Raw genomic sequence first — 71,334 nt, forward strand, 5'->3', positions numbered from 1 at the left:
ATGAAAAAAAATGGTTATGCAAGGAATCGAACCGGGCAACATATGCTTGCATTACACACTTTATACCACTAAGCCACTAACTAACATTTGTAAAATTTAGGGAAAATTGCACTCACCTCGCTTGAAGTTTCATTGAATGTCACACACATCCCCTCTAGTTTTAAACTCAACACTTACCTCCCTTAATTAATTTTTCAATTGACACATACCTCCTCTAAGTCTAACGGTGCTTGCCCTCTGTTAAAAAACAAAATATCACTCACGTTATAATCCCTCACAATTAAATAATCCCTTGGCAATTGGTTCAAGTTTGTAAATGTTTTGAGATTGAAATAGTTGATGTTTATCATCTTCATGTTACATTTCTTTGATTTCAAATCCTTTTGTAATTGGATTTTCGATAGTTGGGTTCTAAATTTTCCTGTTTTTGCTTCAAATTCGATATTGACATTCCACTTCAATTTTTCATTTTCTTATTTATTCATTTTCTTATTTCCTCTGTCACTAGCATTGTAAACATTTGGTTCCAATTTCCAAATTTCTGTGCAATTATTGTTCAAATTGTATCTTTTACATTTCTTCTGAAGCCCCAAATAGGGAACATTCACATGCTTCAGTTTCTCCATGGAAGATAACGAATCGATCGGAACCACAACCATAGAAATCTACAGCAAAACTGCTTTTATTTGATTCTTTTGATTTCTATCAACAACAAAAAAAAAATCTGACTCTTTTGATGAGGCGTCTTGGCCTGTGACTTGTGAAGCTTCTTTGGTTGATTTGAATGTTTTTTTAACGATATTGGTAACGGTGTTAACCCCAAGGGAGGTAAGTGTTGAGTTTAAAACTAGAGGGGATGTATGTGATATTCAATGAAACCTCAAGGGAGGTGAGTGCAATTTTCCCTAATATTTAAGCGTTGCTTTTAAAAAGATATGTAGGAACCGTCCACTTATGCAACCGCTCATACTCCATTCATTAATTATTCAACATGAGCAAAATTCTAATTAGCAAATATGTATTAACCACCCCATTATGCAACCGTGAGCAAAACTCAATTTGCAAATATGTAGTAACCTCCCAACTATGCAACCGTTCACTTTGAATTCATTTATTTCTCATGCATAATGTCATAATTATTACAAAAATGACATCAATCTTGACTTGTATTGATTCTTTAACCGGTGGGAGAGTATTTCCGAAACTGCGGGTTTGCATCATTCATGTTTGGTCTGTACCAAACAAAACTAAGTCATCATAAAAACAATGCCATTAATATTGTAACACCCCGTTTTCCCAACGTAAAAATTTCATAAATAAATCAGAGTTTTTCAACTTTAAACGGAATGCTACACTTCTTAAAAATTCATAAACTGAATAAATAACAATTTATTCTTCAAAATCATTTAACATAAGTAATTCAAAACTTCGCAGCGGAAATTAGTTCAACAATAAAAATAATCTTTGGCACGCAGGCCTCAGCATAAAAATCTCATAAGTCTTGTTCAACATTTATTCATAAAAATCCATAAGTAATACGTAAGGAATAGAAATAGAAGACATAATCCCATCCCGTTACGTATCAGAGCACCTAAGACACACTTGTGAGGAGTCCACTCACGACCGCAACTAATCCTGGTTACCTGCAAGTTACCCATACGAAGAGCAACATTTCCAAGCAGAGGGGTGAGATTTCTCAAACAATAATATTAAGCATATAAATCATATAAAGTACATTCAACAACTTAAACATCTTATAATTCATTAATCATATTTAATAACTTAAACTTCCTTAACTAGTGTCATTATCCTTCCTACATTAGTCATATACTTCATCAAGTAATCTCAATTATTATTCATAAAACATCTTATCTTAAATCATGATCATAAGCATCAATATCTAACACCAAATATAATCGTAAGTATCATCATATAATTCACATAAGTATCATTATCAAAACATAGCATTTATCGAAAACAACTTCATAATCAAGTTCATAATCAACTTCATAAACAAACATCATCATTAAATCATAATCATCAAATCACAATCAAACTTCATAATCAAACCTCACTTAACTCGACAATGCGACTCAACTCGACTATGTAACTCTTAACATCTCAAATCATCTTAGCATCTTGACAACTTAACAACTTGACAACTCGACAACTTCACATCTTAAATCATCTTAAAACTTCTTGATATGCAAATGCAATTGGTACCAATACAGAGCATCAAGCTCCCAACCAACTTATATGAGTGTAAATAGGCTCTTCAGAGCATCAAGCTCCCAACCAATCGTGTGAATGACTAAGCATTCCAGAGCATCAAGCCCCCAACCAACGTATATGAGTATGCAATGGACTCAACTTCCTACAACTTAGACAACTTCATGAACATCTATGACATCCTAACATCTTGATATCTTGACAACATAACATCTTAATAACTTGATGACTTCATAACGACTTGACGACTTAACAACTCTTATCATCTTAACGTCTTAACATCTTGACAACATATGGATCACATAAATAATTCATGTCATATCATAACATAACAATATCAAATGATAATAAACAACATCTTAAAACATCATATTTATCAATCATAAACAACTTCATATAACATCGTATTTAAACATCAACAATAATTCACTATGTATCTTTGTAAAAACATAATAAATTATCCACAACATATTTTCATGTCAAACCAAAGCTATTGGAAAGATATCACAAATATCAACAACTTTCATGTTTACAACAAAGATCAATTCAAAACAGAAACATATGAACAAAACGCAAAAAAAATGAAACAGAGAAGGCTGTCACCGTACAATTTTGCTAAGATCTCCCTGTAGTATTTTCATCATAACTCAAAGACCAAACATCACTTTCACGTCAAACAAAAGCCACTGGAAAGCTAACAAATTATCTAAATCTTTCATGTTTACGCCTAAGACCAATTCTGTACCGATCAGTACCAGTTTTTATTTTAAATCCGGAAAATTTGTGCTGAAAGTCCATAAAAATTCATTGTGACCTACGTGCAGTAATTTGACCATAACTCAAGTTCTATAAATCCTATTGACGTGAGACCAACGGCATTAGAAAGCTAACATCCATACCTACAACTTTCGTGTTTGCACCTAAACCCAGTTCGGAACTTAAACTTGTCAAACTGAGACAATAAAAATGTGTTTTGCACATTGACCGCAAAATTGCAGTTCAGCTGCGATTTCGCTTTGGGGAAATCTTTTCCACTTCGTATTCGATCCAATACTCTCCAAACTTGACCCTAATCATTACCCTATGATTACCCTATCATTAGAACACTAATTATTCATCAACTTACTGTATGCAAATTCAAAGGGTTCTCAAATCTATTAACAACCTATTACAATTATTAAACCCTAATTCTTAAACTCACCAACATCTCATCCAATTCCATGGTTCTAACCTCAAAACTACATCCAATAATCATCATATGGGTTATCTAAGGACTGTATACAATTTCTACATCAATTCAACAAGTTTTCATCATCTAATCATCAAATCTCTCTCAAAACCCTGATTCTCAGATTCTCACAAACTTTCCCCAACTTGTTAGATGCAATCTAATGATTTAACAACTTAATATTAATGCAAGATAGTCTCACCCTCACCTTAGATTAATTCCTGAATCAGCAGCAGCGTTCTTCTTTCCTAAGGTATTCTCCTCTTCTCTTGACTTTTCTCTTCTCTTCTCTTCTTTCTTGTTCTCCTCTTTTCCAAAAAAGCGGTTTTAGGGTAAACTCTTTCTAACCTAAGCTTCTCTATTTATAATACTAAAATATTCTTCCCAAATCTATTTAGGCCCAACAACTTACTCTTCTTTCTATTCTAACCCCCAAATCCACTCACACTAATAATCCTCATATTCTAATAAATAATATTTCTCTACTAAATATATAATTATACACCAAATAACAAATATATATCTATAACAATTAACAAATATATTATGCTAGTAAATACCAAAATATAACATAACAAAATATCACTCAACAAAATATATTAACTAAATTATAAAAAGACATCTAATCTCAACGAATCATATATCTCTCATATACATCATATAAATATATAAATATATTCTAAAACTAATTAAAATAATTAAATAAAAAAGAGGGCGTTACAAATATGATAATGGTCGATGAGAAGGTGTGTTCTAATCGTATATTTCAAAATTGTTTATGGTTAAATTGTTGATTGGTTTTTTTTATTGATTGTATAATTATATTGTTCTGATATAATTTTTCCCTTTTTGTTTCAGTTGTTTGGTATGTTTGTTGATCGTATATGCTTATATTGTGTTAATTTTCATTTTGACTATTTTTTATGGTTAAACACTTGATTTATTATATTTATTTGAAGATATATGCTTATATTGTTCTGATCTTGTAGTCAATTAATAAAAAAAGACAGAGAGAACTCGAAAGTGTTAACATTGTTGTCCAAAGATAAACTCTTTGTTTTATAAGATCGTCAACAATCTGATTAGCCTCTCTGAAAAAATGCTTTCAATTCACTTCACCATTATTATTATGACTCTAATGAATATTCTCTATTGATGTTTGTTGTGGATGGGTAGTACTACAACCATCTTTTAGAAGTGTAATTGCATTTAAAGAATTTGCAAAAACTTTTTCCATAATCTTTCACTCGAAGCCAACTTCAAACTATTGATTCACCAAAACTGAAATAAAACAAACACGCACGCACGCGCGTGTGTGCACACACTCACACATATAAGCTTGGATTGCATAATACAATGAGAAAACAATGATGTATGTATTTTCTTATAAATATAGTAGCAAGTGATGGAGCATTGTGGATATGCTCGTGAACAAATTTTATAACAATCATGGTGCCATGGTTCACTTTATTAAATATCAATTTTAGATCTTTTGAACCACGTCAAGATAAAATAGTGTTAAATCTTTTATAAATATCAATTTTACCCTTTTTTTTATTTATCTTTTCACACTTTTATTTGTCATCCTTGGTTACAACTTTTCCAAATTTAGTATGAGTTCACCCTTTATTCTGAATAAAAAAAATACATGATATGATAAATTAGTCGGATGCATTCAATGAATATTTCCCGTTTGAAAAAAGAAAAATTCGGAATACCACATTGAAAATTTCCAATTTGTTAGTCTTTATCAGAAAAACTTAATATTAGCCTTTCTGAAAATTCTAAAAAAATAAATGTATAAATGACAATTTAATTTAATTAATTAAATATTTACATAGATGTTAATGCTGTCGAGCATGAATCCATACCCAAACCATATCACTGCACTCACAGTAAGGGAAAGTGATAGGGTGAGTGGCATGGACTGCACACTACGCGTCCGAACCACATGTATCTACAAAATAATGATACATAAAACTAGTGGCAAATTTGTAATATTATAATTTTATAAAAATTATTATAGAAAAATTGACTTACCATAACACTCAGCGGTGCCGCAAAGAGATCGATGGATATGTATGTACATATCCAACCAAGTGTGCTGACACTGTAAGAAGCAGGTACAACAAAACGTACAATCAAAAAGATCAATACAGTTGTACCCACATTCATACCCGCAAAGAGTATAAGAGTAGATCTCTGTAATTAAAAATAGGGTTAATATGTGTTTACCCCCCTGTAATTTGGGCGAGTTCCGGTTTTCCCCCCTGTAATAAATTTTGTTAAAATTCAGCCCCTGTAATTTGAAGATTCCGTTGAAAACCCCCCTGGTCAAACCTGGCACACGCCAGGTGCTGATGTGGCGTGTCACGTCACCTTTTTCTGATGACGTGGCACGTTGACTGTATAATTATTTTATTTTTTATTTTTTTATATTGTACACGTGGCATTTTTTATTTTTTTATTAAAAATTTATTTTTTTAATTAAAAAAATATTATTTTTAAAAAAAAAATTAAATTTTTTTATTTAAAAAAAAGAAAAAAATTCTTAAAAAATAAAAAAAATTCTGAAAAAAATAAAAAAATACCGAAAAAAATTAATAAAAATGAATACAAAAATCTGGTAAATTTTAAAAATAAAAAATAAAATCTGGAAAAATTAAAAAAAATGAAAACATTAGGGAAAAAATTAATAAATTTCGAAAAATTCATATTTCCATATTTTTTTCAATACCGGAAAAATGAAAAAAATTCTTTTTTTTTAGAAAGTACTTTTCAAAAATGTCCTCAATTTTCAATACAAATAATTTCCAGATTGTTTTTATCCTCAATTTTTAAATATTAGAAAATATTCTCAAATTTGTAACACATCGTAAAAAAATATTGAAAAAAAAATCTGAATTTTCCTAAATTTTTAAATAAATTTGTACACAGATTTTTAAAAATAAAAATATTTTCAAGATTTTTTTTTGTTGAGAAAATTTGAAAAACTTCTTTTTTGAAAAATAAAAACAATCTGGAATTTTTTTTAATATTTACGATGTGTTACATGTTTTATTTGTATTGAAAATTGAGGACATTTTTGAAAAGAAACAACTAGTCCCAAAGAGCTAATTAATCTTTTTTCAAAAATTTCAAGATTGATCATTTTCAAAATTTTCAAGATTAATCATATTTATAAAAATCATGTCCTAATAACAGGATACAATGTATATTGATTGACTCCGGTATATAAATCATGTTATACGGTTGAAAGACAAGTACTTTCCGTAAAAAAAAGAATTTTTTTCATTTTTCCGGTATTGAAAAAAATCTGGAAATATGAATTTTTCGAAATTTATTATTTTTTTCCCGAATGTTTTCATTTTTTTTAATTTTTCCAGATTTTATTTTTTATTTTTAAAATTTACCAGATTTTTGTATTCATTTTTATTAATTTTTTCGGTATTTTTTTTTTTCAGAATTTTTTTTCATTTTTTTATTTTTTAAGAATTTTTTCCGTTTTTTTAAAAAAAAAAATTTAAATTTTTTTTTTAAAAATAATATTTTTTTAATTAAAAAAATTATTTTTTTAAATGCCACGTGTACAATATCAAAAAATAAAAAATAAAATAATTATACAGTCAGCGTGCCACGTCATCAGAAAAAGGTGACGTGGCACGCCACATCAGCACCTGGCGTGTGCCAGGTTTGACCAGGGGGTTTTCGACGGAATCTTCAAATTACAGGGGCTGAATTTTAACAAAATTTATTACAGGGGGAAAACCGGAACTCGCCCAAATTACAGGGGGGTAAACACATATTAACCCTTAAAAATAAATTAAAGAAATGTAATTATATGAATAATATATTAAAGTAAAATAGAATTTATAAGTATAAAAAATAGAGGTTAGAATTTTGAATTTACTCGAACATGAAGTGGTGAGACTATATATATAATGATATATATAGCCTCGATGAGGCATCCAAACGAATTGATTGATACAAGCATAGTAACATCTTCTTGCATCAATCCGTATATGAGCCATAGAGCACAACTGAATAGCGCCACCAGATATGGCAACACTGAAAAGTCATGTGTGCTTCTATGTCTATATATGCCTACGAAAGTAGGTCTGCAATATGAAATTCATGTCAAACTAGAAATTAATTTTACGACTAAATTCAAATTGTATGAGAGTGTATTCATAAGAAGTTGAAGACGGGAAAATAATGGAGAAGTTGTAGAAGGGGGGATTACTTTTAAATTGATTTTTAATTTTTAATATAATTAATGATAATTTTTGAATAAAATGTGTTATTTACGATGATAATTAAATTAATATTTGATATTTGTGTGTGAATAAAAGGTGGCCTAAGCCCAAAAATAAAAAAACTAGAAAAACATAAAGAAAGCAACGCCGACTACGTCGGTCAATAAGACATTATAAATAATAGACATAGAAAATTCAAAAATGTTAACACTGTTGTCCAAAGACAGATTTTACAAGATTTTACAAGATGTTAGCCTTTCTGAAAATATGCTTTCAATTCACTTCACTAGTATTATTATGAATATGATGAATATTCTCTATTAATGTTTGTTGTCGATGGGTAGTACTACAACCGTCTTTTAGAAGTGTAATTGCATTTAAAGAATTCGCAAAAACCTTAATTGTCCATAATCCTCTATTCCAAGTCAACTTTAAACTATTAATTCACAAAAAATGAAATAAAACACACATACACACACGGAGATACGCACGCACGCGCACATACACATATAAGCTTGAACTGTATAATACATTGAGAAAACAACCATGTATGTGTTTTCTTATAAATGCAGTAGCAAGTAATGAATCATTGTATATATGTTCGTGAACAAATTTTATAACAACCATGGTGCCATAGTTCGCTTTATTAAATATCATTATAGATTTTTAAAACTAAATCAAGATAAAATAGTGTTAGATCTTTCATAAATATCATTTTTACCCTTTTTCCATTTATCTTTTCACACATTTATTTGTCATCCTCGATTACAACCTTACGAGATTCAATATAAGTTCACCCTTATTTATTTTGAATAAAAAAATATCTGATATGATACATTTGTCAGATACCTTCAATGAGTATTTCCGGTTTGTAAAAAGAAAAATTCGGAAAACTCTATTGAAAATTTCTAGTTTGATATCTCTATCGGAAAAACTTAATATTATCCTTTCCGAAAATTCTATATTTTTTTAATCTCTATACGGTTCGTATGTTTTTGTTAGTCTTATCTGATTCGTATATTTTTTAGCAAATTACATTGAATTGCGCAAAAATTTACTTAAACACTCTACCAATTTTTTTTTTTTACTTAAACAACACAAACATCCCTTTTACTTTTCTAAACACACTAACCTTCCCTCATTTTCACACGCCAAACTTCCGCTACATGTAAAAGTTAATGTTTTATATATATTTCTTCTAAAATAGAGGGTTGAGCTCTTTTTCTCGCTTGATCTCATTGTTTCCAAATTTTAGAACTTGACAATTTAATAAGAAAGTCAATTTTAATTTCGTGGTTGATGTGATTTCAAAAGGCACAGCACTAAAATCCACTTTCAAAGTTACGGATATGAAAAACAAGGGATTAAATATTGCCAAAATAAAAATTTGAAAACCTAACCTAATCCTTTTTTTTTTCTGGGTACAAACCTAGCCTAATATTGTGCGCCTTTTTATGTTTTTTGAATGCTAATATATGCATCGATTGCACACTGTATTATCTTTCAACATGATATAGTAGTATTTCTTCTGCTTTTATTAAATTTTGTTTAGATATTACTATTTTTAGCTTATAAAAAATTTAAAATCCATATTTGAATTGTTAAAACTGAAGAAATTTGAAATCAATAAAATAATCAAATTTACTTATATAGGGGAGAGGAACTCCAAGAAGGACTCGATATTTCCTACATACAAAACAATTTCATTTAGACTTGAGACAAATGTTGAGTAATTGTGAAAAATTCTTGCTCTCTAAAAGTTTTCTTACTCAACATGCAAATTACTGTACGTATTAAGATATCACGTGCCTTTGATGAAGCTCAAGGATAAAAGGGAGTCGTCAAAACTCAAAGCATACATATAATCAGCACGAAAATAAATCTTGCTCTGCAAAAGTTTTCTTGCGTCAAAACTCAAAGCATACAGTATAGGGTAGCACTTTGGTGTCATTAAATTTGGGCCACACAAACACATTGTCATTGCATCTGGGTCATACAACACATCTATCTTGGTGCCATTAATGGCCCAGATTTAATGGCACGGTGCCATTAATGGCACCAAAGTGCTACCCGTACAATGATTCGAATAAAGTAAAGTATCTTTCTCCAACTGGAACTTCACAATGTGAACTTACAACATATCTAAGATAGGTTTACTACATGTATGTGTTTCTCCAACTTCACAATTTGTCTCAGTGTACAAAACTACATGTTAATGTGTTTAAGATAAGTTTCATAGATAATTGCAATTTCTTGGGAGAGGACGATCCCTTCATGAGTGCGGCACTAATTTGTGGGGAAGGGATCGTCCATATGTTTAGGTCAAATAAATTTTATCAATAATGATATACCAAAATAAAAATGATAGTAGATTGTTTCTTATAACCGATTAATTAATGAATGATTTCTAATGATATAGTCAATTTAATGCTTATATATAAAGGGAAATGATAGATGTAGTGACAAAATTTATCAAGAAAATTTTAAGTCATTGTATTTTTTTTGAGAGGTTAAGTCATTGTATTTGTTAGCACCTTTTCTTAACTACACACCAATACCTCCTTGATTTCCGCCAAATAACAAATTTAATTGGTTGAGACTGATCAATAAAAATTCTCTAGATAAATAACAATGCTCCATATAAAACTCTAAAAAACCCGTGCTTCGCACGGGTATATATTCATAGGAGGAAAAGACGTATTTAAGCTCCAAATTAATATTGTCAACAACAACACGAGAGGTGGTTTGATGTTGGCAAAGGAAGAAGAAAGAGAGGGAAAGAAAACAAAGGAAGTGGTGTAGAGGAAGAAGATGGAGACTCTGAAAGTTGCGATTCCAGAGAAACTCAAACAAGCAATTAGGGATAGCACTGTAAACACTCTTAGCGACACATGTTCTTCTCTTCATAACTTCTTTCTTCATTTCGACCCTTTTCACCAGGTACGTACTACCTTCTCCCATTTCAACTAAATCCCTAATTTCTCACTATTAATAACTTAACTCTTTCGTTGTTTTCAGACTATGACTCAACTTGCAGACCCTAGCTATGCTCTGTGCGGGAAAAGCAAAGAAGCTGCGTTGAAATATAAGCAGCTTGGTAATCAATGCTTCTCTAATGCTGATTATGTCAAGGCTTTAGATTATTATACTCAGGTATTATTTTGTTTTGTTTTTATTTAATAATGATAATGATAACATATTAACATTCTCTCTTTTCTTTATTTTTGGTGAAATTAATCTGTTTTTGCAATTTGAAATATAGGCATTACGAAAGGCTCCTTTTGAAGTTGGTGAAATTGAAAATAATCTCATTGCAACTTTGTATATCAATCGAGCTACTGTATTGCATGTAAGTTAAATTTAAATTTTTTAATATTAGCCTTAACCACATTCATAATCACTTTTTAATTATGAAATACAAGTCTTGATTGATGTAATTTCCATTTATTCATGTGTATGTGTGTGTGCCCTGCTGCAGAAAATGAATCTTTCAGTAGAATGTTTGCGCGACTGTGATCGAGCTCTTCAGATATGTCCAAGCTATTCAAAGGTGTGTTTTGCTTCAGTTACCTTTTTGTAATCTTAGTTTATTTGTACTATTAGGTTTGTTTTGATATGCGCAATAAATGTTTGTAGATTAAGTTGTTTATGAGCGATTAAAGAAATTTGATGAAAATACACACACATACAAACATAGATATGCATGTATGTGTCTATATATGAGTTAATTTATCAAAACAAAGTAATTGGTTTTTGTTTTGTTTCTTTGCCTAATTGCCACGTGGGAAAGTTTATTGGGGCTGACTCCACTTACAAACGTAATTTGAAATTATGTGTATTTTGAAATGCTTTGCTTACTCATCCGAATGATCAAGTTTCTGTCGAGAGACAGATTTTGGGGTTTTTGTGTGCATTGAAGTTTGATGTAGTTGGCTACTGTAAAGAATAATGATGCAAACTTTCATTCTAGTTTTTATTCTTCTTTTTGATAACTTCATTATTCTGGCATCAGGCATGGTATAGGAGAGGAAAGGCAAATATTGCATTGGGAAATAATAGAGATGCAATCTGTGACTTAAATATAGCTAAGAGTGTCGAATCATCAACAGGAGGGAAGCGACAAATAGAATGTGAGCTGAAAATTATTTTAGACCAATCCAAGAGCACAAATATAGTAGTACAGCCGCGACAGAAGGAGAACAGCTTGAGTACTACGGGTAAGAAACTTTCCTTGTTAAGCAGCTAGCAAATTGGTTAAGGCTTGTTGAGGACACTTTTGTTATAGTAATAGCATTTGAAGTATGTTTAAAAAGTAGCATGTGGCATTTTGAATTCATCGTGTTTCACTTTTGAATTCTGGGTGATTCTTTGGGCTGCTTATGTTTTCAACTTTTCTGTCCATAAGATATATGTCCACAATCATTTCTTAATCATGCCAAAAACCAGAAATGTACTTCAATCCTTGAAACAGTATGTTGATTTAAGATACACGTGGAGATGAGCCTATAGCAATAGTAGGTAATTAGGGTTTCCGAGGAAAGATTGAAATATTTATGTCGGCTTAGAGCTTGAGGTGCCTATTCAGTCTTGGATACCTTTAGTTCCCCAAAATTAAGCATGAGAAAATAGATTCAAACACAAAAGACTAGAAGATGAATGAAACTAAGGTTCAATGATCAACTCCAAGAAACTCAGCCAAAACACCCTCTTCCTTATAGAATTAAATTATGCACCTTATGGACTAGGGAGAACAACTCACTGTTTTGGAGCAGAAGTAGACTTATACTTCCCCTTGAAAGCCCCCTGCCTTTGTTTAAACATGTGGCTTACTTTCTCTTTACATATTTGATTTTCCATCCCTAAAAAGCCTTCAAAAAGTCACTTGCATACATCAAGAGGACCTTACTTTATTCTTCTCATTCCTGGAATGAAATGTGTGCAAACGTTTGAGATTGTATGCTAGACGAGTTAGGTGTTTCTTGAACTAACCCTTCTCCATTCTCTCAGAACTTCACCTCAGTACTAATTCACATCAAATGCTTCACTTTAATCCCATATTAAGAAACTAATATGCTAGAAAACTTCAATCAGAGGTTTCTAATATGTAAAGCTGTTCAGAAACAATCGTTGCCTCGTTGGTCACATTTTGTTTGCCCTGACCGCTATTCAATCCTATTTTACATATGGTGTAATCCGTATGCATTCTATACTATGGTCTAGTCCTTGCATTTATTTATGAAAGATCCATTTATTTTTCCTCTCCTTTTTGAGATAATAAGATGGTACAGTGCGTTTGTGGCAGGTGAGATGCCTCAAATAAAGCTGCAAAGTGTCTCCGTACCTGATAAAGGAAGAGGCATGGTGCCGCCATCTGATGTTTCACCAGGTTCGTTGGTTCATGCTGAAGAACCATATGCTATGGTAAGAAACAACTATTTTCTTTTTAATATTGAGTTTATTTTATCATACACATGCACATACAAAATGCTTTTAGATAAATGGAAAGTAGAAATGTGTGTTTTACAATCTCGCAAGTTTAGGGAAATAAATGCTTCAATTGAAAGTACAAGAGGTTCTATTGCAAATGATCTGTTATTCAGCATTTTTTTATTGCCTGGTTTTCTTTCCAGAGAACTGGAGACTCCTGACCTCCCTTGGAACTGTACTTAATAGTTCAGATCTCAAACTTGTAAACCCAATTAATTCAAAGCAAATTCATACTTGTCATCTATAATAACTACAAGAGTTTGCTTATATTGGCGATTCTGTAAGCAAATAGGAACATGATTTTAATTTGTCCATATTTTATAAGCATTAATCCACAGTCTTCTTGAGATGAATGGGTTTGTTTAACTTTAACTTGATACTGTTTTTCTTTTCAGGTAATATTAAAGCAATGTCGTGAAACTCATTGCCATTATTGCTTGAACGACCTACCTGCTGATAGAGTTCCTTGTATATCGTGTTCAATACCATTGTACTGCTCGCACCAATGCCAAATAAAGGCAGGTGGGCAAATGTTCATGATATCCACAGAAGATAATTACGTTCTTAAAAACTTACCCAACAATCTTGCTGAATATGCTGCTGAAGTGATTCAATACAATGATTGTGTGCAAAAGATTGGTAATGTTACTGAACATAAACATGAATGTCAAGGAGTGCATTGGCCTGCTGTACTGCCTTCTGACATAGTTTTGGCTGGCAGACTTCTAGCGAAGTTTTTGTCAAAGAACTCATCTGGAGATATGACAAGTTTTGTGGAAAAGTTGGTATGTTTTAATTGCTTGCATTTCTGTTAGCTGATTGCATCATTGTTATCTGATTATAGGTATCTGGAAGCTTACAGCTTTTATTCTTACTGTGCAGGAGCTTTCTCATTGTTACGAACATATGCCATTTGAAAGTAAATTGGATTCACATTTGTACGCCATTGTATTGTTATATTGTCTTAAACATTCTTATGGAGCTATGCTTGCCATCAATGGAATCTCTATATCACAGGTTGTTTTGGCACTCTTTTTTTCCTTTGTTTTTTTGGGTATGGATGTGTCTATTTGTACAATAACATAACAATCATATCATAATAGAACCATCATAAACCTTGTGTAGCAGAATATTTTTTCAATATGATAGGGCAAGTATTTGTTGTTGAAGATATCAATTTATTTTGATATAATCATTAGAATAATAAATCATAACCAAGTTTCATCTTGTTTTGTCAATACAGGTGGTCATAGTTATTTCCCAGATTAAAGTGAATTGTATGACTGTTGTTAGTTTAAAATCAATAGACGCTCATGGACTGTCAGATCAGTCTGGAGGATTTCCATTTCATTCCAGTGTACATTTAACTAGTAATGTGGAACAGGTACATATTTCGCTGCACATATACTTATCAATTGGTTGCATATTTTCTTTCTTCATACATTTATTAGCCTGTTCTATATTTATGCATTTTTCACTGCAAGTCCTACTATGATAATTTAGACATTATTGGCGATGGCAATTTTTTTTTTGGGTGATATCCTTCGTGATTCTGAGCCATATTCCATTATATCTCCTAGGTCAGAGTGGGCAAAGCTATTTATAAAGTTGGCAGTTTATTCAACCATTCTTGCCAACCAAATGTTCATGCATATTTTCTTTCGCGCACACTCTATTTACGAACAACACAAGCCGTAGCAGCTGGGTGTCAGCTGGAATTGTCTTACGGTCCACAGGTAACTTATTTTTGGAGATTAACACCTGTAATTATTATTACTTGTTAGTTTTTTGGTTTGAGATTTCAGTTTTGAATTATGTCTATACATTTTTCTTGATATTGAAAGCCAGTAATCAAGCATCCCTAAAGCTTGATCTGATAAAGAATAGTTTTATTTTTATCTCAAGCATGCCTTGCACAGATGCGCTTTGTGCTTGAAGCATATATAAAAGAGTGACCTGGCAAAATTTCTGTTGAAATATTGATTTCATAATTAGCACATTTGGGGTTGCATGGTTCATATTCTTGACAACATGGCTGAAAAGGCTCTCTTGTCTTGTCAAGAAACCAATTTCAAAAGGTTAAGAGTGAAAAGAAGGATCATGAGTGAGTTTTCCTATGGCTAATAATGGCATTGAGGGGTATTTTTGCTACGATAGGCAAACATGAGGCTCAAAATAATATAGTAGTAGGTTGATACAGCGTGCGTTATGATATAAAGCACATAAAATTATCTTATACCAAGAGTTAGGTCAGGTATTGTTGTTACTACTAGTACAAGCCCAAGCCCACTAATAGAAGATTGCTGCGACTACTGATCTTCCCGTAGAGAAAATGTAGTCTTCCCCCACATAAAATTAGAGGAAAGGACAAAAGAAATCATATGCATTTGAAATGAATCACACTTCTATACATGAGTAGCATTGACCCCAATCTTGGCATATAACCATTTTGAAGCAATTGTAACAACTTTTTGTTGAGCTTTTAGGAAGTTATAGGAATTGTATTTCCACGACATATGGTTTCCGATCATTTCCACTCAACATAAAAAAATAAAATAAATCAAAACATGGAAAAAAAAGTTGTTTTGTCAGACTTTCAACAATCAAGTCTGCTGTATAAACACCTTGTTCAATGGTTCAATATACAGATAAAGTTCTGTTTTGCAGGTTGGGTTGTGGGATTGTAAAGATCGCCAAAGTTTTCTAAAAGATGAATACGCATTTCATTGTCAATGTACTGGTTGTTCAGAAGTCAATCTATCTGACATCGTCCTCAATGCTTTTCATTGTGTGAACCCAAATTGTTCTGGCGCAGTGTTGGAAAGCAGAGTACTTGAATGTGAAAAGCAGAAAATCAAACACCTAGCTGTTGCTGATAAAGTAAGCTACTTTGAGGGACATTTATCAATACTTAATTACTACTTTTTTTCTACATTATAAATATATGTAGAGTTGAGTGACTTGGCATTTCTGTGCTGTCACATATGTTGCTTAGCATTTAGGAGTTGGGAGCTTGGATATATGGTCCTATGTTTGAACTATTTTCTCCCTTTAAAACACTTCATTTTTTCAGGTTATCAAGAACGATGACATCTATGAAGTTTGTCTTCAATTTAACCAAAATGACGCTTCTATTCATATTCAACCTGGAGTCTGTTTGAAATGCAGTTCTTACCGTGATCTGGAGTCTTCACGTGCAACAGTTGATAAAGCCTTAATATGCATAAAAAGGTACACACTGTTCAATTTGGACCCTAATAACAGCTTTTCCCTCACCTTTGAAAATTATTCAGAACTACTATTGAATAGTTTCCAATTGGGGGCTAGCTAGATAAATACACCAGTTATCAATCCTGCATGAGCTGATAGTAAATATTAGATGGCTGCTTAATTTTTCAACAGTTTACAGACTGAAATATGGAAATGACAGGCTGCAGGATGCAATACTGTCAAAAGAAATTTCAAATACTTCCATTTCAGACGCTTTGAGATCTCTTCATTTGCTGAGATCAAATTTGCATGCATACAATAAGGTTATTGCAGAGGTGAGTTCAAGCCTTCACAAAAGTTCTCCATCCTAAGTACAGTTTTCATATGTTTGTTGGACTATTTATATTGGAAAAAAATTACACTAGTAGTTGTCCTATTAATTGTGAATTAGGACTAATAATTACATAGTCAAATAAAATAAAAATAAAGAGAATAAAGTAAAATCATGGAGAATCAAATCAGATATATTATGATTCTCCTACAATATCAAACTTGGCATGCATAATAGTATGACAAGATTCATGAAATGTTTGGCGTAGTTTTTTGTTTTGTTCTGCAAAAGCATTCTCCTGAAGCTTGGTTATTTGTTTTGTTCTGCAAAAGCATTCTCCTGAAGCTTGGTTAAAAGATTTATTTAACTCAGAATATGCTAATCCAAACACAGTCAGAGATAGGATGAGTGAAACTTAATTTTTATGCTTTTTAAAATGTTATTAATGTTGTTAAGTGTCCAAGACTTGATAGTGTAAGTAGATCTCCTCCTCCTTTTCTCTCGGTGTGTTTGTGCGACCTCAATTGAAAGGCATGGACTGTGTTCGACAAACAAGGTCTCATGTTTTGAATATGACGATTTAACTTTCATTTTCTTGTCATGGTCTGCTGTTGCAGGCAGAAGACAACCTTGCCCAAGCTTTTTGTTTAGTGGGAGAATTACAATTATCGGCGGATCATTGTAAAGCATCTATTCAGGTAATTTTCTTTTTAACAAACCTACTATCTTAGTTTGGCTGGTTTCTGCCATTCTGCAAAAAAAAAAAAAAAAAAAAAAAAAAAGCGGGGGAGTAGAAGTTTGGTTATTGGCATATTTTTAGCTACTAGTATCTCTTTCTGAATAGCTAGGACTTGACAGTTTCCAAGTAACTTTTTTCGGCAGTGGAAATATAAATAATTCTTGGTGGAACTCACGAAATTGGCCTACCTGTAGCGTTACACTGGAAATCATGGTGCATTTACAATGGATGCCTTGCTATGAGAATTAGCGTGATAACCAAGTGCATGTAACCATATGGAGAGGGAAATGACCTATGGTGCCGCTGAGAAGTGCAATGAGAATTAACGTGATAACCAACTGCACGTAGCCATATGGAGAGGGAAATGAAAAAATGGCTAGTTGCTGCATTTGGGATAGAGGGGAAGCGTGATCTAGTAGGCTCCACAGGTTTATGTGTTCATTAGGAGGAGCTAGGGCTGAAAATGAGCCGAGTCGAATCGAACTTGTCTGAGCTCGACTCGACTCGATAAGAATTGGTTCGGCTCGAAACTCGACTCGAGTTCGATACGAACCTTTTTTTTAACTCAAGTTCGGCTCGTTTAAAGTTCACGAGCAACTCGGTTCGACTCGTTAGGTTCAACTCGTTTGCTCAAATTTTAAAGTTCAAAGGTTTTTATTTTAAAATGAGCAAAAATATAAATATAATTATCTTATAATTATAATAAATAATAAAACTATGGAGAATGTTGGACTGATGTAGCCCTTTACATCTATTACTGTAACTTAATTTATATACTAATACTACTGATATATGTTTTCTATGTGATGCACTTCTCTTTATATAAGCTCTTCCTATCTAATGTTTTCAAAACTGTCCGATGTGGGACTTATTTAGTCTGCATATTTGTTTAAAAGCTTGTTTTTCCTCTCTTTTTTATTATAACTCTCGTTTGTTAATCAAATTAGTTGTAACTTATATAAAAAATAGTACATAAGAAACTTGTAATAAATTACATATCATATTTTTATATACAAAATAACAATTATATATATATATATATATATATATATATATATATTTATATATATATATATATATATCGAGTTGGTTCATGAACCAAACGAGTCGAACCATACTTAGCTCATGTTCAACTCGTTTATTTATCGAACTTAATTTTCAACTCAAGTTCGGCTCATTTGGTTCATGAACCAAGTCCAACGATTCAATTGTCGAATCGAGTCTCGAACTATTTTCGAGTTGGTTCGGTTCATTGCCAGCCCTAGGAGGAGCTATTATATACGTCCTGGGTAGAATTTGAGTGACTTGTGGTGCCATTGAGAAATGAGAGGTCTTTTAATGCACATAGCCATACAGGTCGTGAGCATTTTATCATAGGAATGTTTTTAGCTTGGGCTGTCTGATTTGTTGAGATTGACGATTGCAATTACAGATTCGTTGTTATTGAATTAAGTCTTGTAGAGCCATGGATGCACCCATAAGCAAGCTTTTGTTTGTTGTATTCTGTTTTGTTTGAGTGAATGCATTTCCCATATGGTCTTGTTATCAATCTAATCAGACTTTCCAAGAATGATGGTTAAAGTAATTCATTCTTTTTTCCGTTGCAGATTTTGGAGAAGATATATGATCCTGATGATATAGTTATTGCTTATGAACTTGTGAAGCTTTCATCCGTCCAACTTTACTTGGGTGACAATAGTGCTGTCAACAGCATTGGTCGAATAGGTGCTATTTTCTCACGTTATTATGGACTTCATGCAGACTTGGTCTTTCCTTATCTTCAGTACCTTAGGAGAGAAATTTAGAAATTTCAGTGAAGCCTCTCCAATCAAATGCTTTTCCAGCAAAGTGGGCTATAAAGTGATAGAAAAATCATCAATCACAGCTTAAATGACAGGTCATTTGGTATGAAAGATCTACAATGGTCCAACCTCAAGAAAAATTACTTGATGCTCATCCAAGCCGCTCAGCAGTCAGTGTTTCTTTCTCATAAATAAGATAGTATTTGAATTGATATATTCAGGTGTGTTTTCGATTTGCTCTCTCTTACAGAGATGTGTATTTTGTTGTCGATGTAGTTAAATGGGAGAAGATATATTTGAGAGATTGTCTCAAGATCAGTCTGGATGGAATTTGAGGCTTTGCTGTAGTCAGAAGGGGGTACCGATATTTACATGTCACACACTTGGTTCTCGAGGAAAATTGATAATTGTTGCAAGTTATTATATTGTTATAACACTTGCTACAGTCCAACCAGGACATCTTTTCTTTCATAACGTAGTCTCGTGAATATGGGAAGCATTATGCCAAAGAGAACCAAACAGAGCATAACAGGTAATTTCATCGGTCCATCTTGGACCAAAACTAAACGCCACTGAGTTGGTATTTTATGAGTTCGTATATGGTAAATTTAGATGAACCACACCTAACAAGAAAAACCCATCTGATTCAAAAGGGGTTAAGAATTCAAAGTAGTCATCTAAAATTAACTGTCAAGAGATATGAAATATCCTAATCTTTATTATTGTCGTAAGATATAATAACGAGAAAGAAAAATTGATTATTACAAAGCGATACTTAATTCAAGAGAAAGAAAAAATTCAAGATAAGAGAATGTAACTGAAGTCAATGTAACTCGTTTATTACAAAAAGAGTCATCGTCATTCCAATAGTGTTGCATGCAATGCAATGCTTTTTATGTTTGCTCTCTGTTCTTTCCCCACAGCACACTGTATAGTCCTACAACTAACATGAACCCACCTAAAATGCGGAAAAAACACCAAAAACATGCAATCACCAAGTTAACTTGGTAATTTAAAAAAGGACATGGATATTCATTTACTCTTTTTTATTGGTAATTTTCTACAACACTAGACCAAAAAATAAAATAAAATTTGAGAATTTATTAAATTAATCAGTGGATAGAATTACCTTCCAAGATATATTATATCGCCCAAGTGAATTATAGAGGAGAAGATTGTAATAATCAGAACCAGTGGTGTTGAGATGGAAAGAAACACAGGTCCTTTCTTCTCTATAACCCATGTCATTAAGTAAAATGCGAACCCTGTGGCAATAATTCCCTACCAACACAATTTGATTATATTATAAATAATGCATAGTGTATATAATACTAAATTAAATTAGTAGTATATGAAATTGAGAGGATTAATTTACACAATAGGCTATAGCGAGGAGGGTGACGTTCCAACCCAATTTCCACTGCTGAATGTCCCTTTCTATGGCAAAGGCAACAACTAAAGACTGAGTTGAGCTTAAGAAACATTGGAGAGTCGTAAAGATCAACTTTGAAGGGTAGTCCTTTATTACAAAAGCCTGTAGCACCAACCATAGGGCGTAAAACGTGGCAGAGAGCAGCAAGAAGAAGCAACCTTTTATCCATGTAGTATCAGATTGAGAATGGGTTTGATCATGTTGTTTAAGATATCCTAGAAGGTAATGATGATGATGACTTAAAAGGCAAGTGTAGCTGCACTAGCCAAACATGCCACAATGCCTACCGGCTTAGCAATCCCAGCCCCCGTCTTTATTTTCAAACTTTCAATCCTGAAATACCATATTCTTACATAAATTAACAAGAGAATGGAAAAGCGTTTGATTTGATATAAGCTATAATATTAATAATTGAATAAATGCACCTAATTAGGAGCGCTATGAAGAAGGTGATAACTGGAATACAGTTTGAGGAAGCAGATGCCAAAGTTGGAGAGGTGTAAATCAGACCAACAACATTTAAATCCAAGCTCAAAGTAATCCTGAAATGAAATTTAATCCATGACTTAGTACCAGGTATAATTTATTCCTTAAAAAAAAAGTTGGATATATTTACCAGAAAGAACGGAGGAAAATCTTGCAGAAAGTCCTGAAAGACAAAGGGAGTACAAGTTTCCTGCTGCAAAGAAATCAAACGAATGAAGATATATATAAAATGTTGATCAACCTAGAACTGAGTATTTACTTAACTAAAAAAGTCAAAAAAAATTTATAAATAGTACCGGAAAAGGAATGATATTATAGAGTTGGCAGAATTTAACATAATTATTATTGTTAATTACTCTTTTTGTTTCAAAATACATGTCCAAATCAACCACTTCACATATGCCAATGCACAATTTTGACCATTAATATCTTTAATTATCTAAAGTAAAAAATTATAAAAATTTAATATTTAGAAAATATTTGTCGAGACAAATCAAACAACATCTTACATGCTAATATTTATATTATACATTAGTTAAAAAGTATGGTTAAAGTAAGTCAAGTAAATAGTACACATTGCAAAAATTGAACATGTAGTTTGAAACGGAGAGTATTAAATGAGAAAGATATCGTTAGTACTATCTTAAAAAGTCGTAATCCCAACCATTACTAGCACGCTTATATGTTTCCAGCGCGTATTCCTTGCACATACCGTCCAAATTCTTTTCCTTTCTCGGTTCTCGAAAATCTTCAGCCATCACTGACTCTCATTTGATGTCTATAAATGTGTCTAATATTGACTTTTTCTCTTTTAAAACAAATATAACAAAAATGAAACGTTTCTCATCTTCCCTTTTCATATGTAGTCTAATTATATTATGGCAAATGTTAACCTATGCCCCAAGGGCAAATGCTAACTTGTGCCTTTGGAGAAGTTAAGAAGTTTTTTATTGAAAATTGTGTATTCAATGTCTTAAAATTTCAAAAGTTACATTTTTAATATAAATTTATTTTTAATTTCCATTTTAAGCTTCGGACACAAGTTAACATGACCCTATTATATAATATGAACTATCTCAACACAGGGTCATAAGTTTTATTTTTTGGATGAGACATATATATGGTACAAATTTGATATAAACATGCATTCGTTATCGTATAAAATAAATATTTTCATAGAAACGATAAGAAACAATTCAATTTTCAAACATTAAATTTAAAACAGGAACCAAATGTTCAAATATAAAACTGTAGAAATGGGAGAAGTTATTGTCTTCATTTTATATATAAAAGGTTTCGTATTTTAGAATCCAAATTCGTTTCGGATTCTAAAATCCGAAGGGCATTTGAAAGAAAAAAACAGGGCGCGCAAGAACCTTGTAGGATAGAAAAAATAATAGTCTAAAATCTATTATATCATGTTATCAAGATCCTATGTTGAGCCACTTGCAGTATTCTCACATCAGGACCAATAGTAATGGCTGTGGAGAATTGAATGGATAAAAAAATTCAGTCTCACATAAGTCAGTTTGAGCAATTTTCATCTTAGAGAGATGAATTTAATCTAAAATCTAGTCCATTTACTTAGACCAGTTGCGTCAATTTTAACTGTCTTATATATTTAGGACTTGAGTTTATAGCTGAAATTGATAATTCTCCCTAATTTAGAGTATATCTCCTTAAACTTTTTGTTTTACAAGGTCGGGAAGTCTCTTCGGGAGTCCCCTAATAAGGGTCACTAGAAAAAGCTATGCAACAATACTATACAGGAGACTAACTACATTTTTCTTATAAGCAATTACTAGCTACATTGGGTATCTACGATGATATTATGGAGGGACACAACCATACGACCAATTGGACGTTGACAACATTAGAAAAGGAATCCAGCGATAGGAAAACTTTCTAGGAGCCAAGGCAGGATCATATGAATTATAATTTTATAGCAAATAAATAGAATAGCTTGACACAATTTAATGAATTTACAACATTCCACCCAACCCAACTACGTTTCAGAACTATCACCAATCCTCTGGAATTATTTCTGATTTAGCAATTGTTGATGCAAGACATGCAGGAGGAAAAGGGAGAACTCCGTATACTAATCCTGAAATGGACATGTCCCTGAGACGATGGCATAGTCAAAAAAATTCCCCATGCCATTAATGAATCTTTGAATCAGGGCTTGGTACCCCTAAAAGCTGAAAGTGAAAAGAATGACCTTGATCCTGGAACATGAACATTAGAATAAATTATTGAGGATCATCAACCACTAATGAAAAAAAAAAGGTGCAATTCCATGACATAAAGATCACTACAATCATTTTTACAACTCTTAGTCGGTCATGGAGTGGAGACTGACCTCTTGTGGCTGTGCCAGCCCCTGAATCACGGCTGCCTTGCATCTTGTGGGAACCCTTTCCATCATCTCTTGCTGCATAACAGATGTTTATAAATGATGAGAATATTGACACGAGGAAGGAAGGTATCTCAATCTGAAAAGCACAACTTATTTTTAGATCAGCTAAGCTGAACATGAAAGACAGCACAAAGAAACTAGCAGCATGAAATTAGGGCACTATCTTTTTTACTTTAATTTCAGTCTAGAGTTCCTGGTAGCAAGAATGCTATAATTAAGAAATTTTAGAAGTTTAACCAAAATATGTCTGAAATAACTAAATCACAGAGACTTCTGGCTAAAATTGAGTACTAAATAAGTAGAGCATCGCTTGTTTAACTAAGTTGCAAATATATGAGGTTATGCTGGCAAGAGTTTCAGCACAAGACATTAAGGCACATGTTAGGGGAAGATTTGTTATTACCAGAAATGTGACAACATTGAGGACATCAAAATTTATTGCATTGTCATTGGGTTTAAATGAGGAGCAAGAGAGTAAATTAAAACAGAAAGGCAAAAATAAGAGGACAAAACCTAACGGGAAATCTACTAGATAATTTTACTAGTACCTAAATAGTCATATCCATCATGTACTGAACTTTTTGGTTGTCCATAGCTTTTCGCATTGAGTGCAGCCTTTCTCAGTAGATTGTCAGCATTCCTTTTATTAGAATTTTTAAACTCCTCAGCATCATCTTCTCCTTCAGAAAAAACAGATGGACTAGACCAACCTGTTGAACCTGTATCACCTTTGCTCTTCCGAGCAAATTTCAGAAGTCTTTTCAGACCTTTGGGTGCGTCTTTTTGGTATAGCATGGTAGGAGGGTTCTCAGCATTTCCCCACTCACAAATGTCAGGTTCACTAATTTCTTCTTGAAGCATCTGTGATAGAGAATGACGAACACGAGGACTAGTATATCCAGCAGGTGCAGCATTGGCCAGAGATACAGGTTGAAAATGAAATGTGCTATCCTCGCATGGCTTTGGCTGCTCCAGCTCCTCTTCTGTCTCTACCCAGGCTGAAGGTGATATGGTTGATTCTTCTTCATTCCTTACATTCAAAGAAGATTCTTCTGTATATGCCAAGACATCACTAGGATCCGGGTCTAAGTTTTCCGTCTCACCACATAGCAAATGGTTATCTATCTGATTCTGACTGTCAGATTCTGTAGCGGCATTATGATGACTAGGTGTCATAGTGTCCCCGTCTGAATGCCGACTGGCTGAGTCAGAAGCATTAACAATCAACTCATTTTCTGGATCTTCAATACGATCTTCACCATCTCTGTGAGATTTGTCCAGCTTAGGAGGAGTTTTTTTCTTGTTAGGATCAACAGTACCATGCCCCATTCGAGAACCCTTCCTTAGAAATGGTTTTGACTCCAATGGAACTACACTGCTTTTCTTGGTCCCCTTGTTACCTATGGTAGTCCTTGAAGGAACGGTTTCTCCAGAATCTGATGTCACTTTTGATTTTATTGCATTGCTCTTGTTTGGGACACCTGTTTGCCGCTTCACATTCGTGCTTTTGAGGTTCCTGGCATTACTGGTCTGAATTTCTTTCTCATTTCTGCTTCGCTGCTGAGAGTTTTCCTTCTGTGGGCTTGGTTGGGGAACAGATGCAGTTGACACTGGCTTCCGACTCGTGGGGGTGCTGCTAGCAGATGAAGTCCCAACACGGCCTTTAGCAGGGGATGTCCCAGAAGTCTTGGGTGAAGGTGTTGCTGACCATGACTTACGAGTAGCAGGCATTGATGATGATCTAGCAGACGCTTTTTTCGCAACAGTGGGTTTAGGGGTTTCCTTTGGGGAATTTGCAGGCTGAGGTGAATTTCTAAGTGGTTTTTGAAGTAACTTGGGAGAACTTTTTTTACTTGCACTCAAATTTTTGGACATTTCAGCCTTCCTCTTATCAACTAATTGCTGCATTCCATGAATTTGTGCTTCTTTTTCTACTCGCTTTCCAACCTTTTCTGCTCGGAGTTTCGCATCCCTTTTCTCCTTATAATGATCATATGACTGCCCTCTCTGCTCAGATGAGATGTTCTGTTTTTTACTGGGCTGGGACTTTCCAAATATAACAGGCTTACTTTCAACCATTTTTTTAAGAATCTGGTTGAACTCTGCCTGCTTTCTTTGATTCCATTCTGCTGAGGCTGCTAACTTTTTGATAGTTTCCTCTCTTGCTTTTGGACTGGTTTCTTCTTGATTATCTACAGTATAAGAATCTATGTTTTCCTGTTTTTCTGGTGTTGCATCGCAGTCAGGGATCTCATTGTTATTGTGACTTTCAGAAATAAAATCAGACACCATTTCTACTTCAGAATTCTTTGGAATCTCATCATGTATCGCATCATTTGAAGTCACCAGAACAGGATCTTCAGGACCGTGTTCTGGCTGGCCTTGAGCAGACGTTTCCCCCATACCTGAACTCCATCTTCTCAAGACAGATTTATTTGTACTAAGAGACACATCTGTTAATGACTTCCTCTTTTGAATATCTTTGGATTGGTCTTGCTGTTGTTTGCTTTCAAAAAGACTGATGGCATCTTGCACAGTTATCCTCCTCACATCAATTTCTGTCTTCTTATAAGGTTGTTCTGAAACTTCCCCTTCACAACCGTTTTCAGCAGCATCTCTATAAGATCTAGCAGGGAAAAAATTGAGACTCTTAATAGTTAATGCAGCGGCTCTGCGGGGCCCAGCTTTTCCTATTTGTACTCTTCGCATTGGGGATGCTGACCTTCTGGGTGTTACAGATCTTACTAGGGAGCGACTTCTCTCAGCAGATGTTTGGTCCTCTTCACTTGAGTCCGAAGATTCCTCACTTCCTGTTGAACTGTATCTCTCAACTTGAGCAGCTTTAGCTGGTGAAACACCGTACTTAACTGGTGCATCTGAAGTTGAAGGTTTGGATATCTGCAGGTCTTTAAATGCCCTGCTTGCATCATCGCTGAACACATTAGTTACATCACATGTGGGCACGGTAGTTTCATTGTTCACGGGACCACCATCCTGGCTCTTTTGGTTCAGTTCTATAAACTTGCACAAAGAATACCTGAGAACATAAACAGAGTGAAGGAAAATGTTTTACAACAGAGCAATGATCTTAGTGAGAGATAAAATCATATAGGCACAATTTTGTATTTGCAGTCAGACATTCTGAGAGAATGTTAATGAATTTGTCTGAAACTTACTCTAAATTAGTAGCACCAAAATGTTGGGAGAATTTCACTAAATAAGCCATATCTTTAGGGGAGCATTTAGCATCTGCAGCCTTGTTAAATGTTTCAGCTAACTTGTTGCTCAAAGCTGTGAGTCTTAGATCCATTGCTCGTAACAATTCATTCCTGGCAACATATTTTCAGAAAGCTTAATAGTAGATGCAACCAATATACATCTGATAAATCTAATATCATAGTCATAAGAACATACTTTGAAGCATCGGATGATACAGTGCTAACTTCAGGCTGTTCATATGCAATAAGTTGTTAGTTGAATATGATGTAATGTAATAAAGAAAAACAACAGATAATTGAAATTGAAGATTTATCTATTGGTAGTAGTGTGAATGATTTAGCAAAATAAACCAACACTATCCTGACAGTCCTGATTTCAAAAGACAACTAATAAAAAGCTAAACACGTCTCGTTTTGATTTATTAAAAGAAAGACTATATCACCTTTCCGTATAAAGAAACATGGAATTTTTTTGAATCCTCCAACTGAGACATCTCATCCATGATGGTATTGATGACATTTATTGAATCAGGTGAACTAACAACATGCAGGAACCTGAGAGTCAAAATAATATCAGAGCTAGTAAAATTTTCCTACAAATAAAATGCAACTATTGTAAAATAAACAACCAGCATTTGATGTAAACCTTTTTACAGTTTCTTTTGAGAACCATTCAGCAGCATGCAGATCTTTTGGTAATTTAAGATTAAAGTTTGCATCAAATCCTTTAGCATGCAAATCATTTATTTCAGGTAAATGTGGCAATAGGTGTTCCAAATGCCCAGTTGCCACTTTCTCAGATTGATTCCCCTTGCAGACATAAGCCTCATACCTATGCAACCACCATGGCGAGAAATGTGTAAAGATAAAGTATTATCAGATTAAATGTAATAAATTTAACATTCACGGCAGACTCAATATGAATTATTCAATGCAGAATTGAATCTACAGAAGGAAGAACTAACTTGCAAAGTTACTACAGATTATAATAACTCTAATAGAGTACATACACAGTAGTTGAGAGTCTAAGACATATTATAAGTAAAATTTTGCTAATAATAAGTGATAAGGACGTGTTTTGTTAGAGAACAACTTCAAATTTATGCAATTAAGATGTCTCTGAAATTATTATATTCATTGATCTAACAAATTCTTTTTAAAACTAATGATTTCATAATTAATGATATAATCTACTTTTAAAATTTCAAAGTGAACGATATTTTCATCTTTAATTATTTCTAATTTCTTTCAAACTTGACAAAAAATGGTAAAAAAAACCATTAGAATGATGTTGGAGCTAGAGGTGGAACAAAATTGGAAATTTCCTTACAATTTTTCATGTTTTTATTTCCGCGTTGTCACTTTCTGCAATGAAACCAATTACTTCAAAAGATTTCTTCCTCGTGATATAATAGAAATAGAAAATCTATTACAGAAAGGGGGAAAAACATCTAAAAGACTAAAACAATGACAAAAATCCTTGAAACAAATTTATTAAAAAAAAAAAAATTAAGACAGGTTCATGTGACAAATTCTATCTCTGATCTACGTTGTTAGAAAACATTACAGCAGCATAGCTCTACACCATAGCGGAATATGAACAAATCACTATTGTTCGGTGATACACTATTTAGTATTGCCAAATAACAACTACAGAGACGCTATACCATAGCATTGATGCATATTGGCATTTGAATGAATGAATGAATTGCTATTTTCAGCGATGGACAACACTGTTTCTAAGTCAAAATATGATCATTGCATTTGTGGATACTAACCTGTTTTGATTTGGAAAAATGTTAATTGAAGCATAATCCAAAGACTCGTGGCCTTCAATTGCATCCCCCATTTTCAAAGTTTCCGATGAAAAACAAATGAAGTTGAACCTGAAAGCAAAATAGTATTTAGTATTTAGACAAAGTACATACAAAATGCCTCTTACCAATGAGGCAACTGGATCATATTCCATCATCCATAAATACAAATAAAGAAATCTAATTTCTAAACCATAGACGTAATCAACAAGTTTAATACCTAATATTATTATTAATCCATTTTAGTTGTTATAAGAAAGAAAGTAAAGAGGATGTAGTTAGAATTAGAAAGTAATATTAATAATAATAGTAGGAAATGCGTGGATTGAAGTCAGATCTAGCAAGTGTGAATGAAAAAAGAAAAGAAGAAAGGGCAAAGATAGTAGAGTGAATTGCAGTGAAGTGGAGAAAGAACAAAATCAAGTTTGATTGTTCAAGCACAAAAAAGGGGGAAATGAAAATCGAAATCGAAGAACGGGAAGAGAAGAGAAGAGAAGAGAAATGCAGTAAAGGAAAATGAGAGATGGAAGTCAGTGAGTACCTCTCGTTGTTGAGATCTGAAAACTAGTTTTGTGGATTATGATTTCAGAGAGAGTGAGAGAGATCTTGAAGTTCAAAGTGAAAGTGAAAGTGAGAGTGAGATGAAGGTGTTGGTTGCTTGGTGTAGCAGCATCCAACAATTTGAATCTGTGAAAGAGAAGAAAGAACGAAAAAGTGGGTTGTCAATGTGGTCCGCGAATGTGTATGTATGTAATGTAATGTAATGTAACTAAGTTCAATTCTACCACCACCCTCACCGCATACCATAACCATCCAATCGAATCATCTTTCATTAATATGTTCTCTACCCCCACGCGTGCGTGCTACTCACGCTCCCCACCACTACTACTTCTTTAATCTAATCCTTCTTCCTTCTCTCACTTTTTTTCTTTATTTTTTTTCCCACCTTCTTTTCTTTTTTATTTCAAAAGAATATTAGTTACTAATAAGAGTATTAGAGTAATATTATCAAACTTATATGAATCGCATCTAATTTGATGGAACTCGTTGATTTTAATCTAAGAAGCATAAAACTTTTAAGATTAGGCATGATGCAATGTCTGACATGTATCGGTATCTGACACTCGTACGACACAAGTTGGACAAATGTATTAAATAAGTTGTATTCTTCTTTACTTCAACATTTCTTGGATCAGTACCCGACACCTTATATAACACTTATATGAGGCGTGTCGGACAACTTAGACAAATATCTGGATTTTTTTTCTTGCTTCCACACACAATAGATTTAAGAATTGAAGATGTGTGAGAAATGTTGATAAATGAAGGGTTATAGACATTGAAGTTGATTACAACATATTTAATTTTTTTTATAGTAGATGGATAAATAAAATTATAAAAGTAAAATACTATTGTATCTTGTTATAAAACGTTATTTAATGAAATAAATTGCTCAAGTTGATGCATATGTATGTATTTTGATTCTTAGTTAAATATTTTATAAATAAATCAATCAATACATATAAATATCAATGTCAATGTCTTATATTTTTTACCGACGTGTTCGTGTTAGCTGTCTGTGTCGAAGTCTGTACTTCATATATTTTAACCAATAATCATAATGTGTTAAAAAGTGTTTGATAATCTAATAACGCCCCTTTTTACTAACACTTTCTTTCAAATTGAATACTCCCACCCGTTCTTTATGGAGATAGTACTAGTATGTTGTTAGTAGAGTGACTTAATTATCTGGGTATTATTGTATTGATTTGAATAGGTAGGGAGGCAAATCAAGGTTGACAGAGATTGGATTCAGAAAATCGAAATAAACGACAATTTCTCACCGCGCCCAAATGCGTAACACGCGTGCATTTGGGGTTTCTAGATCCACACCTAATATAAACAATATTTTTGAAAACACTAATATAAACATGTTCCACCTCGTCAATTTAGTATTCTATTCTACAAATTTCAAACCATAACTTGTCCACCATTGGTAATTTACGATGCATGCCCCTCAATCTCTACAAAACTACTATGTACAAGGAGTAAGACAGGGCTAACCCCTTCCCTAATACTCCAGATAATTAAAAGGTGGTGTTTGCTTATCATTAAAAGGTGCAAATGTCACTATATGTTTTTTGTCTCCTTATTGTAGAGTACGCGCTTGATGAACAAGACAAACACCACAAGGTTTCACATGTTCATTTATTTTGGTTACTCTATTATACGATAGAATACAACTATTAAAAAGTTGTTTTAACTTAAATTATGATTACGCATAACGTGATTAGATTGCCTTTTGTAGTGGTACTTGAATGTCTATTTGTTAACCTTCGGTGCAGGGAAAGACGTTCTAACAATTTGAAATTTGGACAGTAGAGATATGTAATACTTGACCAATATTGTTTTATATAGGAATCAAACTTAAATTCTTTTAAATAATTCGTCATTTGGTTGAGCATATGCTTTAACTCTATCAAAAAATGTTTATTCTAGTCACATAATTGATCATTTTGTAATTTTATTAACACCTGTACTTTTATTTAGATGAGATTAAACCAATATTTTAGATGAGATCAAAGTAATATAAACATGTTTGGTAAAATTACGACAAACCACAATCATTTTATAAAAGTTATATTTATGTGCATGTTATGTATCACGGTGAGTTTACCATAATTTTTACAAATTTATCATGATATAAAACATGCATATTCTTTTCAAATTTACAATTTAAGCAATAAATCATAACTGTTGTAGCCAAAAAAATCATCATATTTAGAGTCGAAATCTAAGTTGAAAGCAAAATTGCAACTAATTTAATACTTGAGGACCAAGAAGTTTGATTTTAAAATGAGAGAACTATTTTCATAAGTGTGATAAAATAGATCTAAAAAACATTTAAGCAAATAAAACATTGTGAAAGTCGTATTGCTTAGATTGTTTTTTTCACACAAGAGTATTTGGATGGATAGTATAAGCCTCGATTTAACAAGTGATTTTGACTTTAAACCTAACCCGAAAAAATGCAATAATATTAAAACTCTTTTTTTCTTCATTATTATAGTAGATATTTGCTTGCCACATGTGGCTCGGTTTAATGAGACATTTGTCGTTTATGTGCTCTCAATTTTGAAGGGCATCCAAGCAATTACATTACCGTTGGAGTAGCTCATTTTTTTTCTTTTTTATGTTAATAGAGTAGCTCATTTCTTTTATGATGGAAGAAATAATAAGAAAATAAAAGAAAGAGAAAAAAGTATCCTATAAGCGGGATAATACCTAAAGCATCCGCAGACAAAGAAAAAATTTGAGGTGGACAGACACTCCAAACCAAATGTTCATTTCTGACTATTCAAGTTAGTTCATGAACATTTGATTTTTTTTTGTTGTGGTGGTCGGAGTTCGAACCTCGGATTTTACATATTTTATGCATTGTCCATACCAACTGAACTAAGCTCACGAGGACTCATGAACATTTGATTACAATAAGAACAAGGTGTTTTGTGAAAAATGATTTTCAAGATTAATGGGATTAGTATACTAGTATTTAATTATTTTGTAACCAAACTATATTGACTACAAATTTTGATTTTACCGAACAGTTAAAAGTAATTTTAGCTGTTTTGTGAAAAATGATTTTCAAGATTAATGGGATTAGTATACTAGTATTTAATTATTTTGTAACCAAACTATATTGACTACAAATTTTGATTTTACCGAACAGTTAAAAGTAATTTTAGCATTGGGATAAAAAAACTTATCATACGTTTATGTGAAAATTAATTTTAGAGCAAAAATATTAGTAGAACATACCTAATCATTCTTTCCCACAAAATAGTCGCATTAGGTCATTTCACACAATGAAAAGAAAAAATAGATGAAGAAACGAGAATAACAATTTTATCAAATTAATTTCACATAAACTATTGATTGAAGAAAAAAAAAAAAAAGAGGAATTAATGTTACATTGAAATAACATTTATTTTGTAGTAAATGTGACAACTGTTATGCGAAGAGGGAGTAACACTTCACTTATTCAAATCCAATATATCAAAAAAAAAAAAAAGTTCAAACCCAATTGTAATCAAATTCATTAGGAACCGCGTTTAACAAATCCAAACATGCATGCAGTCTATTTAATCCCTAATCGGGAAGCCTGGTGAAAGCAGAATGCAAAACATGTAAATCAGCTTTTGCTGTGATTGGGTCACCTGGCAGAAAAGAAGCCACTACGGGAAAAGTAGCGATAGAAATAGAATCGAACACTAAAGTGATGGATTGGAGTACAGAAACTTGAGTAGGCAATATTGGCAAATCGTAAAGCTACCACTCTCTGATTATTGATTGCTTTTGTACCTTTACTCCGTATTTGGCATCGCTGCCCTTACAAGTTACATTTCATTGTCGTGCAAAAAAGTGCAAACGAATTTCCACCATATGCCATAAGTCAAAAAGCTTGAGAGAAAAATAAAGAGATGAATTAGGAAGAGGGTTGGCATTGTTTACAACATATTTTGGTCTATCCAAGCTGCTCCATTAATGTAACGATAGATTACAACAGAAGCAACATCTGGTGATTTACCAGCATAGCACTTCATAAAGATTTGTTACCAACTAACGAACAAACTTTCACATGGCGTACATGACAAGGAAAAAAAAACTGAATGATACAAACACTTAGTGGTGTTACCGCTCCCGAATGTTCATACAATAGATCAAGTTGATCAACTTACCCATGAAGAAAAGCCAATAAGAAAACACAAGGCAACAGTGAAGTTAACAGAATTAATCAGTTAGACCAGACATGAACTAGACCGTGCCTATTTCCCGTATAGATTTCATTGCGATCTTCGTCATAGAAGAGAGCGGTAATATCTTCCAAGGCTTCGGCAACTGTGCTCCTCATTTTGGAGACATGCTTTCGCTTTCTTGAATTACAACTTCCGCCTGAAGAACTGTCACAGCAACTGCACTTGTCCATTGGAGAACTATTGCTTGCTCTTATTTTGGCAAGACACTTGCCAGATAAAATGTTGCTGACATTGATGGAACCCGCTGCATAAAATTAGCAGAGCCTGTCAGTACTGCCTTTATGAACATAGTTGCTCCTTACAGCAAAAAATATACATAATACATTGATCTCAAGACACATTGCAAGCTATTAAATTACTGTGATTTGATATTCCATATTATGTTTAGCAGATCAAGTCAAAACCGGAAAAAAGAGCCAAGAGTTGGTATTCTTTTGGTACAAATGATGCCAAAGAGTCAGTTAGGAATAAATATTTAAAGGAAAATAAAATTGAAATAATCCTACTGTGATTATGAATCTTCTAATAACTTCATAACCAAGTTGAAATGAGTTTCTGCAACTCAACATTTTTAAAAGCTCTAGCCTTCTTTCTTCATAACCACCAATAAACCCCCATGTGTTTTTCGTTAGTTGAGAGCCAAATACATATTTGCATATCTTAATTGAAAAACTCACATGCGCTAATCCAAAAAGAACCTAAATTTTCAGATCTGGTGACCTAAGCTACAAGTTTCAAAAATCATCTCTCCCATTGTCTCACACAATGTGTATTATTAGAAAGTGACAGAAAAGGAATAAATTAGGTAAAGTACCATTTCCTTCAGTTAACGAATCGTCAGAATCAGCTTTGCAGTAGGATATGATAAGATCCTGGTCACTGGTTATATATATGTTGTTTGTATTGCAGTCAGGATGCCACAAGAGGTGGTCCTCAAAAGAAGTTACAAGCTCTCCACGGAAGTTCCACACAGCCACAGTACGGTTTCGAAATGTCAGGAATAATTGGTTCTCATAAAGAAAGATAAATGCAGAAGGTGTCATAAATTCACTTCTGCTAACTTCTGTCAGCTCAAAAGTACGCACCTAAAATTTATACATAAGTGAGATATCTGGATGTAGAAACAAGTATTTATAGTGCAAGATAGAAGAAAATTACTTACATCAAGAATTTGAAGGTTTTCATTTTCTTGCTTGACAAGGAGCTTTTCGTTGAACTGTTCGATAAAATCCACCTTCTTATTCCGATAAAGAAGATGGTTGAACGATTTCAAAACAGTACCGTCTTCTATTGAAAGGATTTTAAGTGGGACATGGCTACTTGCTTTAGCAAAAATCAACAACATGATCCCAGGACTAATAACGAGAAATCATCAAACAAGAGAAAAGTGGTGATTATGATACTCGAAGAAAGTAAAAAAGGAGACTGATTAGAAAAAAATGATTATATGATACGATTTCAGAATTCATGCATGACCAAGACCAACTATAAACCGCGTTTACGAAAGAGTTTTCTACAAGTGATAGTAAATCCACATCAAGAAAAGTTACCTGATCTTAATCTCCTGGACGTTTTTATCAGAAATGGAGTACAACATGGTATAGTTTTTCAGGTCAAATACCTTGTATATGCTGTAAGACAAAAAAGGAGCAAGTATCAAATATCGATATCAAGAAACTTCGATATATTATGCAATTATACCCTGGCAAAAGAAGTTTCAGGACAGAAATATTTACCTATCTTGAGCAGAGTATGTGAGTACCTTCCCATTTACATCATCAAACTCTACGAAACCTGGCCACTTTAGAGACTCAGATTCAAAAAGAGCAAAGCCAGCATCTGGTTTACCCCGTCTGATGTATCTGAACAACATAATAGTTTTAGCATAAAACACAAATACTAAAACCTGGAAATGCAAATGTTGATATTAACAGCCTTTCTTTTAGTTATTGTGCATTTTGAATGATTTGGTTTTCTGTATTTTTTCCTTGAGTGAGGGTAGTAAGGGAAGGAATTATAAAACAATATCCTTGAGTGAGGGGAGTGAGGGTAGGAATTATAAAACAATGGACAGCTATACATACTCAATCCTTGTACTTCTGCATTTCAGGGAACTGTAACTGTCTGATGCATAGACAGAAACTGTGATAAGCGAGTCATTATTTTTGTTATAAAATAGACTCCTTATAACTTCATCGGGACTGACATTCAAAAAGCATATTCTTTGATTGCTTTCTGCATAAGACAATTGAAACATGTAAACATATAATATATTGCAAACAAAATGAAAAGGCAAATAAGTACCAGTTACTAGTTCTACCTCGGCTGAATGCTGCACAAACACCAGATTGTGCGAGAGCGAAAACAATGTCTTGTGCTGCCACAATCTCAATAATCTTTGATCTTTTTCTCAGAAATGGCAATACCACAGACGAAGGACCTTTTGGGTCATGCGTATCATATTCCTCCTATAAATAAATCCATCAGACAGGGCACAACATGTGAGGGAAATGTGCATACTTATAGCAAAATACATGTCTTGCTTATCAAAACAGGAGAAACAAAGGAGTCTCCGACATCAATGATTTGCAATGATTTTATTACACAACTAGAAACATAATTTAAAATCCTGACTATTTTTTAAATAAAATAAAATAAAATCCTGACTAAACACAGTGGGAAATTGCAATTGCTACGACCACAAACAAAAAACACACTTCATGACTCAACAGTAATACAGGAAATCATTCCACCACAAAAACAAACAAAAAAGTAGTACAGGAAATCAAAACCCCCAATCTGTATTCTCTCAACCCCTCTCAATGACCATATCATAACTTTAAAAGAATTGAAGGCTTTGTATGGGAGTTTGGAGGGGAGGGGAAGGCTTTGGAGGGTTGGAAATATAGGAGAAAATGGTAAAATCTTTCACATTTTTTGAAAGAGTAATTTTTTAGAGAATGATAAATTAACGCTTATGATTAATATATTTTTAATTCTGAGAATATTATAACTACATAGATTAAATTTGAAGAATACATGTAAACCCTCCAAAACCCCCCCAAAACCCTCTTCCAATACAATCATTGAGTTCCCCCAACTGAGGAGGATTTTGTATTATGAAGAAAAATGATCCCCCAACGCCTTCCCCTCTCAATGTCATCTGTTTCTTCCACTTGCTCCTTCCTTTTTTCCCAAGCCCCTCCCCTCCCTCCCCCTCCAAACTCGCAAACAAATCCTAAGGGTACGTTTGGGAGTTGTGTTTTGCAAGGCTACGTCAATATTTCGATTCCTATTTGATATTTTAAAAAAATTGAAAGAACAACATACCTTAAGAGTAATTCATTTTTAAAAACATATTATGGTGTCCTTAATTTAAAAAGAAAAGTAAGTCATACCTTCTCCTCCCCTCCAAAACCATCCATCCAAACATACCCCAACACTACGAAAATCACATTTTCACACCATGCTACTTTTTGATTCCCATTGTCACATTGGTGACACACCCCTTGCTTTATACAAAAAGCATTGAATACAAGCATCAGACACCAGGCTGCATATGCTTATACTAGTGGTCTACAAATTCTATATCTAAGAACAGTTACAAACGAAAGAATGTTCCATTCCATTCATCAATAATCAAAGGATAATTAGCTATGTTAAGAAAATAGTGGTAAGTATGGGCCTCTTTGGATTGACTTATTTAAGTTTATCCACTGACATAAACATTTGTAAGGCCATTCGGGAGAACTTATGAAAACTGTTTAAGAAATGTTCATATTCTTGAGCTTATTTCCATAAGCTCTCCATGATAGCTTGTGAAAACAACTTACAACTTATACAAAAACAGCTTATAATAAGCCTTTATATAGGATAAGGGTTTAAGCTATAAGCTATAAATTAAAATTAATTGTAATCCAATCAGGCATATAGCTTCATAATCACGATGACGATACATTACAACACTAGAAAACAAATTTCAAGTTTGATCCAAAACGAGTATAAGAAAGAAAACTTAACACGCTTCAGCTCAACCATAACCTAACAAACTCAACCTCGTGAAATGGAAACACGAAAAGTGAAATTGAAATCGAAAATTAATTTAACCTGCAAACGAATATTGCGGAATCGTTCTTGCGCATCGGTCATACTAAAAGCACGATCACGCTTGGAGCTAATTTCGCGTCTCTGAAGCTTCTTAACGCTGTTAACAAATCCATCCACCGTTCGACCACCGCGACCGGTCTTCTTCGCGTCGACTCTGACTCTTCGGCCGCAACAAGGTCTAGGACTGACCGTGATTCTTCTTCCGGTACCTTCCATATTCTTCACCACCTCACAGTAACAATAATTCACCCATCTGAAAAACGAGAATTAGGGTTTTGTACGAAAAGGTACTGTTACTGTGTGTGTGAGTTTCATGAACGAACGAAGGAACGAGAGAACGAAAAGAGGAAGATGAGAAATTGAACGAAAAGAGTTGACGAATGACGAATTCAATTGGTGTCGATCCCGTTTCAAATTTTCTGAACTCGGAATCTGACTCTCTGACACTGATTGAAGCTATTGATAATTTAATTAAACTTTTAAAATTAAAAAATTAAAAATAAAGATTACTGCCTCCGTACCCTTTTATCTGAGCCAGTTTGGTTTTTCACACAGATTAAGAAAAATGTATAAATAAAGGGGAAAGTGGAATATATTGTATTGGGAATGATAAAAGTAGTATTAATTAGAGTTATATTGTATTGGGAATGATGAAAGTTGTATTGAAAATTGAAATGACTCAGTTATTTTGGGACACTTTTTTTTAGAAAATAGGTCAGATATTCAGGGACGGAGGGAGTAAAAATTAAAAATTAAATATAAAACGCGGAAGGAACTGTGTCCAAATGAATGCTTTTTTTAGGGGAAATAGTCACTTTAGTCCTTGAATGAGGAACGAATAGTCACAATAGTCTCTCAATGTATCGAAATTTCAAAATAGTCCTTAATTGTGTATTTTGTTAGTCAAAATAGTCCTTGATATTAAAATATTTCGTTAATATTGTCATATTAGTTCTTCAATAGACTTACTTATTATCATATTAGTCCTTATACGTACTTACTTATTGTCATTTTAGTCCCTATATAAAAAGAGTTATTGTGAATATTAAGGGATTATTTAAGCGTTAGGGACTATTTTGACTAACAAAGTGAACAATCAGGGACTATTTTAAAATTTTGATACATTAAAGGACTATTATGACTACTTGCTACATTCAGGGACCAAAGTGACTATTACCCTTTTTATTATTGTAATTTATAGTGCAATAAGCTGTAGTAAATTTATATTAGAGGCCTAATTTAAGGCCCGGGCTTGAATTTCGATATGAATTTTTTGGCGGTAAATTTATATTAGTACAATATCTTGTGCAAATTTGTTTCACAATAATTATAATTTATTGTAATTTATAATTACTTTATAACAAAGTATACATTAAATGCATTGGCATATTTTTTACCATTAACTCTGCTCATATCTGTTAAGACCTTCTTTCAAGAAAAAAAAAAAATCATTTAAGACCTTAATGCATGATAACTAAGTAGAATAACCATGATTCGAATTCTGTTAAACAGATTAGACCAACCACATGGATTTTACTCGATCAAAAAAATTTAGATGAAGAGATGGTATGATAAGATAAGCTTGGTGGGGAGTTGTTTTAGGAGGAGGCTCCCTGCGTAAGAGGAAAATAGGTTACACTGTACATAAGTCAATTATTTAATAATTGAGGACAAATCTTTCATTTCACTAATAAATATTTTGGTTCTGAGTCACGACACGCCGTCGAGGTGGGTTGTTTCGAGATTTAGCAAAATTATTTGACGTTCATCTTGGAGCCGCGGTGCACATCTATCACCTTCTTCAATGTAATAGTTTGAAGTATTTTTCGTTGAGCATAAAGAGACCTCGAATCCACAATTGTTATGTTGTGAGCCAATCACCAGAGTTACAAAAGACGGAATGAAACAGTAAATGAGCTAGGGTTGTAATAGTGACAGTGACAAAAGCAATGCTCAAACAATCCTTCCTTAGTACAATGATTAAAGAGTTGAGCCTTAATTCCAAATCGAAAGTTGGGGTGGTAGAGGATTCAAGTTAGGGTACAACCTTGGAATTAAAATAGCGGTTGGACAAGTTCTCGTCTTCAATGAGCTAAGTCCAATTTTATAAAATTAAGAATCTTCTAACTATTGTTCTAATCGCTTAGGACAACATCTTGATGGACATTTCGGATCTGAGAGAATGTGTTTTGTGAACTTATCATTCAATAGTTTCTAAAATGTTGAATGATGTTGTCAACTAAAAATTTTACTCTTCAAACGTTTGAAATTTAATAGTACTCATTATTATACTGTTCTTTCTTTTTGGAGGTATTTGAACACGAGTTTTGGTAACATCGCACGGAACCACAAAGATCTACAAGGCAATGGGGGTTCGCACGGAGCTTGAGCACGAGCTAAAAAACTAATAAAAACGCCAAATTAATCCAGTTGGTTGTATATAGATACGATATAAGTGTCATATGTTATGTTCCTTTGTCGTTTCTCTTCATTATGAGGTATGTAATATTTATTTTTTCAATACAAAATTCATTTCTTAATTCACTTTTTGGCTTATTAACTCGTGTCCTTAAGAAAGAAGTTAACATAAAAATTTATCATCATCATCCTCATTATTGAGCTATCCAATGAAGATCACTGATGAAGAACAGTTGTTCGCGGTGTTCTGGTGCGACTGAGATCGAGCCTTCATGGTGGAGGAGAAAGGTGTTTGTAGACACATCAACAATCCAACGTCCAAGTCAATATTTGAGAGAAGTGGTTATGTACGAAAATGTGGTAAAAGTGAATCGTATGTTGAGGGTGACACCGAGTCACCCTTATATAGACGCAAAGAGTGGTAACGACTTTTGTAAAGTGCGGCGCCATCTTAGGGGATCCATAATTGAGATGGCGTGGATGGTGGAGATGAAGTCAGGACGTGCTCTTGTACGGTAATCCGCACAGGGCTTCATGTGTTCCTCCACCGTTTCTATTATTCCTTGTCTTGGGATTTGAATTGTTGGGCCTTACACTATTGGGATTTGGGCTTCTCCCAAGTCATTATTGTTCTCACAACGTAATGGACTTATTTCTTAAAGATGTAGACGATATTTCCGCGAGTGCGTGTGTTTCCCACGAATCATGACACTTGATTTATTGAATAAGTAACACTTGGCTTGCTGCATGCATTTATCTTGACACTTGGCTTGTTCCATGTATTCCACATGAGTCATGACACTTGGTTTATTACATACGTAACACCTAACTTGCTGAATGTATTCCTCTTAACACTTGGTTTGTTGCATGTATTTCTCACGAGTCATGACACTTGTTTTATTGCACGAGCAACACTTGGCTTGTTGCATGTGTTCCTCTTGACACTTATCTTGTTTCATGTATTCCTCATGAGTCATAACACTTGGTTTATTGCATATATGGGAAACACTTGACTTGTTGCTTGTATCCCTCTTAACACTCGACTTGTTTTATGTATTTCTCATGAGTCATGACACTTGGTTTATTGCGTCGGTAACACTTGGCTTGCTGCATGTGTTCCTTTTGACATTTGACTTGTTGCATGCATTCGCTATGAGTCATGACACATGGTTCATTGCTAACACTTAACTTGTTGCATGCGTTACTCTTGACTCTTGAGCTGAATTTTAGGTGCCCGATGGTTAAAAGTAGAGTTGTCATTTTGAGATGCTAAGGTTTTGGCGCCAATGAAGGGCATTTCAGTAAAATAAAATAGGGTTAGCTTATGGTTGCGTAAGGGTTTGGGTGCAGGACTTTCATTACAATTGTATTTATTAAGATTAAGATAAGATTAAAATATCACGCATGTTACATAATGAAAAAATGATCAGACATTTTATTTTGTAAACAAAAATTGATTAAAGATAGTAGTTTTTGGATTATTTCATGCCTTTTGCTATGTCTATATAAAAAAGACTTAATTTTATCATTTCACTAGTGTTTCTCCCAAAACTTCACATCTTATTAATCTAACTAGAATCCAACACATATCACCACCTTCTACTGCACATCACACTCTGCATCATATTTTTCGCAACGACTATATTCATATAAATATTGCTTAGTAACCAATCAATAATCATAAGATATGAGTTGGATAGCTCAACTGATTTACTTTAAGTTAGGGGTTAAAGGAGGTAGATGTCCATATTCAAATCCGAATGAAATAAGGAAATATTAACCTAACAACTAATTACTAATAGGGTTAATATGCCTTTACCCCCCGTAATTTTGGCGAGTTCCGGTTTACCCCCTGTAAAAAAAAAGTTTAGATTACAAGCTTGTAATTTGAAGATTCTTTTGAAATAGACCCTGTAATCTGAAGATTTTTTCGTTTTAGACCCTGAGGCCATCTGATTGTGCAAACATGATGACGTGGCACACTGACTTTATAATTATTTTTGTTTTTAATTTTCATTTATGTTAATTAAAAAATAAAAAAACTGAAAATAAATTTTAAAAATAGAAAATAATTCAGTTTTTTTTTTAAATTTGAAAAATCAGAAACAAATTCAGATTTTTTTTTCGAAAATTTTATTCCAGAATTTTTATAAAATCTTTTTCGAAATTAAAATATTAGAAAAAAATAATTATTTTTTACGAAAATGAAAAATTCTGGAACTTAATGTATTTCAAAATTTTCGAAAATAATTAGAAAAAGTTCAGTTTTTTCTTTCGAAATTAAAAAGTTTGATTTTCATTTTTATACAAAAAATAAAAATTTTGGAAAATATTTTTCGTAGTAAAAAAAATTCCTGAATTTTTTCAAAAAAATAGTTTTCGTAAAATCAAAATTCCTGATATTTTTCTTATTTTTACAATTCTTTTAATTTCAAATTTGTTTTTCTAAATATTTTTTTATTTGAAAAATTAAATTCCAGAATTTTTTATTTTTTTAGAAAATTCGGTTTTATCGAAAATATATTGTTTTTTTATTTTCAAAAATTATTTTTCAGATTTTTAAAATTATTTTTTATTTTCAAAAAATAACCAAGATGCCACGTGTGCTCTTAAAAAAATAAAAAACAAAATTAATTATACAGTCAGCGTGCCATATAATCAGATATGCATAGTCAGCGCGCCACTCAGCATGACACGTTAGCATTTTGTCCAGTCAGATGACCTCAGGGTCTAAAACGAAAGAATCTTAAATTACAGGGTCAGAATCTATTCTTTTTTTACAGGGGATAAACCAGAACTCTTCCAAATTACAGGAGGTAAAGACATATTAACCCTTACTAATATTCTTTGAAAAACGAATTACTAATTTTGTTTGTTTAACAAAAAGATCATAAAACAATAAAAAATTGACGACGTATCTCTCAAATATACTTAGTGAATGTTAAGTTGAGTATAAAATCAATTCTAGAATAAACAATTTCATTTTCTAACTTCATGTAAGAATCAATTTTACTTAAAATCAATCAAATATATGAAATTCAGTTTTTAATTTCTAAAATAGTATTTTTTTTTAGGGAATCTCTAAAATAGTCTTGACATGTAACAAATGAAATCATACACTTGTAAAACTAATGGGGGACCATGGCACCAACTTGTGCCCCCCACTGTGACCCCCCCAATGCATGCCTCATAAAAAACTTGCCTCTATGAGCAGTGTGTGTGGATGATATCCTTTTGAGTTTATGCTTTAATTTAATAAATAACAAATGTTTATCCCATTTACTTTATTTTTTTTATTTTTCATGACATATATCAAGTGGCGGAGCCCTTCATGGGCTGAGGTGGGCCACGGCCCACCCTCAAAAATTAAAAAATCAAAGATTATAGGTCTATTTTGCGAGATTTTATACAATTTTGTGTCGGTTTTAGGTTTCGGTTGATCCAAATTCCCACAAAGTGATGTAGTGGCCCACCCGAAAAATTTAAATAATTCAATTATAGATTTATTTTGCGAGTTTTTATACAATTTTATGTCGGTTTTAGGTTTCGGTGGATCCAAAATCCCGCAAAGTGATGTAGTGGTCCACCCGAAAATTTTAAATAATTCAATTATAGGTCTATTTTGCGAGCTTTTATACAATTTTATGTCGATTTTAGGTTTCGGTTGATCCAAATTACCGCAAAGTAATGTAGTGGCCCACCCGAAAAATTTAAATAATTCAATTATAGGTCTATTTTGTGAGGCTTTAAACAATTTTTCAACGGTTAATTTTATGGCCCACCCTAGCTTTTTTTTCTAACTCCGCCACTGTATATATCCCATTTAGTTATTGGTTATAGATAAGATATGACTAGTCGGTTCATGTAGATAGGGTCTCTGTCTAATATGCACATGAATAAAAACATAATGCTACATTATACACGGATGCATGCTTGCATAAAATATCGGCTCCACATTTTCTTGTCCTTATATCCATATTTTCTTGTGTCTACTTTCGAAGCAAAATGCTTACGTGTCGCAATTACAGAATTTTGCTGGAGTGGAGCCTGCTCTTTCTCTCTCTATATATGCCATATACATATACATGCATATAATAAGTCTATGCAACTGGACAAAATAACCAGCCTTTGCTCTCTGATCATAGAAATAATATAATATATTAATGTCTTCTTGTAGCTAGCTAGCAAGCACTGTATTAGAGTCAAATTAACAAAGAGGATACAGAGAGATAGAGAGTGAAAATTAGGAAGAAATGGAGGAGGTGATATTTTTCGGTATGAAACTAGCATTTTCACTTGCTCTTGTGGGAATTTTGAGCTGGATTTTTTATATTTATGGCACTTTGTGGTATAATTCCCAAAGGGTAAGAAGAAAGCTCAGAATGCAAGGTATTAGAGGGCCTCCACCTTCTTCTTTTCTACATGGGAATCTACCTGATATGCAGAGAATTACATCGCGAGCTAGCAATATTTCCAAAGATAATGATCAATTTCTAGCTTATGATTACTCTGCAGCTTTGTTCCCATATTTTCAACACTGGAGAAAACAATACGGTATATATACCCTTATCTTTTTTCATTCATCTTTTTCCAGTTTCATTATTACTCCCCCGTTTCACAATAATTGTGATTTTACCATTTTTTTTCTCAAAATAATTGGTATCACTTTAGAATACCAATGCAGCATTTATTATTTTCCATTAATATACCCTTATTTATTGAATTTCATCCAACTTAACCACTCCACTAAATACAATTAATAAGGTGTTTTAGTAAACGACACTAATTTTACTATCAAAATCAACCCAACTAATCATTTTCTTAATAACCGTGCAGAAACCTTAAATGACTATAATTTAGAGATGGAGGGAGTAACACCCAACTCATTTCAACTGAGTCATGTTAGATAGAATAGAGTATTGAAGAAAATAATTTATTAATTCATTTGTTAGCACAAGTTAACATGATTGATTAACTTTTCTTCAATGAATTTTTATAATGGTCCGGAGATTTTACATCTACCCTGATATGATAGAGTACTACTTGAATAAGATAAAGTCCGAAAATGTGTTTATGAGTAGGACTTGAGTTAGACAAAGATCCGTTGAACATAGAGTCTAAAATAAATATTTTAAGATTTAAACAACTAAGATATAATTCATTATTTCAATGTTATTATTATGAGTCGTATGACTGAAGATGAAGAATGTAGATTACCTTGAGCATTATTTACATAGTTACATCACACAAACTATTTACATTTCAACTTCGATAGTTAAATTTAAAATACAAAGTTAAAAAATACGAGTTAGTTATTTTCAAGAGAGTGCGTGATTGAGTTAAGATAGGGAATAAATTAGTGGATTCCAAATTATATTGAGAAAAATTGTGGGCGTCCCAACAAGATCGACACCCAAGGGTAAGGGCGCTAAAGTACTCATTTTAGGCTCACCAATATTTTCTTTAGATTTTATAAATAAAAAGACCTCATATTCTAAAAAAAAAAATCTCGTGTATTTAACCTTATTTTAGTTTCCAGTTACTATTTAAAATTATTGGGTCGGCTATGGTCACAGCTCCAAATCTTTTCAAATATCCGCTAGCATCTTAGATAGAATTAGATTTAAGCTGGCTTAATCACTTTTGCGTGATTTTGCAATAGTGTTGCAATTTTTATTAGACGACTTTTGATTGATGACGTTTGTGTATAATGTTTGTCACGTTTGCTTGTTTGTTTGTCAAAAAGGAAAGTACAAGTAGGGGCCAAAACTCTAGTATACAGTTTGAGTTCTACTTTAGACGTGACAACGCTGTCTTTTTGGACATTCCTAGTTGGATTTCGCTAGTGGGAAAGCAGTACAGTTTTATTTCCTACAGTAAAACTTGCCCAGGAATCATCATCTTCATTCTTGTTGACATTGATTTGATTGAGTCTTTCAAAAGTAACAATCCATGGATGGACACAACAAAAGGATCCATATATTCTTCCTAATCTTTTCTTTTTCTTTTTGACTAGTAATAACCCATTCATACACTTTTAACATTTTAATATAACGCATATTGATAATCTTTGAATTATAATAATCATGATTATTTACTAGTTCAATTATTATATTATTTTTATCCGTACTAGTGTCTTGTCTGCCATTAGCTTAGGAACCAAAGAAATTACGATCTCCGTCCCGGTATAATTGACCTACTTTGGTTTTTCACACAGATTAAGAAAAGTGTATAAATAAAGAGGAAAGTGGAATATATTGTATTGGGAATGATAAAAGTAGTATTATTTAGTGTTATATTGTATTGGGAATGATGAAAGTTGTATTGAAAATTGAAATGAGTCAGTTATTTTGGGACACTTTTTTTTAGAAAATGAGTCGGTTATTCCGGGACGGAGGGAGTAACTAATAACTATAAGTTTCTTGACCACTTTCTCCATCTTGGTCATGACAAAAGATACATGTAGATCGACACATGAAACATAATTTGAATAATGACGACAAACTTACTCCCTCCGTTTTAAAATACATGTCCAAGTCAACCACTTCACATATGTCAATGCACAATTTTGACCGTTAATATCTTTAATTATCTAAAGTAAAAAATTATAAAAATTTAATATTTTGAAAATATATGTCGAGACAAATCAAACAATATCTTACATGCTAATATTTGTATTTATACATTAGTAAAAAAAGTATGGTCAAAGTAAGTCAAGTGAATAGTGCACATAGCAAAAAATAGACATGTATTTTGAAACGGAGGGAGTATCTTTCAAAAATAGAATTCAATTCAATGTCCTCCTCCTCGACCATACGATTGAGATGATGTTTTGACTAATGTTCCTTCAATAAATATTAAGGAAAAATATGTATGCCTCAACACTAATCTCATTCATTTTTATCCCCCACGGTGGCTACATTTATCGATGTAGCCCACCATACTTGGACATCATATTATCACCCAAAATCTTAATACAGTAGTGTACAAGTGTTGCATCGTTGTTGTTGACTCACCATTTTATCAGAGAGACTTTCGATAGATATAATGGGTTAGTCACCTTTAATCAAACCTTTGACTCTATAACAGAGTTGGATTATTTGGAGAGTCTTTGGAGGATCACTGTATTGGGTTAAAACACAATCACATAACACTATGTTTGGCAAAGAGAAGAAATTTGGAAGAGAGAAAGAGGTGAGAGAGAGAATGAGAAGAGAGAAATATGTAAGAAATAGAGTAGATTTAAGAGGTTGTTTGGTATAAAAGAAAGATGAGAGAAATAGAAGAGAGAGAAGTGTAAACCTCCTCTCTCTCTTGTTTGGTTGAGTAGAAAGTGAGAAGAGAGAAATGACAATATTTTAGACATTGACAAAAATAGCCTTGTTATAATGAAACAATTTAACACTTTTTTTTTTTTTTGACAAAACAATTTAACACTCTTATTACCAAAACTTGAATTGCTACAAAATACTACAAAAGCTCATTATTTTAATTTTGGGTGAGATCCTGCTCTCGTTAAATTTTTTTAAACAATCAAAATTTAGTGATTTTTTTTAATAACCAAAACTTTTTTTTTATCATTGTATCTTGTAGAAGAAGTACACAAACACAATAAAAAGTGAATTTCAACAACATAATAATAGGAAATAAGGCTAAATAGTGTAAGATATGACCAGGGGCGGATCCAGACTTTAGATATATGTGGAGCTAAAATTTCAAAAAAACAATAATGCAAAATTTATTCACGTCGAGTTATACTAAAACCGTACCACTCGCGGATTATCACTGAAATATATTGCTTATTTTTTTAAGTAGCTGAGCATGCCTTTTTTTTTAAGTAGTTGAGCATGCTTTTTTATTTAAGTAGTTGAGCATGATTTTTTTTTGTATAGTTGAGCATGTTATAAACCGTAGTAGAATCATCTACCCTTGGATTTTTACGAGGGTATTAGAGCATATTTCAAAAACCTGGGAGAAAAAGTCTATATCACTCAATATTTCAATCCACAATTCTCTTGAAGCTATTCATAAAGTGAGTAAGCACTTTCATTAATAATGATAATTTAGTTGGTTATGTATGCAATGCTGCATCAGCATTATACAAAAATTAGGACACTGCTTTATTTAAAAAATGTCTTCGTCTTTCCTCTTTGAAAAATGCTTTCACGAAGGATTTAATAGTACCTTATATAAGCTTGAAGGTCCAAAACAATTGCCTCATACAAAGAAAAAAAAAGAAAAGGAAAAGAAAAAGAATAAGAACTAACAATATTATGTATCTCTGAGATATTAGTCACCTGCATAGGTGCACCCAAATACAAAATTAACAATATGAAAACAATACTGACTATTAGAATACCTTTTAGATTTACTAAGTGCATCAGGAAAATTGATCCTACTACAAGAAATAAACTCTTTATTTTGGCACAATAAATTATGCTTTTGACTACAGAAAGTTTAGAGCGATAAAACACGCCCTATTTCTATAGGCGGAACACCGTAAATAATCAAAAAGGAACAAAAATCCGGTGCCATAAAAAGGCTTTGGCAATACGCTAAAACCCAATCAATTATGATGCAAGGATATAAAAAGGTCTGTTAGATTAAAACAAAAGCTTAACAGCTGGTCCCTTAGAAACTAAAACCATGCATACCCCTGCCTCACAAAAATGCACCAACGCAATTCCTAAAAACACCAACAGAGCTGCCACACACACAACATATCAGCTCTGCTAAAAAACCAGGAACTCCACCAAAGTAGCAACAGCATTGTAACAGTATCGAACCAGCATTGTAACATAATAGAACCTGTACAAAACCGCTAAACTACAACGAAAAATACAGATACTCAACAACCAAAACACTTATGGCATCTTGGATTGTTTAACTTGTCATAAACTTCATACACATAACACTAAAAAAGAGGTGTATAATAAGAAAACTACCTTCTCAAAATGATAATTGAATTTCCATAAGTCACTTAAACCATAAGAAATGCCATAGTTGGCCTAACACAAAATCATTATATCATCTATTGTCAATTGCCTAAAGTGGCAACTACATATTGCCTATTTTTTCCCTACTGCATGTTTCATGCCAAAATACTTGCCATGTTACAAGGCATAATTATAGGCACCAAATGTGTCCTCATTACATATACACAAAAGAGTCATATACATGACACAAAAAGACACAAAATAACATCAGTGGTAGAAATTAGCATCCATCATTTGTAAGAGAACCTGTAAGCGCATGTCAGTGGGCACACCAAAAATCAGCTCCTTCTTTTTGTTATCATTGCAAAGAACTTCATAGCACTTTAAACGAAATTGTGACAGCAGATCCAACTCATCAAGCATATTCCATACATCTGCTCCTGTATACACTCGAGGTCTACAATTTTGCAAGATTTCGTTGCGTTTCTCAATAGCTGCAACTTGTCGTGCAGATATTTCTATTTGTTGTTTAGCCACATCATGCAATTGATCAGAAATTGAATTACCTTTGTTCAAAGCATCAGCCATGAGTCCAATGCCACTCGTCATTCTATCCAATTGAGCCTCCACAAAATCATTCATTGGAGCCTTACGCTTTGTTCCGCGAGAACCAGATGTTCCTGTGGAATGATGTGATTTCCCATATGTTGGACTGTATGAGTCAACAATGGGTTCTTCTTGCCCTTCATCTAATATATCAGCACGCTGGTCAGTCATGTAAGTATCATCAGCTGGGTCATTCAGATCAACGTTTTCCTTTTCTTTTTCTTTTTCCTTTTCCCTTTCCTTCTCCAACTGATTGTGTCTCATTTTATTAGTCTTAGATGTTTTTCCCGCTGCTCGGTCTTCCGCAAAAAGAACCTTCAGAACATCATAATGCTTAACTTGCATGGTTTGCCACTTAGCAACATGTGGTTTTACCTATCATCAAACACACACTATAAGTTAGCAAATCAAGCATAATATACATTGTGTATTTCTAGGAAATAAAATGAAGGACACCACAATTAATAAATGAAAAAAAAAACTCACTCTTATAAGTTCTTGCCAAACTGGTTCCTCAGCCGTAAACCTCCTAGTTGTTGAATTCCATCCAAATCCGCTTAAGCTATCAAATAGATCATACGCTTCACCAAAACGATCTTTCAAAGTTTTCATTCTATTTTTTATGTGTTGTTTTGTTATGGTTGGATCAATGTTAGTCCGTAAAACAGCTACGACATTCAAGTATGCTTCAGATGAAAATGAACCATCATGCCTATTCCCTTTATGGACCTCTTCCATCAAAGCATTCAATAATATTTGATCCATATCATCAGTCCACCTTAAGACGTCCTTAGAAGCTTGTTTAGGTTCTACATTTTGACCTTTATCCTTTGCCATTTTTCAACCTATAAATGCATTTAGTTTCAACAGAAACAAGATACCACAATGCATATCACATTAATTAACAGAAACAAATACATGACAGATGAAACAAGATTATAATCGAAATATTTATCAATTGAAACAAGTACATGACAACAAATAAAACATTTGAACTAAATTAACAGAAAAACATAATTATAATCTACATTAACATTAACCAATAAACTACATTATCTCATGACACAACTACATTAAGCTCCATACAGGTTCCACATTTCAGTTGTAATAGCTTCCCTAAGAAGCAATCCTAGTCGGTAGTCTTCATCATGCTGTTGTGGTTGGGATCTATCTATGTCATTTTGAAGCAGTTCATGATCAACCTCAGCAATTAGTGCTTCATCAATGTCCACTCCCATTAAAAAGTTATGAAGTATACAACAAGCAAATACTATGTCTATCATTACTTCAAATGAATAATGCGGTTCAGTGCCACTAGCTATAATTGGAAATCTTTTTTTTAACACACCAAAAGTTCTCTCAATGACGTTCCGAAGTGAAGAGTGTCGAAGGTTGAATAACTCTCGGGGATTTTGTGGTCCACGAGAGGAATACTCTTTCAAGTGATAACGAACTCCTCTATATGGAGTTAGTAACCCTTGTTTAAGCATAAATCCCGCATCCCCAAGATAAAACTTTCCTACAAAATTTTATAAAATATATATTATAACTCAATGTTTTCGAAATAAGTTCAATGTGCATTTTTTTAATAAAAGTATATTATATTAACCTTTCCACTTACCTTCAGGAATTATTAAAGGGTCTTCTTTAGTTAAAGCATCTTTTAATATTCTAGAGTCAGATGCTGTTCCTTCCCACCCGGCTAACACGTAAGTGAATTTCATGTCGAAATTACATGCAGCTAATACATTTTGAGTGGGGTGCTCTTTTCTTCCACGAAAACGAGGGGCTTCTGCCCTTGGGACCTTCACTCGAATGTGTGTGCCATCTATAGCTCCAATGCAATCCTTATTTCATAGATGATTTCGTTAGTTGTATAAGGGATATACTTAAAGGTTGAAAATAATTATGACTAAATAAAAAATGAAGATGCCTTAAAAAAATATAATGGTACCTTAAAAAATGGATAAAATCTGCTATTGTTTAGTATTTGTGGTGGGACATCGGCACCTGATGGTTGGACTATAAATTCTTCCCCTAACGCAAGTATGGCATGCAACACAGTGTGAAAGTGACGACTGACAGTCTCTCCCGAACGATAAAAGAAGAAAGATACAGTACGATTTTTAACATTATGTCCTACAATATGTAAGAATTTTGCCACTTGCTCTTCTACAGTAGACTTTATAGTATCCTTTACTATACCCGTACCTCTTAGTTTTAGACACAGCTGCATGAATGCTTCAGGCCCCATTCGTATGATGTCCCAACACTTATCTGTGTGCACTAGATAACTCATTAACTCGCAACGTCTACGCTCACTTTGTGGAGAATAGGTGACTCGACTATGCATACATGTTGATAAGATTTGATTCAAATACAATGCATGGACAGCGTGACACAATAAGACAACAGAACCAATATGTTGCCTCCTTTCCATCTCTTTTTTAGCATGATTTATAACTAGCATTTGAATAGACATTCCAACATCAACCATTTCATCTTCATCCAAGTCCACTTCATCTATTATTTCAATTCGTTCATCATTGCTTACGTCTTCAACACTATCTAGATTTGACATTACCTCCACGACAATATGACGCTCTCAAAGACTTCCCACATGGAGCACAAATGAGCAATTGAATAAATGTTCCAATTCATAGTATATAAAAAGGAAATGACATATATATACTCTTAAGTTTTTATTGTAAATACAATACAAATTATGAAACAATTACTAAGATTAATATATAGAAATCCCAAAACCTTTTCTTTTAACATCATAGATTTATTAAGGCCTCATGAACACAAGACATGATCAAATAGCAAAAGGAATCAAAAATAGTACAGAGACAAAACAAGGCAGGGGCGCAACCCATTGAAAACAAAGTTATAAACACAATTGCTGCCATATTAATGACAGATACATAGAACTATAACTAAACACCATATAACAACCAAAACCTGCCTTCATGACCTAATACATCTATTAAGACAAAATTTAAATTAGTCTTCCTATTATGATAGGTGGCGTGTCAAGAATAAACACTTGTGTTCTTTCTATGGATCGGGAAATTTTGTACAGATGCAAAATTTCAGAAGGAAAATGGTGATAATTTCCCTTGTGTCAGTCGTCCAGTGAAATGCGTATAGGACGAAAACTGTACAAGTAAACCAAAAACATATACTACCCTTCAAACCCCTTAGGCTGAAACTATCTAGAAATCCCAAAAGAATAAGAAAAACAGGAACAGTAGCACGTAAAATTGCTTCCAACAGATTGATTTAATTAAGCTGCAACAATGGAACAGTTCTCAACAATTGACATTGAAATGAACAGCAGCAATGAACTAATTATACGGTGCCAACAAGAATTAATAATTGCCAAATAAATGGAAAAAAGGAAACTAAAACTAAGACAGCAATAGCAGCGTGAATCAAAATGGAAAATAAAGGCAAACTAGAATTGAATCTCTGGAATTTGTATAATATGGTGCCGTAATACGAAAACTACTGGAATTCGATATCAACAGCATGTAGCTATCCAAACTAAGAGGGGCTATATTCACAAAGGAAAACATCATAAAAAAAGTTTCAAAAATTTGACAAACACACTACATCCATTGTACTGCATGCCCTTTTATATAAGATCAACAACATTTATTGACAGATTCATCTATATTGAACAGAGAAAAACACATTAAAAAGATTGATTTAATACATCCATACCTATGATTTGTAATTTCCAGATCTAGTCTTGATGTGGTACTGTAGAGATCTAAGAAGGATAGAACAAGAGAAGTTGCAGGTCCATCACCACACTTTAGAGGATGAATGAGGAAGATAATAATGACCCAAAGGAATAAAAAGGTGGGAGGAGAGGAAGCGCGGCAACTCTCCCGCGAAAACCAAAAAGAAAAGGGCAAAAAGGGGATAAAAAAATGAGCAGTGTCTTTCTCTCCACTTTCTTCGCTGTTGAGAGAAGAAAGAGATTTTGAGTGGGGCCCACGCTGCAGTCTTCTCTCTTCTCTTTTTCTCTGCTCACCAAACAAAAGAAATTCAGTGTCTCTCTTCTATTTCTCTCTTCTTTAACTCTCTCCTTCTTATTTCTCTCCAACCAAACAGAGTGTAAATGACTTAGACACACATCTTCACAAAAAAAAAAAAAAAAAACCCTTAAAAAATTAGGTAAACAAGTCTTCTCTACCGCTCAAACCTGATATACCAACAAAAATAATAGTCTTCTAGTCTTTAAGTAACATAAATTTGGTTCATGATCTGTTTCTATTTGCAGGTCTAGTGTACACTTACTCCACAGGGATGAAGCAACATTTATATGTGAACGAACCGGATCTAGTGAGAGAAATGAACCAGTGTATCACTTTGAATTTGGGCAAACCTTCTTATATAACCAACAAACTTTCGCCAATGCTTGGCAATGGCATTTTAAGAGCCAATGGCCATAGTTGGGCACAACAGAGGAAACTTGTTGCAGCTGAGTTCTTCATGGACAAAGTTAAGGTATTATGATATGTCCTCTCGTTATCTCACCCTTGTCAACATATTGTTGTATTTTTGGAATGATTAATATTCACAACTATAAGAGATTTTTATGCAATCTTTATGTTATTTGACTTTTTTCAAAAAGAAATTCTTTTATACAAAAAGAACTTGCATGTACGTAGAACCCATACTCTTGACAATCCTTTTATGAAAATTACAATTAAATAAGTTTAGCCACACAATTAACATTATAATTCCTTTTAAAAAAATTAACATTATAATTAATTTTAAATTCTTAATCATTTTTGTATATTGACTTATTTATCTTAGATAAGTACATTTATAATAACGTGTCATTGATGTCCAAGATGCGTCAATTAAGCTGTTTAACGTAACCTCAAGACACATAAGACAATGGTAAAATGGTCATTAATGTTTATTTATAACAATTTTTCCTTCCCCATTTTTTTTAAAAGTTGAAAAAAGTCAAATAACAATTGTTACCACTCTTATGAGTTTCAAGACTTGGCTCAACTAAATTTATTTAGGAAGAAAAATGGGGGAGTCGGTGTGCTCCTAATTGAGGGTATGAACTACAAGATGACGAACTAAAGTTTGAATCTTGAATGGAAGAGGTATTCGTATTTAATATTGGATAATGCCTCGAATATGATTACTTCAAGGGGAGGGAATCTACGGAAACAAAAAAATTCATGTTGGGGGGACATTAATCATCAACTTCGTTATCATTTCACTCCTTGATTCCTTCACTCCAATTGCCAAATCAACTTATTCAACTTTATATCTCATTCTTTGATTAATTAGCACTATACTATCATGAATTTCGAGACAAATTTATTCTTTAAACAATACCAATATATTTTTTTCCTGAAAAAATGACAACAATTTTCTGTCTTCTATTTAGCCTGCTATCTATATACTATCTAGTACTAAAAGAGCCTACTAGTAGAGTAGTTATACAGTATATGGACAAATCATATTGGAGCTGGATAGCAATATCTTCAATCTATATGCAATTAGCCCCACAAGATAAGAGAAGATAAAGCTTATCATGTCCCATGATCATGACTGGTCTATGGAATTAAATTTTTAATTAAAACAAAAATAAGTTAAAAAGTGGAAAGGGATGTCCCTCCACCATAACCTGTTTGCTTCCGGTTTGAGGAAAGAACACCACTTCAGTTGCACAGTATTATATGTGTTAGTTTTTTTCTGGCTAAGATAAATAAATTATGTTTGGATGGTATTGTGGCAGGGCATGGTGGGCCTTATGATAGAGGCAGCACAGCCATTACTATTAAAATGGGAACAAATTATTGAGGACCAAGGAGGTGCAAAAGCTGAAGTTAAAGTTGATGCTGATTTGAGGGGCTTTTCAGCTGATGTTATTTCAAGGGTTTGTTTTGGACATTCTTATTCCAAAGGAAAGGAAGTTTTCTTAAAGCTTAGAAGCATCCAAAAGATCATGTCCAACCATGGCTTCCTTTTTCGCCAGAGCGGCTTCCTGTAAGCCAGTATTATATTTCAATTACACTTGATCACAATTTGTTTTTCAATATACATCTGAAAATAGTTGTTAATGAGTTCAAAAATGTTCCTCTGTGGCACATATTCTTTTTTACAGGGACTGTGACACTTCTATAATTAACAAATGAAAATCATGTGATTAGCCTTATTTGATTTCTAACAGTATACAAAGGCATTATTAAATTTAGTGGTAATTATGAGTCCAACCACTAGACTACTTGACCAATGACAAAAAAAAAAAAATATAGTGGTAATTAAGAGCATTAGTCCTACTCCTACATCTGAGTTTCTGTGTACCGGACAATGCACATGTAATCTACTATCAGTCTTGATCATAATAGTATACAATTAAACTTCTTACTAGCTTGTTATAAAATGTTTATAACCTTAGGTGTTGTTCTCAAGTAATAAAAGGAATTGTATGTGTGTTTAATTAGAAAACTATTGATAATTAATGGCTGCAGGGAGAAACTGAAATTTCGAACAAAGAAGCAAGATGAAATAAGCAGTTTGGAGAGCGAGATAGAGTCGCTGATATGGGAGTTAGTGGAGGAGCGAAAACGAGAATGCTCATCAGAAAAGGATTTGATGCAGTTACTGCTGGAAGCAGCCATGAGTGATCAAAGTCTGGGGAAGGATTTCTCAAAGCAATTCATTGTGGATAACTGTAAAAACATATACTTTGCCGGTCATGAAACTACTGCTGTTGCAGCTTCTTGGAGTTTGATGCTTCTTGCTTTATATCCTGAATGGCAAGATCGTATTAGGACAGAGGTTGCTCAACATTGCCCCAATGGCATACCTGATGCAGATTCTCTCCCTCTTTTGAAAACGGTACGGTGCACCCAATTTGATTTGTCAAACACACACACACACACACATATATATAGATATTAATACGGCTAGAGACTTTATTGTCACAAAAAATTAGTAGTTGGTCAAAGGAATTAGTTGTGTATTCCGGTATGCTTATAGCATAATTAGTTTCAGCCTCGCAGGTATTAGGACTGGCTTTGTAAGCTATTTTTATTCGCTCTGTGAAACACTTTGGTCCTGTTTGAATAAATAAGTGCTTATATCGTAAATACTTATGTGTAATCTATTTCTACTGCAAAAGATCAAATAAATTTGAACTGTTTTCACATAAGTTAAAAGTTATTTTCATACGCTATTTTCAAAAGCTTATGGAAATAAGATGAAAACAACTTACGAACATGTCATACGTTGTTTTCCCTCAAAAAAAATGTCATAAGTTGTTTACATAAATTCTTCTAAATAATATCGCAAGTGTTTATGATAGTATGTAAACTTAAATAGTCTATAATCCAAACAGACTCTTAAACAAGTGCATATATTGTGAAACTTACATAGAGCTAATAGAAATAATTTGTTACATGACCATAAGAACACAATGCATTTCCAATATTAGTTCTGCCTTATGGTTATGCCCTAACCCTAAGCTATTTTTATAAGCTCTGTGAAACACTTGAACATCTGCATATATCATTAGACCCTTAATTGATTTTGGCATTTGGACAATTTACGGACCATTAGATTACTGCTTACAGGTGACCATGGTGATTCAAGAAGTACTAAGATTATACCCACCAGCAGCCTTTGTGTCAAGGGAGGCATATGAAGATATCCAAATTGGAAACCTGAATGTTCCAAAAGGTGTTTGTTTATGGACTCTAATCCCAACTTTGCACAGAGATCCTGAAATTTGGGGACCAGATTCCAATGAATTCAAACCAGAAAGGTTCAGTGAGGGTGTCTCTAAGGCTATCAAGTTTCCACAAGCATATGTGCCATTTGGGATCGGCACTCGGTTGTGCGTGGGGAAGAACTTTGCAATGGTTGAACTAAAGGTTGTGCTAGCCCTTATTGTCTCCAAGTTCTGCTTCTCTTTGTCTCCTAGTTATAAGCATTCTCCTGCATATAATATGATTGTAGAGCCAGGACATGGTGTGTATCTTCTCATTCAGAAGAACTGATGAAACCAATTCATCGACTTTAATGCGCAAGCATTTGATTTCCTTTGGCCTATGTTTGTGTACATGTTAATGTTTAATGGTTTTTCATTATAAAAAGAGTTTCTCCCTTTGCTATAATTCTTTTTCCATTAGATAAATGTTTTTTTTTTGGTCTTTAGATGGATATATGTTACGGTAAATAGAACATCTAGGACCGTTGCCAATGGTATACAACATCGGAGATCTTTGTCGTACTTAGGTTAAGTGTTTTGTGTTTAGGTCAAATGGATTGCCCTCTCTTTTTTCTTCTTGGTCCCTCCTTTTATAATGTTCATTCAGAGCAATAGGATGATGGACTGAATATACAAATAACAGGTCAAGCACTATTGGACGAGGAATGTTGCTCTTTTACCCCCTAATTCCTCATAAATTATGAAAACAACTTTCGTAGTAATCTACCGAGCTCCTAGACACACAAAATATTGTTTGGTAATTACGAACCTAGGTTTGAGCAATTGTCGGGGGGTCAAAAGGGAAAAATTATTTGATGACTAGAACTCGACCAACCTAAGATTTAAGTTCCCTCGACTTAGTCCAAAATCTAACGAATGTTCACGACGTTTTACAATAGGATAATGATATATATCACGGAAACTTGCTCAAGAAATTATCTTGACCAGCAAACATGTTAGGGTAGCGGGACCGATGTTATTTTCATCTTTCCATGTATTTAGTAAAATGAAAAATCTAAAGGCTGGAATTCATTGGCGATGCTTTCGTTGTATATAACATCACTCTTTAAAGAACATTAAAGGGAAGTCGATGAGAAATTAAGGCCCGATTTACTTCATATATTTTTCATTTTTAACTTCAATTAATATAAACACTAACTTAATTAATAGACACAAAAGAATATATATATATATATATATATATATATATATATATATTCACAATTTTTCTTACCACTTTCTTTTGCTACAATTTTTGAAAATAGATTAAAATAAAAAAAAAATGTCAAAATGTTGTTTTTATTTTTTATGAAAATATATTGTCCCTAGTTTTATCCATCCATCGAAAGTCGTTGGTTGCAGACAAAAATGGCGGCAACAGGAGTTGCAGCAGCCACTGAAGTTTTCGCTTCGAAATCAATGGAATTAAAATGGGTAAGAACAAGAACAAGAAGAATCACCAAAACCACACACAAACAAAAAACGCTATCAACACCCCTTCTCCCACTTTTCATTTCCACTAACCCACACCACCTTAATCCTCAACATCTCCAAAACCTCTGCTCCATTTGCAACCACTCTTTTCACAGATTCCCCAACCTTAATATCTCTGACACTCCTGAACCAGTTGATATCAACAAGCTTCGCATTGCTCTTTCTCATAGTGACGTTCTTGTCTCTGTCTTCTGTAAACCTCACCACATTGATGTTGATGGTTTAACTGAATCTTCATCTTCCATTGTTGATTTTTTCACGCCGGTTTCTCCTGAACGTGATTTGTTGATTGGGTTTGGTCGTGCTGTTTCTGATTTTGGTCTCACTGCTTCTATATACGATGTTATGGTAACACTTGCCTTGCCTACATTTTTTCAAAACAAAGACAAAGAAAGAAACTTTTTATGTTTTCTTAATAGCTCATGAGTTCAATTTCATATCTTGGTTCTTGGCCATCATTATTTTGGTTATTTTGTTTCTGGGTTTTCTTAGTTTTGGGATTTTAACTGAATTTGTACCATAATTACAATAACTGACAATTCTAACTTTACTAATTAACGAGTGTAACTAATTATTGTAACTAACTATTTATGCCTGTTTGGATTGACTTATTTGAGTTTATCTACTGCCATAAGTATTGTGAGACTGTTTTGGTAAACTTATAAAAACAACTTTATGACATTGTTCATAAGCTGTTTTCAGCTTATTTTCAGAAGTTATCCAAAATAGAAAACAGCTTATAGCTTATACAATAGGCGTTTGTGCTATAAGCTGCAAATAAGTTGTTTATCCAAACAGGGCTTATATCTTATAGCACCTGTTGTTAATGAAAAACATGTTTTGTTTTTCCCTTTTTCAATATTTGGCATTGATTTGAGGATACTGAATTTTGCGTTTTCCCATAGTTGACGGGCATTATTCAACATGCTTCAGTGTCTTGCAGGTTATTCCATCCTTGAGGAGAATGGGAATTGGAAAAATGATTGTTAGAAAAGTTGTGAGGTATGTAAATACCTTTTGCCTATCTTCTGTGATGATTCAATGCATGGTTCCTGAACTAGATACTCACTTTCAGCATGCAGCATAGCAGATTGAACCTTTTGCTGATGAGAATCTAATATCATTCATGAAGTTTTTGTTGGCATAGAGTTTTGGTTTGATGTTTGCTTAGTTTGCCCTCACTCACGTCAGTCTCTACTATGAGGCACTAACACGGACACCAATACACACTTACACATCGACACTAGTAATAATCTGAGAAAACAGAATAGTTGAATTTAATCACAATGTGTCGGTGTCAGACATCTTAAACGCCATCAATTAGAAGCGTTGGTGCTACATACTCCCTCCGTCCCGTTTTATCTGAGCCAGTTTGGTTTTCACACAGATTAAGAAAAATGTATAAATAAAGGGGAAAGTGGAATATATTGTATTGGGAATGATGAAAGTAGTATTAATTAGAGTTATATTGTATTGGGAATGATGAAAGTTGTATTGAAAATTGAAATGGCTCAATTATTTTGGGACACTTTTTTTTAGAAAATGGGTCAGATATTCCGGGACGGAGGGAGTAGTTCTCTAGGTTGCAGCGTTGTTATGTGTTTGAATTTTTGAATATGCAATAAAAGCTGTCATATTGGGAATAATATTGATGCTTTTAATTTGAAATCTAAGTCAAATTAAACCTTGTAGGAGTTGAATATAAGGGGTTGTTCACCAATTTAAAAAAAAAAACAAATATAAAGGGTTGTGTATAAGGGTTCTTCCCATCTCTGGTTAAAGATCAATACAAAAAGTTCCAAATATCTGAATATGGTCTATTTTGCAGAATGCTTACAAATAGAGACATCTATGACATAGCAGCCCTTTGCTCAGAGGATGAGAGGTTGTTCATTATTCCTCTACATGGTCTAGTTTTATCCCTTTGTGAACAGTAATTGATGTTCTCGACTTTTTCTCAGGTTGTTTTTTAAGGCTTGTGGATTTGGTGGTGACATTTTGGACTCTACTACCATGATGTACACGAGAACTGTTTCATCAACAATCCAGGAAAGTGAGCAAACCGTCACACCTGCAGGCCGAAAGCTATTGTTGGTTCCGCCTCTGATTGACAGATTCAAGAATCCTCAAGGATGATAATATTGAGTCATTTTCACTGTATAAAGTTAGCAAAAATAAAATTGTTGTTTAAGCAACCGGAAGAGGTTACTCCCTCTGGTCCTATTTATAAGAGAAATTTTGGTCAACAAAAGTTATTGTATCTGGTTAAAAAATTGGACCAAATACATCCACTTTTGTTGACCCAAATTTCTCTTATAAATAGGACCGGAGGGAGTAAATGTTACCATTTTTTGTCATTCTTGGCTTGTGTATATTCAACTGAGCAGGGAAAATGTGTAGTCAAAAGATTCTTTTTGTCATGCTTTTACTGTAAATGTGAGAAATATTCTTGCTTTTACTTGAAGAACACATTTTTGTACAGAGTATATCCTAAATCGGTATATCCTAAATGTGAGAAAGATTTCAGTGTCATCCCATGAGTATTTTGAAGTTTTTGTCATTAAAGTAGTATATTTTGTAGAAAATGATGTTAAATTGTTCTTTTATATAAAACATCAACATATGAACTCCAAAAGCAACCCCAACAAAATAATTAAAACAAATAAATGTGTGCTTAAAACTTTATCAGATTCCTATCTTCCTAGGATAAACTCAACAGGGAAAGAAAAGATTGACAATGTGGCAGAAAGGTGACCCTGAAGCTACGCTTAGGTATAAGGTTCTTCTGAATTCTGATATCAAAGAAAAGAAGCCTTTAAAATACAGCAACATCTCTTTTTCTGTGTAACCCTTGTCTAAAGAAGCTTAAAGGATACAAGATCCTTTCACCTTTTCTATTTCTTTCTGCATCCAATATGGGGATTATATGGGTCGAGTTCTGTTTGATATCTGCTCATGGAATGCAGCATTCAACTTCACTTTGGAAGCGTCACTGGTATGCTGTTGGGTGGATTGATGATAACAGCAAATATTGTACCAAAATTGATGATTCTGGGAATGCAAATCCTGTTTGGAGAACTAATTTTGCCGTTCCTGTTGATGACTCAATGCCAAACATCCAAGACTTGACATTGAATGTGGAAGTTTACAGTATAGACCCCATATTCTTCAAGGAAAAGCTTCATGGCTCAACTACGGTTGGTCTGAAAAAGTTTCTGAACAAACAAATGAAGAATTCTGAGATGTCAATGCCAAAGCAAGAGGGGGTTCGGAGCTACCAATTACGCAAAAGAAAATCCAGCAAACCAAAAGGTTTTATTGATATTTTGATTTGCATTTCTGATGATGAGAAAGAACCGAATTCTCACACAGGTATTCACTTATTTCATAACCGGCCAAATCCAAATTTGCCTTTCTGCTTCACTGTTGCTACTCTTCTCATTTAGTGTCTCATCTGTTTCCTTCTTTTAGCGAATGTCCATTTTTGTACTTGACATTGTAGAGTGTTGTTATTTCACTTCCTAAAATCAAGAAATTGACATGAGGACAATTTTTAAGTTTGGCATCCACAAGTAATTTTTATAAGAACCAGTTATTTTAAGTATTCAACTTCAGAGACTAATTTGAAATTTTTGCCAACATAAGGTAATGTCTGGGATGAAATAATCAACAATTTACTATTTTAGAGACATATTTGCCTCTATTGATTTTACAGATCAACCTCTTAATGCTCTATAATTTCTGGAACCAACTTGAGGATTCATGCTTCAATATACGAATAAATGGTTGCATAATTTGGGAGGAAGTTGACAAGTTTGATTTAACTTAAACTCTAGCTCTTTCAAATATTCTTATCATGATCTGAAGCTGTAAGTTGGTTCACAGCAGGTAGCAAGGAAGGAAAAGGGCTATTAGATTATGGTGACAATACCCACCGGACTGCAGAAGAAGGATTAAAACAAGCTTACCCGCAAAAACAGCCTCCGGATTCAATTCATCAGGCAGAAGATCATAAAAACACAAACGTGCTAGACTCATATTCGGTGCCGTTTACCACTACAATCTATTCTGATCAATATTTGGGTGAACCCAGCTACCACGCAGCAGCTGGACCAAGCTATCAACCACACAGAACTGTAACTCCTCCACCATCCCCACCGCCTAATGTTGGTTATATTCCCACTTTTCTGCCAAGAAGTTATGGCTTACCTCCAAGCTTCACAAACATACCACCATCCATGGAAGAACCCGGTCAAACAGTGCCTCCAGATGTTGTACTGGAAATAAGTACCGAGGCTTGAGCAGCTGGTACTGCAATTTTTGGTGATGACTTCCTATCAGGATTTGATGTCATGCAGTCCTAGGAGATGCTACTGTTAACATATAAACCGATAACTGCTGAAAGATTCAGTCATTGGTCTGAAACATTAAGTTATTTATCACTTCTAAATTAAATTTGCAATATTTTCTTTCAACGTTGTTATATTCAATAGTTCCGTGCTAATAGTTTTGGCACAAAAGAAAAGGTAGCTTAATATCAAAATCATGTACCAGAATCATTTGCAGTCATTTTAAAACTGCATGAGATCAAGCCCTTAAATATATATTTTTGTATACTGTATATATGGTAAAAACTTCAACTCAATAAATTGAATGACTGGATAATCAACCTCAATCCCTGCAGCTATCCATTTCCAGAAATTGAATACATAATTTAGAGTGTGCTGTCTACTAAAATCTGATACCTCTATGATATAGACCCACAGCCTATGCTATAAATGGTCTTACAGATCATCCGGGCAGGTTAACATAGAGAAGATATCTTCAAGGACTATAGAAGGCTATCACTATAATGTAATGTAATATATAATTTATTTTGTTGTTTATAGGCACTTTTCCACTTCCAATCTTTCCATTTTCTGGTCTCGTCATGCTTGATGAATTTAATGACTATGTATCAGTACATCTTTAATTGATCTTAATCCATCTGTTCAATTGCACTAGTGTCTTCCTGTATTATATGGATGGATTTTCTGTGAAGTAAAATGGGAAGCCTGACTTGTACAAAATTCATGTTACGGGTTGTAGGTCTTGTTTGTTTGAATCACCAGCTAGTCTCCTTAGAAAGTTTTCAACAATTGAAATAAACTCCTCCATTTTTTCTTCATGTGGCAAATGGCCACATTGCTTAATTACTTCAAACGATGCTCCTGGTATGACTCTTGAAAGTCTCTCAGCATTCCATGAAGGAACTAGTCGATCACTATCACCGGTTACAATCAGAACTGCACAGTCAAACAATATCACCAATTATGACCAAGGTTCAACTTGAGGCTATGAAACCAGTTAGATCTTTACACAACAGAAAAAATATTTCATTAAGGGTCAGTGAAATCACCAGGACAAGATATTTCATTCAGTCTTTTAGAAAGTTCTGGCTTTGTATTAGATTCCTCGTCCAGAAGCATTGCAGCAGTGAATTCCACCAGTGCCCTATCCCAATCCTTAACCCTCAATGGCTGCATTCAATGCTAACACCCAGTAAGCACAGACTATTTGAGAATTATGATGAAAATAAAAGAAAGAATATAGTTACAGAATATGAAAATAGGAATTTTTTGTCAGATTACATTACCTTTGTATAACCACTAAGGACATGCTCAGAGACCTGTTTTGGATCATACCATGAATTTCGAACTGCAGCAGCACCAAACTTATCAATTGCCATTCTTACCTGAGATTCATATGAAAGAAAGGGCCATTAGTCCAGTGGCCATGACAAATTATATATGGTGTCAGCTTAAGAATTGCAGTCATTTAAAGAAAGAAACTAAAATGCATAAAAGTGTATCAGCAAGAAGCAATCTAACCATATTTTTCCTCACATAGCTGACTATGTATGGACATGAAGACAAGGAATTTTAAGGAACATTGATTGAATGAAAAGGTTTTTGTGAGTTCAATGTAATTGTATCTGAGCTAATAATTCCATGTTTCTTTTCGATTATTATATTTTCCAATAATGATATGTAACTGGAACAAAGATTATATAGTATTACATGAACAAGTGTATTACCAGCATTATCCCAGGGGAAGAACGCAGGATAGATGATAACAGTTTCTTATAGAGAGAGTTGAGTATATTTATCATCGGCTTCATCATCTCTGCTATTGCCTTTGCAATGTACATGATAATCTTGGACAGCAACCTGTAAAGTCCAACAATTGGATTTCGTGTGACAGAACTGTTGTCTTCTTTCCTTTGGTTGCCTTCTCCCGATTCTTTTAGAAAATTGGGTGTAGTAAGTGGAGCAAAAATTGCCGGGGCAATTAGGATTAGAGCAGCAACCCGTTCAGGAGCTTCGAAATATGTGTTAACTGCTACAAGTGAACCAGCTGAGTGCCTGACATATCATTTTGGAAACTTATAAGGGACTACAATGTAGAGGCATATGAGAATATAACACTTTCAATTGGTTATATCACCAATTATACAGTTTTAACGTCTGATTTCAATGGAGAAGAAGGTTAAGTTGAAAAAGGTCTTTATCATATAGGTGCTTATGTATAAGTTATATATCAAAACAAAGTCAAACATTTTTTCATATAAGCTATAAGTTGTTTTCATAAGCTATCCTGGAGAGGATGAAAACAACTTATGGTCATGGACATGTCATGAGTTATTCACATAAGTTCTCTCAAACAGTCTTACAAGTTTATACAGTTGTTATGCCAGTAAAGAAGATCAAATAAGTCACTACAAACACATCCTTAGATTTTAAAATATTACAGTTGTATCAATGCATTGGCCTGTAAATGTAAAATTCAGAGGATAATCAGATTTACACATATCTAGATGCTTTGGTGCAACTTATGATCACCTATTTAGATGTCAACTTTATAACAAAAGATGCAAGTAAGCTAAACCTAGATTCACAAAAGTCACCTAACAACATCCGTCTGAAAAATAAGGGCACTAAAACAGGAGATAGAATATTCACATACCCCACTAAAATTGCCTTCTCGGCTTTTAATAAATCAAAGAAATGCAAGGTAGCAAGCACTGAAAATGCCATGGAGTATGCATTTAGAGGATTTGTGTCTCCATTTCCAGAAGTTAAGTTTACCCTAGATGTCAATCCAAACGCTGGCCTATCAAAAGCTAGAACTTTTGAACATGTAGCCTCGGCTAAAGGCTTCATAACATTTTTCCAAGAGAAAACCGAGGCTCCGAATCCATGCAACAGAATCATAGGCAAACACAGCTTGTTGGTTTGTGCTTGGGAATGAGATTCGGCATCATATTCATATATCTTGTGGTGTATATGCACTCCTTTGAACTCACAAAAACAACTATCTGGATCAGCTAATAGCTTTGGATCTACTAATTCATCCTGATCTATTCCAGCTATCTCTTTCCTTTTCTTCTTTGATCCCACATCCAACAACTGCTCTGAACAACAACTCACATAATATAAGTAACTAAATAACTATTTAATTTCGTGCTTATAGCATATGCGCTTATCATATAAATGCTTACATATATAAGCTATCTATCTCTAACAAAACATTAAGAAAAATAAACAAACAATGGTGAAGTATAGATAGAAGAAGAGTGAGGACCTGAACCACCGAGGGAATATCTCTAACAAAACATTAAGAAAAATAAACAAACAATGGTGAAGTATAGATAGAAGAAGAGTGAGGACCTGAACCACCGAGGGAAGAAGAAGCAGAAGCAATGAAGGTGTTGTTATGAGAAGCATAATTTGGAAGCCATGAAGATGCAAATATCGTGAAACGTGAAGGACGCTTATTACATGAATGTGTAGAGCTAATAGGAGGGGTGAGACCCAATTGTCCACAATTCAGAGAGATTCTCTTCATTCTCTCAAATTGTTTTTCACCCTCTCTTATCTGCTTAAGCTCGATGCTCCACTAACTCTCATTCAGTACCTTCACTTGTCCAAACGGATAAACTGTTTTTTTTTAAGCGTACAAATATATATTCGGGTTTGGTCCTTCTCAATTTTCTCGCGACACAATTTAATCTCTTGATATGAGAGATTGATTTCGATATTATTTTTTCTTAAATGATTAAACTAGATTGTGGGAAAATTGTGAGAGAGTAAATCGGATCTTTACTATATAAATATTGATAGAAGTGATATTTAGTACGACACATGATTTTATATTGGATGTTCAAACAATCATTTCCATATTTGATGGAATAATATTAGGGAGGAGAAGATTAAGCAATCATTGATTATTCAATTACCTTAATTGTAAGTTTTCTTTTCGTAATAATATTGATCATGTCCAATGATATTAATTAATCTATGTTTTACCAAAATAAAAATTAATTAATACATGACTCTAAAAATGGTTTGACCCATATCTCATTTCTTGTTTGGCTGGTGAATGAAATGATTTTGACCCGTATCTCTTTTCTGGTTGGTTTGGCGGTATTGTGGAAGAATTAGTTGGAGTGTGCTAAGAGAATCTTTCTTTTTTGGAAAGAAGAGAAGCTAATAAGATGGATTTATGATGGATATTGCTACAATCAAAAAGGAAATTATAAATTATAGATCTAGGGATGGCAATTAGATCCAGGTCCGATGGGCATCCGCAAAAAATACCTACAATGGGTAGGGTAATACCCCGCTTTTATGGGTATGGGCTTGGGTCCGGGTAATTACCCGCAAATTTAGATGGGTATGGGTGCGGGTAAGGGCACTATGCTACCCAGCCCCGCAACCCTCATATACATATTTATATAATATAATATATTTTTTTTATTTTTGGTGTGCAATTATTTAATTTATTTAGCTATTTAAGCATAAAACTAAACCTAAAAACTAATACGGTAATCGTTTCATCCTTACCTTCATAAGCTCACGAGCTACAAATTTATGATTTAAATCAATTTGATGTTTATTTTAGCATGCACTTTTTTATATCTATTTTTAATGTTTTTATTTTAATTTTCGAGGAATATTTTGGATGTTTTTTTTATTTGGCTAAATACTATGATTTCTACTATTTTATGAGTTGCTTTAAAAAAAATTGGAACATAGTTTTATTTCCATTGTGATGTTTTTTATTGTCTTTTTATAATTAAAGTGCGGGTAATGGGTACGGGTATGGGCACTTATGTGCCCATAGGGTATGGGAAAGGGCACTAAAGTTGTTACCCACGAAGGTACGGACTCGGGTATGAGCATTTTTTTTTTGCAAATGTGGGTATGGGGAAGGGTATTATAGTACCCTACCCATTGGATACACATTGCCATCCCTATATAGATCCCTCCCAAAGAAAAAAAAAAAGTAATTGAAAAATTGATGTATATAAACTAAAATTTAAACCTCGTATATAATTTTTTTTTTATTTTTTATATTCAATTATAGAGGTATATCTATAACAAGATAAATGTTGTTTGATGCACATGGTATGATAGAGACGTGGTGTGATATAAATCAAAATAAGAATAGAATATATATATATATGACAACAAACATCGTATCATGCGTTTGATGCGGACAGAATAATAGACCTAATAATAGTATTTTACTGTGTGGATCAGGACCAAGAATTTTGGTTTGGTCACACACACAAGATTTTCTCCTTCTCTCTCTCTCTCTCTCTCTTCTCTCTTCTCTCTTTGTGTGTGACCAAACCAAAATTCTTGGTCTTGTATATCATATTTTTTGTACACACTTCATAAGTTAAGATACATATTTTATATTTAAATGACAAATTTATCCATGTGAAACAATTATAATGACATGAATTAATAAAAAGTTAAATGAGCAATTAAACGATTTTAAAATTTATAAAAAAATTGTTGACACAATTAAATAAACAATTTCAATTTTTTAGAAAAACTCATGAGTAATTAATAATTATATTATCTATGTCAATTAAGCTAATTTTGTTTTTGATATATATTGTTTGTAAATTACAAAACACCCTTCAAGAAAATTATATGTAATTTGTTAAAATATTTAAATTAATATTACATTTATCTAATTTTAATAATTATTTTATTTTTAACTATTCTAACTTTAATAGATTTTAAAATTTTAGATTATATAAATTACATAATTACATTTTTACTAATTAATATTTCTAATTTGATATCTAATTTTCTTATAATTATATTTTATCGAATTTATTTATTTATCTTTAATTATATTATATAGGGGTAAATTTGTAAATTATTTTCTTATCTTATCTTGCTAGTTTCTAATCCAACTCATATCAAGTTAAATTTTTTAACTAGTGAGGTATGATAAGAGATAATTCAAGATTAATTTATCATATCTTTTTGCGTTATCAAACATTAGTACGCGAGAGGATATGATACACTTATTTTATCATGTCTCTTATCGTGACCTTCAAATAGACCCTTAATGAGCATGTTTAGTTTGAAGTCAAGTGTTTAGAGAAGTTGATACTCCACTTCCTCTATTCTTTATTAGAGAGACCTCTAACAAAGCCATGGATATTAAAAATAAGTAATTGGAGTTAGAAGTTTATTTGAAATATGTGTTCGTTTTACATATGTATCCCAATGATTATTAAGGATACGAATCTTCTAAAGTGAGCAACTCACTTTAGAGTGTAAAGTGAACAATATAAACTTAGTTGCTAAATTAAAGGTAAATATTATAAGTACATCATAACAAAATAACAAATCATGAGTTTGTTACAATAACAATTATTGATTTTCTCACTTTACACTTTGTTCGCTTTAGGGGATCTTATATATATGAGTTTTGCTGCTAGAAGACACCTTCTATAAAGGTGTCTTTTAGCAAGTTATTCTATGAGCATTTGCTAAAAGACACAAACTAATTTTTATGAAGGTGTCTTTTAGCAAAGTTATAACTAAAAAGTGGAAATCACACCTTGAGGTGTGAGTTGCTAAAAGACACCTTCATGGGTGACTTCTAGCAAAACCATATATATATATATATATATATATAGAGAGAGAGAGAGAGAGAGAGAGAGAGAGAGAGTATTTATGTAAAAAAAACATCAATACAAACGAAATTTAGAGGTGTTTCATTTAGGCTCTGTTTGGTAAAAATAGCGGATAGCTGATAAGCTAGCTGATAGCTTTTAGCTGATAAGCTAGCTGATGACTGATGACTGATAAGCTAGTTGAAATGTTTGGTAAAATTAGCGGTTCAACTAGCTGATTAATGTAAAATGACGTAAAAGGACATTCTTAATTCATAGTAAAATTTATATCAATTAATATTCAAAATATTTTTTTGACAAAATAGTTAAGATATGTAGAATTTAGTAATTTAATATATACTAGCTTGGAAACCCGTGCCAAGCACAGGCTAGAATTACGACTATTTTTTTTATTTTATACACAATATGTAAATAGAACGCATCGTTATCGTATTTTCGATTCCATATTATATACAAATATCAACGTTTATATAGTTATTTGGATTTTCGTATCGTTAAACAGGAATGATTTAACGGATGTAACGTCGAAACATTAGTATTTAATGATGAAATATTTTACACGGATGACTAAAATTAATCATGGAGACATGAGTTTTTTTTATGTTTTGCATATAATTGGGGGTGTTGGAGTCTCGAGACCTACCACTGCATATACAATTAATTGTCCCTACCCGATGAATTGTCTCTACCAGATGCCCTTATATATGGTTTCTTTCAAATTCCATGATTTATATAGCGGATACCCTTATATATACAAAGTTAATATCGTGCATACACTTGATTCATCTTATAAAATAAATATTCAATCAATGTAGCAAATAAGTATAACAAACAACGACTAAGACACCAACTATCTATCACATTTTTTAACTTAGCATATTATAAAATAACCCATCAACAAAAACACAACAGAAAAGGCTTAAAAAAGGGACTACAAAATTGTCCTCTGCATGCACATAGACATAGGCGCTCCAAAGAAGAAAAAAAACGGATATATAACATATTGATAAAAAATGAAGCAGAACATATAGTTGATGATATGGTCACTGAAAGAGTACGACTTACATTAGGAAAAAATGAGAAAGATCAGATGGATACTGACATTATAAATAAAATTAAACAGAGTATGAGAATATTGGAGTTGCTCTATCAGATAATAGAAAAACCGAAGTCTCAGTAAATAAACAACTTAATGTATCAGGCAATGTTAATTTCAGAGCCTAAGAGAAGGTATTGCACCTATTGCAATTGGTCAATGATATTTCAATACCATAGAAATTCCATTAACGTCAGCTTGTGTACATATGAATGATATCACGTCACTTGAGGCACAAAACCATTACCTGAAGGTACATGAGACCAAAAATATTGTTAAAAAGGGATCAAAAATATTACTCCATATAACATATTAGTCCCTATAACAAATTGATTACTCAGCCTGTTCTTTGCACAACAATAAATGTCATTGGATTTTATAAAATGAAATAAGAAGTGTGATCTCAATTGTTAGTTGCAGAATTGTAGTTTATCTACATGACCAATCCATTAATCTTTCTTTACGC

The 71,334-nt window shown here is 33.2% G+C and overlaps 7 protein-coding genes and 1 pseudogene across 11 annotated transcripts; 4 read left to right on the forward strand and 4 right to left on the reverse strand.

Moving 5' to 3' along the window:
* Positions 1-10,443: 10,443 nt before the first annotated feature.
* TPR9 (Tetratricopeptide repeat (TPR)-like superfamily protein) lies at positions 10,444-19,791 on the forward strand. Of its 2 annotated transcripts, XR_015032409.1 has the most exons (16): positions 10,444-10,653; positions 10,732-10,866; positions 10,976-11,062; positions 11,192-11,263; positions 11,726-11,930; positions 13,016-13,134; positions 13,596-13,985; positions 14,083-14,217; positions 14,444-14,584; positions 14,781-14,936; positions 15,868-16,080; positions 16,274-16,431; positions 16,631-16,745; positions 17,359-17,439; positions 19,088-19,452; positions 19,559-19,791. XR_015032409.1 is itself a non-coding variant. In XM_085755324.1 (15 exons), exons 1-15 carry the CDS (start codon positions 10,525-10,527, stop codon positions 19,283-19,285), a joined length of 2,334 nt encoding a protein of 777 aa, XP_085611450.1. In that variant the 5' UTR covers positions 10,444-10,524; the 3' UTR covers positions 19,286-19,791. The 2 variants fall into 2 exon arrangements, 1 of the variants encoding a protein (XP_085611450.1); XM_085755324.1 differs by having other exon boundaries at positions 19,088-19,791.
* A 211-nt stretch (positions 19,792-20,002) lies between these two features.
* Positions 20,003-21,958, reverse strand: LOC146941512 (WAT1-related protein At5g64700-like; annotated as a pseudogene). The gene is made up of 6 exons (XR_015030034.1): positions 21,840-21,958; positions 21,331-21,393; positions 21,140-21,256; positions 20,658-21,047; positions 20,412-20,563; positions 20,003-20,240 (listed from the first exon to the last, which is right to left on the reverse strand). The product of XR_015030034.1 is annotated as a WAT1-related protein At5g64700-like (transcript).
* Positions 21,959-23,123: 1,165 nt separating this feature from the next.
* Positions 23,124-29,458, reverse strand: LOC146941513 (uncharacterized). Its single transcript, XM_085755323.1, has 9 exons — positions 29,193-29,458; positions 28,616-28,723; positions 27,484-27,669; positions 27,281-27,392; positions 27,034-27,068; positions 26,796-26,948; positions 24,168-26,656; positions 23,563-23,634; positions 23,124-23,428 (listed from the first exon to the last, which is right to left on the reverse strand). The coding sequence occupies exons 2-9, from the start codon at positions 28,684-28,686 to the stop codon at positions 23,379-23,381; spliced, it is 3,168 nt and encodes a 1,055-aa protein (XP_085611449.1). The 5' UTR covers positions 28,687-28,723; positions 29,193-29,458; the 3' UTR covers positions 23,124-23,378.
* A 3,711-nt stretch (positions 29,459-33,169) lies between these two features.
* LOC146941514 (uncharacterized) lies at positions 33,170-38,009 on the reverse strand. The gene is made up of 8 exons (XM_085755325.1): positions 37,576-38,009; positions 35,789-35,936; positions 35,553-35,703; positions 35,205-35,330; positions 35,019-35,099; positions 34,631-34,823; positions 34,283-34,553; positions 33,170-33,712 (listed from the first exon to the last, which is right to left on the reverse strand). The coding sequence occupies exons 1-8, from the start codon at positions 37,789-37,791 to the stop codon at positions 33,447-33,449; spliced, it is 1,452 nt and encodes a 483-aa protein (XP_085611451.1). The 5' UTR covers positions 37,792-38,009; the 3' UTR covers positions 33,170-33,446.
* A 6,080-nt stretch (positions 38,010-44,089) lies between these two features.
* LOC146941515 (cytochrome P450 714A1-like) lies at positions 44,090-57,697 on the forward strand. Its single transcript, XM_085755326.1, has 5 exons — positions 44,090-44,547; positions 53,830-54,056; positions 55,315-55,565; positions 56,051-56,420; positions 57,155-57,697. Exons 1-5 carry the CDS (start codon positions 44,247-44,249, stop codon positions 57,578-57,580), a joined length of 1,575 nt encoding a protein of 524 aa, XP_085611452.1. The 5' UTR covers positions 44,090-44,246; the 3' UTR covers positions 57,581-57,697.
* Positions 57,698-58,599: 902 nt separating this feature from the next.
* LOC146941516 (Acyl-CoA N-acyltransferases (NAT) superfamily protein) lies at positions 58,600-61,317 on the forward strand. The gene is made up of 4 exons (XM_085755320.1): positions 58,600-59,133; positions 59,729-59,787; positions 60,614-60,670; positions 60,747-61,317. Exons 1-4 carry the CDS (start codon positions 58,660-58,662, stop codon positions 60,919-60,921), a joined length of 765 nt encoding a protein of 254 aa, XP_085611446.1. The 5' UTR covers positions 58,600-58,659; the 3' UTR covers positions 60,922-61,317.
* Positions 61,318-61,422: 105 nt separating this feature from the next.
* On the forward strand, positions 61,423-63,460 carry LOC146941517 (uncharacterized). Of its 2 annotated transcripts, none has more exons than XM_085755318.1 (2): positions 61,423-62,157; positions 62,671-63,460. In XM_085755318.1, the coding sequence occupies exons 1-2, from the start codon at positions 61,701-61,703 to the stop codon at positions 63,084-63,086; spliced, it is 873 nt and encodes a 290-aa protein (XP_085611444.1). In that variant the 5' UTR covers positions 61,423-61,700; the 3' UTR covers positions 63,087-63,460. The 2 variants fall into 2 exon arrangements, with proteins under 2 accessions (XP_085611444.1, XP_085611445.1); XM_085755319.1 differs by having other exon boundaries at positions 61,553-62,157; positions 62,674-63,460.
* LOC146941518 (alpha/beta-Hydrolases superfamily protein) lies at positions 63,409-66,766 on the reverse strand. 2 transcript variants are annotated; one of them, XM_085755317.1, is made up of 6 exons: positions 66,495-66,766; positions 65,791-66,233; positions 64,862-65,189; positions 64,421-64,519; positions 64,184-64,304; positions 63,409-64,070 (listed from the first exon to the last, which is right to left on the reverse strand). In XM_085755317.1, the coding sequence occupies exons 1-6, from the start codon at positions 66,549-66,551 to the stop codon at positions 63,856-63,858; spliced, it is 1,263 nt and encodes a 420-aa protein (XP_085611443.1). In that variant the 5' UTR covers positions 66,552-66,766; the 3' UTR covers positions 63,409-63,855. The 2 variants fall into 2 exon arrangements, with proteins under 2 accessions (XP_085611443.1, XP_085611442.1); XM_085755316.1 differs by having other exon boundaries at positions 65,791-66,238.
* Between the last annotated feature and the right edge of the window lie 4,568 nt (positions 66,767-71,334).

The sequence above is a fragment of the Medicago sativa genome, chromosome 3 (assembly GCF_051527215.1).
Source record: "Medicago sativa cultivar Bolivia chromosome 3, Bolivia_mono, whole genome shotgun sequence".
NCBI classification, from domain to species: domain Eukaryota; kingdom Viridiplantae; phylum Streptophyta; class Magnoliopsida; order Fabales; family Fabaceae; genus Medicago; species Medicago sativa.

Coding starts and splice junctions, on each gene's coding strand:
- LOC146941513 (XM_085755323.1), bottom strand. CDS start 28,686: ATGGGGGATGCAATTGAAGGCCACGAGTCTTTGGATTATGCTTCAATT. Junction 23,635..24,167: donor TGATGGATATGACTATTTAG/GTACTAGTAAAA, acceptor TCTGTTATGCAG/CAAGAGATGATGGAAAGGGT. Junction 23,429..23,562: donor GGCTGGCACAGCCACAAGAG/GTCAGTCTCCAC, acceptor TTCATGTTCCAG/GATCAAGGTCATTCTTTTCA.
- LOC146941516 (XM_085755320.1), top strand. CDS start 58,660: ATGGCGGCAACAGGAGTTGCAGCAGCCACTGAAGTTTTCGCTTCGAAA. Junction 59,134..59,728: donor CTTCTATATACGATGTTATG/GTAACACTTGCC, acceptor AGTGTCTTGCAG/GTTATTCCATCCTTGAGGAG. Junction 59,788..60,613: donor ATTGTTAGAAAAGTTGTGAG/GTATGTAAATAC, acceptor TCTATTTTGCAG/AATGCTTACAAATAGAGACA.
- LOC146941515 (XM_085755326.1), top strand. CDS start 44,247: ATGGAGGAGGTGATATTTTTCGGTATGAAACTAGCATTTTCACTTGCT. Junction 55,566..56,050: donor TTTCGCCAGAGCGGCTTCCT/GTAAGCCAGTAT, acceptor TAATGGCTGCAG/GGAGAAACTGAAATTTCGAA. Junction 56,421..57,154: donor CTCTCCCTCTTTTGAAAACG/GTACGGTGCACC, acceptor TACTGCTTACAG/GTGACCATGGTGATTCAAGA.
- TPR9 (XM_085755324.1), top strand. CDS start 10,525: ATGGAGACTCTGAAAGTTGCGATTCCAGAGAAACTCAAACAAGCAATT. Junction 10,867..10,975: donor CTTTAGATTATTATACTCAG/GTATTATTTTGT, acceptor TTTGAAATATAG/GCATTACGAAAGGCTCCTTT. Junction 11,063..11,191: donor ATCGAGCTACTGTATTGCAT/GTAAGTTAAATT, acceptor GCCCTGCTGCAG/AAAATGAATCTTTCAGTAGA.
- LOC146941518 (XM_085755316.1), bottom strand. CDS start 66,672: ATGAAGAGAATCTCTCTGAATTGTGGACAATTGGGTCTCACCCCTCCT. Junction 65,190..65,790: donor GAGAAGGCAATTTTAGTGGG/GTATGTGAATAT, acceptor ATGATATGTCAG/GCACTCAGCTGGTTCACTTG. Junction 64,305..64,420: donor TCCTTAGTGGTTATACAAAG/GTAATGTAATCT, acceptor CATTGAATGCAG/CCATTGAGGGTTAAGGATTG.
- LOC146941514 (XM_085755325.1), bottom strand. CDS start 37,791: ATGGAAGGTACCGGAAGAAGAATCACGGTCAGTCCTAGACCTTGTTGC. Junction 35,704..35,788: donor TTGTGCAGCATTCAGCCGAG/GTAGAACTAGTA, acceptor TGTCTTATGCAG/AAAGCAATCAAAGAATATGC. Junction 34,554..34,630: donor AAAACCTTCAAATTCTTGAT/GTAAGTAATTTT, acceptor TATAAATTTTAG/GTGCGTACTTTTGAGCTGAC.
- LOC146941517 (XM_085755318.1), top strand. CDS start 61,701: ATGGGGATTATATGGGTCGAGTTCTGTTTGATATCTGCTCATGGAATG. Junction 62,158..62,670: donor AGAACCGAATTCTCACACAG/GTATTCACTTAT, acceptor GTTGGTTCACAG/CAGGTAGCAAGGAAGGAAAA.